General features: G+C 43.9%; 1 protein-coding gene across 1 annotated transcript; it reads left to right on the top strand.

Moving 5' to 3' along the window:
• The first annotated feature begins 25,766 nt into the window (after positions 1-25,766).
• LOC138299390 (keratin, type I cytoskeletal 10-like) lies at positions 25,767-59,957 on the top strand. The gene is made up of 8 exons (XM_069237617.1): positions 25,767-26,363; positions 39,346-39,428; positions 43,334-43,490; positions 44,560-44,718; positions 44,999-45,124; positions 55,654-55,871; positions 56,065-56,090; positions 59,284-59,957. Exons 1-8 carry the CDS (start codon positions 25,845-25,847, stop codon positions 59,385-59,387), a joined length of 1,392 nt encoding a protein of 463 aa, XP_069093718.1. The 5' UTR covers positions 25,767-25,844; the 3' UTR covers positions 59,388-59,957.
• Positions 59,958-72,089: the final 12,132 nt, after the last annotated feature.

Raw genomic sequence — 72,089 nt, 5'->3', positions numbered from 1 at the left:
GGGAGCACCACGGCGGAGACAGGAGGGGACAGTTCGGAAAGTGATACCTCCTCCGATGGAAGCTCTTTAGTGGTGGTGGACAGCTCTGTGGCCACACCAACTACAGGTACAGCTGCTGTCCCCGTACCGCCCTCCCAGCAGCCCCTCAGCGAGTTTCCCGTGCCCGCTCACCCAGGAGGGTGGGCATCTCCTTCCCCCCAGGCACCTCAGGCCCTGCCCCAGTTAGCCCTGCTGTCCTGAGTGAGGAGGCTATTGAACTCTTAAGATCCATCTCTGTCGGGCTGTCAACCATAGTGAGTGCCATCCAGGGGCTGGTATGGCATTTGCAACAAACAAATGCATTCCTAGAGGGCATTCACTTTGGCATGGAGGCCCAAAAGAGATCAATCCAGGCTCTGACCTCCTCCCTGATGGCAGCCATTGTTCCTGTCTCTAGCCTCCCCCCTCCATTCCCCTCAACCCCAACCTATCCCAAGCACACATTCAGATCAGCATGCACCTAAGACAACACACATGAGTGGATAAGGCAAACACAAGCACCACAGATCATCCCACAGGCACTCACACAAACACCATCCAGATGCAGACACACCAACATCCTCTGCCTCCACTGTGTCCCCCTCCTCCTCCTTGTCCACCTCCCTCCCAGTTGTGTCTACACTCACACCTGCATGCACTACATCCACATCCACTGCCTCTATCACCATCACGCCTATTACACACCCCTCACTGGCAGTCTCCACCCCCACATCCATGCACACGTTCCCTGTGTCCTCTCCCACTGTGTCAGTGCCCCCTCCTCCCAAAGTACACAAATAAAAGCACTCAGACACCCAACAGCTATCCACCTCACAACAGCATCCAGCCTATGCACCTGCACCCAAACACAGCAGAGAGACATCTCCAACAACCACTCCCTCTTCCTCCACTCCCAAACCTTCACCCTGCTCCCACCCCAGTGTCCCTAAAAAGTTTTTTCTCTCCGCCATTGACCTCTTCCCTACCCCTACCCCATCCTTCACATCGGGCCAGGGTGGTCAGAATCCAGGCTAGCACCTCAGCCACCCAGTCCACAGCCACAGTAGTGTCGGCAGCTACTGCAGGTGTGAGAGGCTTCAAGGAAACACCCATCAGCACTGGCAGTGTGCCTGCACCAACTGCCAAGGGGAAGGCAGGAAAGATAGGAGGCCTGGTGCTGGGACTGATTCTGAGCCCCCACCACCAACCATGGCCCTACAGCCATCCAAGGCTGCAGGGAAGGGCTGGAGCCTCCCGCCACCACTGACAGCCCGTACACTAGCACCACCACCTGCACCGCTGTCTGCACCGCCGCCAGCACTGCAGCCAGCACCGCTGCCAGCAGCTCCAGTGAGATGCTGTTCGAGGCTGTAGGGGAAGGGCTGGAGCCTCTCCCCACCACCGGCAGCCCCAACACCAGTACCACTACCTGCACCACTGCCACAACCGCCACCAGCACCGCTGCCAACAGCGGCAGCCCCAGTGGGCAGCTATTCGAGGCTGCAGGGGAAGGACCGGAGCCTCCCCCCACCACCGGCAGCACCAGCACTGGCACTGCCACCACTGAGCAGCCATCACCGCCAGCAGGCAATGTGTAGTCCTGCCTCCATGGACTGTAATGCATCCTGACCACTGTAAATCGTGTGTGTCTGACACCCAGGTGAGAGACTGCAGTGATCTGCATCACTGGGCACAAAGACCCCTCCAGAACTAGTGGAAGAAGGCATCCACTCGTCCCCTCATTGCCAGGATGAAGCACACTGGGCACAAAGCCCCCTCCTGCACCAGTGGAAGAAGGCATCCACTCACCCCCTCCTTGCCAGGATGAAGCACACTGGGCACAAAGCCCCCTCCAGAACCAGTGAAAGAAGGCATCCACTCACCCCCTTCTTGCCAGGATGAAGCACACTGGGCACAATGAACCTCCGGAACCAGTGGAAGTAGTCACCCATTTGAGAGACTGTGGCCTTGCACTCCCTAGGAACAAGCAGTGGGCAAACCACCCACTTGAGAGGCTGTGGCTTTGCACTCCCCAGGACCAAGCAGTGGGCAAACCACCCACTTAGGAGACTGTGGCTTTGCACTCCCCAGGACCAAGCAGTGGGCAAACCACCCACTAGAGGGACTGTGGATTTGCACTCCCCAGGACCAAGCAGTGGGCAAACCACTCACTTGAGAGACTGTGGCTTTGCACTCCCCAGGACCAAGCACAGGGCATGTTGCCCCCTCCAGGACAAGTGGTTTTGTTCAATCTTCAGCCTGAGGTGCCCCGTTCCCCGTCCCCCTGAGGTGCCTGTGTATTTTCGACCTGATGCCCATGCAGTGTTCTCACGTGTTGATGCAGGAGTCAAGTGGGGCGTTAGCCTTTGTGATTTGGCCCTGTGGTCCATGGACATCGTGGACTGGGCAGTGTCCCTCCATTTGTATATATGTAAATACTGTTTTGATTTTTGAGGAGATATTTCTAGTTTTTTATCTTATTACACTCACTTCAATCACTTCCTTTTGTCCTTGCATTATTCCTGAGGGCTATGGGGTGGATGTGTAATGTTGTTGCATCTGTTTGTGTGTATGGTGTTAGGGGTGGGGGTGTTGCGTATGTGTGTCACTCTTTTGGTCCTCCCCCATCTCCTGTGTGCTAGGCGGCAGTACTCACCGTAGTCGTCTTCGCCGGTTTTGGTATCCATGGTGTAGGATGAGGTAGACCAGCATGGGGAACACCTGCAGTTCGGGCTCCATGGCGTTGTGGTTGTTCCCTGAGTCTCCAGAGGTGAGTCGTTTCCCTTCTGTGTTCTGTTTCCGCTGTACTTTTGATGTTGTTGGTACCGCCCCGGAAAAGGTGGCAGGTAGGCCTCTTGGAATAGTGTGGGCGGTACATTGTCTTCCGCCTGGCTGTTGGTGGTTGCCGCTGTGGTGCTTATTGCTACCGCTGTGGCGGGCAGTGTGTTAAAGAGGCTGTCTGTGTGGGCTGTTTCCGCCGTGGTCATAATTCAATTTTTTCTAACGCTGGCTTGTTAGCTGTATTACCGCAGCTTTATCACCAACCGCCAGGGTTGTAATGAGGGCCATTGTCTCTTACAAATGCTACTGCTCCTCCACTTACTTCATATATCTTTGCTATTTGGTCACTGGAAAGTGTGGAAGAAATCACTCTCCATTTGTGTACTGTACCTCACAGATATGAAGAGACTTTATTAGCAACAGAGACACTGAAGTCATGGAGGAATGCCAACACTCTTGATATGAGACTGTCCTCCTGATGTCCCAAACATCAGCCTAAACATACCTGGCTCACCATGGAACAGAATCTGGGCAATATGATTCACTTGATGTCCTGTCCCCTCCCAATCCTCCAGTCCTATATCCTCACTGTCAGACTGACACCATGCCCCACTCCTCTCTAGAACACACATTCCCAAAAATGCATATTAAAACCCTAACATATTTCACTGGATTTGGGCTAGAGGGAACAAGGTGGAAGCCTATCTCAGTCTCCATCTTAGAAAACCTTGAAGTCGTAGTGCCTTCAAGGGTTGTATTGGGTATTAAAAACAGTAAGTACTACATTTTTTAAGGTAAGATTTGGAAGTGCATTTTAGGGGTGCGATGCCCACAAAGTTGACTGAAATTGGAGATCTTACTTTATGAAGAAGTGCAAAGTTCGGCAATTTAGTTCAAGGTGTATTTTCGCAAAAATGACCCATTCTATGCTGGAAGATGTCTTACCCAACACAAATGGTACATGAGGATAGTGGTAATTATGTTCCACCACCGCTGTCTCTCAGGGCAGTCTTACCCACTAAATAGCACTGGCTGAAACACAATAGCCACCAGACAGTATTTGTGCCATCAGCTACCGCTGTCTCTCAAAATGATGTCCTAAGACATCTTGCAGTGGGTAATTGACACGGACATTGTGACACTGAAAACTACCATAAATGACTGCCATAAAGGGTCCAATTTGTGGATGTACTTTTTAACATTTTTACTAGCTTTACAAATTGCCAAAGTAATATAATATATGCAAAGTTGAGTTGTGTAGCACTTTGTAACTTTGCACACCCCTCATGATGAAAAATGTCCCAACGTCATGCAACTGGAAAGATTGTCACATTTACAAAACTTTGTTGATGAAATCATAATTTCACAAACCCCTGATACAGCATCTGCTTTAACAGAAACAAGGAGCCAAGGGAGCACTGAGGGCAAATGGCTGGCAACAAACAATGAGCAAAACATAACAATTTTTGGATTCTTGTGCTCTTAACCACTTGTGTGGCAAGGACGTAACGGTTACATCCTCGCCAGCACCACATTAGAGGCCGCCCCATGGTGCTGGAAGCTCAGCTTCCAGCGCGATTGGAAGAGAAATGCTTGCATTTCTCTTCCGATCAGGGTGGGGGATTGCAGAGAGACATGAAAGGAAAGGCCTTTCCTTTCATGTCTTTCTGAGCAATTCCACAGCCCGATCGCATAGCGATCGGGCTGTAGAAATGCCCACTAGACACCAGGGATTTTATTTCTGTGACTCATGTGTGTATAAACAATGAAGGGGAGTGACCGCTTTGGCAAGGGTCGCTTCATGGAGGGCATTTTTTTTATTAGGCCATTTCTGCCACCCCTGGGGGCAGATCTGACTATTTTAATTAGGCCGATCTGCACCCAGAGGGGCAGAAGCCACTAGACACAAGGGATCATTTATTTATTTATTTTTTCTAGATGTGGGGAGCGACCCCTTAGGCAAGGGTCGCTTCCCTGGGGGGCAAATTGTTTTTCGGCCATCTCTGCCCCCCTTTGCTGCAGATCAGCCCGTTTTTGTAAGGCCCATCTGCCCCCAATGGGGGCAGAAAGCCCCCCAGACACCAGGGAAGAATTGTTTCTTTTTTTTTTTTCATACCCTCTCCCCAAATAAATGGGGACAAAGTTGTTCTGCCCACCGGGGGGCAGATGGGGCAAGTGGGGTGGTAGCTACCAACCGGTATGGGCATGGTTATGCCCCCACCCTAACTGAAGGGGGTAACAGTGTTTCAGCTCTCCCCCCACACACTGAAAGATCTTATCCTAATGGCAAGCAAGAGGACATTTGAATATTTTGGGTTTTGATTTTACATTTGGGCCATGAGATCTTGGCAAGCTTTCAAAATCGTCCCATTTGGAATGCTGAGGGCTGCACTTTTTGGACTTTGGTACTCTGCCATGTAGAAAAATCCACAAGACCTAGACACATCTGAAAACTAAACATCTCGGTGACTCCAGGGTGGCACCCTGCACCATGTTCTTATCCACAATGCCCTGCAATCCTCCAACGTTGCTTGAAATCACATATTTTCCCCACATTTTTGTGATGGAAGCTTCCGGAATCTGCAGGAATCCAAACAGTTCCTACCACCCACCATTGTCGCATCTATACTGATAAAAATTCTACCCCACTTGTCAGCCTAAAAACTTTATTTTTCAGGCTGCCCTTTTGGACCTGCTTTGGTTCCCCCTCAATTTCAACATGTTTTTGGTTCTTCCCTGTCACAGGCACTTGGCCCACATACACAAGTGAGGTATCATTTTTATCGGGAGACTGAGGGGAACGTAGGGTGATAGAAAATATGTGCGGTGAAGTGATCCCACACAGAAATGTAGGGAAAATGTGATTTTGTTATCTAAATTTGAGGTTTGCTGTGGATTCTGGGTAAGAAAACACTGGGGGATCCACACAAGTCACACCTCTCTGGACTCCCTCAGGTGTCTAGTTTTCAGAAATGTCTGGGTTTGGTAGGTTTCTCCCGATGGCTGCTGAGCCCAGGACCAAAAACGCAGGTACCCCCGCAAAAACAGGTAGTTTGCATTTGATAATTTTGATGTGTCCACGTGGTGTTTTGGATCATTTCCTATTGCGGGCACTAGGCCTGCCCACACAAGTGAGGTACCATTTTTATCGGGAGATGTGGGTGAATGCTGAGTAGAAGGAAGTATGTGGCTCCCCTCAGATTCCAGAACTTTGCAGAACTGAAATGTATTGTATTGTATTGTACTGTAATAATATTTATACAGCACTTACTAACCCTGATGAGGTGTTGAAGAGCTTTTCGACGAGTAGCGTGCTACTTCGGAACCCACGAGGAATTAGTGGTGGATTAGTATAGGGAAATATGAGTTCAGTTTTAGTATTTTTATGTGTTGATTTCAGCAGAGGATACGTGAGTTTATTAGCTGGATTGACTAGAGTAATGGAGGGATAGAGGAAGGAAGAATCCAGAAGTGTTAATTGGGAGTTTATAGTAATAGGATGAGGCTTGGGATGAGTAAAGGAGAGATGGAGGAGGGAAGAGTCTGTGGAAAGGGTTAGGCAGATCATAGTAGATGGAGGGGTTTTGGATGAGTCAAAGGTGAGATAAATGTGGGGGAATTTTTAGGGTTGTTTTGGAGATCATAGTAATAAAGTGAGGTTTTGGTGAGCTAGATGTGGAAGAGGAGGTAAGAGCTTAGGCAGGGTTATTTTGGACATGAAAGTAGTAGAATGGGTTTGGGATGAGTCAGAGTGGGGATGGAGGATAGATTGGTAGATTGATAGAGACATGATATATGGTGATGGGTAAACAAAGTAAAGCTTACAAGAGAGTACACTTATATTATGTTTATTTATGTGAGGTAAAGTGTTTTGCCACATTTTGAGGTTAGCTAAGGATTCTTACCTGGTAAAAGTGCCACAAGTTACCTCATTCTGGGTTTCCCTAGGTGTCTAGTTTTCAGAAATGTCCAGATTTTCTAGGTTTTCCTAGGTGCTGGCTGAGCTAGAGGCCAACGTCCACAGCTAGGCACTTTGCAAAAAACACGTCAGTTTTCAGTGTAAATATTTGATGTGTCCATGTTGCATTTTGGGGCGTTTCCTGTCGCGGGCACTAGGTCTAACAACACAAGTGAGGTACCATTTTTATCAGGAGACTTGGGGGAATGCTGGGTGAAAGGAACTTTGTTGCTCCTCTCAGGTTCCAGAACTTTCTATCATCAAAATGTGAGGAAAAGGTGTTTGATTGCCAATTTTTGAGGATTGCAAAGGATTCTGGGTGACAGAACCTGGTGAGAGCCCCACAAGTCACCCCCATCCTGGATTCCCCAGGTGTCTAGTTTTCAAAAATGCAAGGTTTGGTAGGTTTCCCTGGGTGCGGGCTTAGCTAGAGGCCAAAATTCACAGCTAGGCACTTTGCAAAAAACAAGTCTGTTTTCTTTGGGAAAATGTGATGTGTCCATGTTGTGTTTTTGGGCATTTCCTGTTGTGGGCACTAGGCCTACCCACACAAGTGAGGCACCATTTTTGTTGGGCGTCTTGGGGGAATGCTGGGTGGAAGGAAATTTGTGGCTCCTCTCAGATTCAAGAACTTTCTATCACCGAATTTTGAAGAAAAAGTGTTTTTTTGCCAAATTATGAGGTTTGCAAAGGAGTCTGGGTAACTGTACCTGGTGAGAGGCCCACAAGTCACCCCATCCTGGATTTCCCCTAAGTGTCTAGTTCTCAAAAAGGCACAGGTTTGGTAGGTTTCCCTGTGTGCTGGCTGAGCTAGAGGCCTAATCCACAGCTAGGCACTTTCCAAAAAACAGTTCAGATTTCAATGTAAAAATGAGATGTGTCCATGTTGCATTTCCTGTCGCGGGCCCTAGGCCTACCCACAAAAGTGAGGTACCATTGTTATCGGGAGACTTGGGGCAACACAGGATAGTAGAACAAGTGTTATTGCACCTTGTATTTCTCTACATTTTTTTCCTTCCAAATGTAAGACAGTGTGTAAAAAAAGACATCTATTTGAAAAATGCCCTGTAATTCACATGTTAGTATGGGGACCCCGGAGTTCAGAGATGTGCAAATAACCACTGCTTCTCAACACCTTATCTGGTGCCTATTTTGGAAATACAAAGGTTCCCTTGATACCTATTTTTCACTCTTTATATTTCACCTAATGAACTGGTATACCTGGTATACGATGAAAACCCAGTGCAAAGTGCCGCTAATTTATTGGCTCTGGGTATCTAGGGTTCTTGATGAACCTACAAGCCCTATATATCCTCGCAACCAGAAGAGTCCAGCAGACATATTGGTGTATTGCTTTTAAAACTCTGCCATAGCTGGAAAACGTCATGCAAGAAAACATGGACAGAAATTGATATTTTTTCACCTAAATTTACTTTCTGTAGGAAAATCTTGAAGTATCTACACAAATGACCCCTTGCTGAATTCAAAATTATGTCTGCTTTTCAGAAATGTTTAGCTATTCGGGATCCAGCATTGGTTTCACACCCATTTCTGTCACTAACTGGAAGGAGGCTGAAAGCACACAAAATAGAACAAATGGGATATGTCCCAGTAAAATGCCAAAATTGTGTTGAAAAATGTGATTTTCTGATTCAAGTCTGCCTGTTCCTGAAAGTTGGGAAGATAGTCATTTTAACACCACAAACCCTTTGTTGATGCCATTTTCAGGGAAAAAAACAAAAGCTTTCTTCTGCAGCCCTTTTTCCCATTTTTTTGAAAAAACAAAAAAAGTTTAGCTATATTTTGTCTAATTTCTTGGTCTCCTACAGGGGAACCCACAAACTCTGGGTACCTATAGAATCCCTAGGATGTTGAAAAAAAGGACGCAAATTTGGTGTGGGTAGCTTATGTGGACCAAAAGTTCTGAGGGCCTATGCGCGAACTACCCCAAATAGTCAAAAAAAGGCTTGGCACCTGAGGGGCGAAAGACTTGGCAGCGAAGGAGTTAAACATTTAGTGCTTCAGGATACATAGGTTAGAAAGGTATAGTAGGAAACATTTATGAGGGCCCAAATGGATAACGTTTGCAGGATAAGGCAGATGCAGGAAGTGTTCTAAAGATTTGTTCCTAACCAATTGAAACATTAACCACCAAAAACTTGTTGGCAGGCGAGTGTCTGTTGAGAACTATGCTGAATGCCACCTCTTGTAGGTCTAGCCACAATTGTGCATTATGGAAAGTCCTGCACTCTCCATTAGCATCTGTATGCCTTCCCACACTTTAGTACATACACATTCGGGTCCCATCATGAGTGGTGGCTCCTAAACAGCAGTGGAGAAGCTACATCAGGAGGGAGGCAGTGCAGCTCCCCAACAATACCAATTATATTGTTGGCTCTGCCTTTGCAGAATTTAAAAGCAATGTTACGTGAATATAACTGCAAACATTTCAATTGAAGAGTGCTTTACACTACATGCTGATACAGTTGCAAAATTGGTCTCTTGACGCTTCTGTGAGTCCAATTCAACCAACCCTTTACTTGAGCCCCGTTCATTCTATCCCAAAGCCTGGAGGGATTTTCACATAGTTAGCACTTCTTCTGTCATCCCTCATGCACCCACAACTTGCTCTTGACATACTAACTTGCAAACCTACTGCAAATAAAATGGCTAGAGCGCTTCATGAAATCATTTATCAGTAGCTACAAACAGTGTGAAAATGCACACACGTATTCACTATTTGGCCATGGGGGATCCGATGCTCGATTATAATGTACTTATGGGTGTGTAAAGTTTTTGTCTTGTAAACTTCAACCAAGGGTGTAATGTAAGGAAAACAGCAAACTGCAAGTGGACTAATATTCAGGATCTACTTCAGACTTTGCTTCTCTGATTACAACACCCGGTTTCCAATGTGCTACAAGTTTCTTTATGTGTCCAAATGAAGTGCATTACTAGAGAGTTGCAATAAATTAGATAGAGTAGTTCTAAATGGTATCAATAATAATTTATTTGTTAAGTTTGAACATGAAGCGATAACCATTGCAAGAGTAAAATTACGGGGCTGATTATGACCTTGGTGGATGACATACGCTGTCCGCCGTATTACAAGTTCCAATATATCCTATGGAACTTGTGAAACGGCGGGTGGGATATCCGTCACGTTTGTGATGGAATATCCCATCCGCCAAGGTCGTAATAAGTCCCCAGGTGTGCATTAACTTGTACATTACATTTTAAGGATATGTGATTAGAGTCACTTAAGAAAGTATATTGAACATGCATTCTGTCATGATTTAGGGTCCAGAAGTACAAAGCATTTTTGTGATTACATATGTTCCGACCTGGAGTTTGCTACCACAAAAATGCTTTTTGCAATGTACAAACCCCATTTTAACAGTCAGTAACTTTTTGTCTGACATGTAAAATGGATTTAGAAATAGATGAGGAATCACCATTTGGAAGAAGTGTATTGTAGGTGCCCTTTTCAAATAAGGATGCCTATCCATAAATATTATTTTTTTATGATTGAAATATCAGCCACAAACCACTGAAAATTTACTGACCCCAAAGTTGGGATGATTACCTATTCACAAAAGTCCCCTGTTTTTATGATTGCAAAATAAGACTTGGTGGGAGTAGGCAGCAGTCCAAATGAGCACTGCCAGCTTTTAAACAAACAGAAATAACCTTTTATTTCTAAACACAGCCAGTTTCCTTTCAGGAAAACAGGTTGCACTAAAAGAAGTTTACTTGATTAAAAGGCAATCACAGACATGGTGGTCTGCTGACCCCATCAGGCCACCATCCATGTAATGCCGTTCAATATTGGCTGCTTCTCTGTAGTATTGCCAAAGCTTGTGCTGAAAGTGTCTATTCTGAGTCCTCCAACCCACTGTTGAATGGTGCAGAATTCGTTCCATGTAAGAACTACACAGAATATAACATAATGTAGAGAGATGCTGTGGTCTAATTAGGGGCGGCTCCTCCCTTGGGCAGAGGAGCATCATCCCCCCCACCACGCTAGGGGCACGAGCTGCAAAACCTTTATGGAAACAACATAATAAACTCAAATTATTATGTTGTTTCTATAAAAGTGGGCAGTGCCACAGGTATGACATGGACGGAGGGGGAGTGCACAGCACTCAGTGTGCATGTATGTTTGGCCAGCCATCTCAGGCCACCCAAACAGACATGCGCAGTAGGATCTCTCCAGCCCGGCAACACAGTTGCCGGGCTGGAAAGATCCTGCACAGGCTCCCAGTCTGCCTGGGAGCGCCTTGGCTGGACTCTCCCAGCCAATCCTTACGCTGCTTTGAGCAGCTTCAGGTTTGGCCGTAGGGCAGGCTGGGAGCCTGTGCCTGCCTGCAGCAATGACAGAGCAGAGCGGAGGGAGCAGAGCAAGAAAAAGTAAGTTTGATTTGAATTTTTTTATTTTTGGAGTACCCCCACCCTCCCAGCTATGCGCCACCCCTTTTCCATCCCGCGAGCCGCGACTGGATCTAAAGTATTGCACATGCCATCAATAATAATATGAAGATGAAATAATAAACAAAGGTTCTGATTTTGAGTTTGTAGGAACAAATCTACTATTTATCGCACCTGATAAATAATGACATCCTGGGATATGTTACTTATCAGGTGTGATAAACAACACTTATCAGGCAGATTATGGTATTTGCAGCACCAAACACCACATGGTATGGTAAATACCACAACTTTTCTCTAGTTAAATTCTGGCATTTGTGACCTGCTGAACCCAGTAAGGACCAGATGTGGTAAATACTATCTAACTTGGAATTATGATCCATGTACACACAGGAATTTATGGAGGGGTTGGAAAATTCTGACCAACTATTAATAGGGGTTCAACTGTCTCAAACACTGTGAACAGACAAGGGAATCATTTAGAACCTGATATTTAAGCTGCTGTGATTGAAGTACCACGGCAGGAAATGCCCACACCTCTACGCGCCCTTTGTTTTTCAGATTTGAGGTCAATATCTGTTGCATCTTACAAGACACCCATTCTTAAAATTATCATTATAAAACTTTTAAGGTCAGTCCCTCCAACTTCCTCAGATATTTTCACAAACCCTAGGTTGTTCCTCCTGAGGGGTTTTCTAACTGCTCTACATCCTCCATCAATACTTTGTCTTGGTGCTTTAGCTCCAGTATCTCGAGATTACTTTTATGCAGTTAAAGTAACTTCTTCTCCGTTTGTTCCTCCAGGTCTTTGGTTATTAAAGCTAACTCATCTAACAAGCTGTAGCAACTTGGATCTCCTCTGATTTATTTCAGACTTCTCAAAAATTGCCTCAATTTTTGTCTTAGATCTAGAAGGATTTGTTCCATAGTGCTCGGGTTTAGACTGGGGAGAAAGCTAGGTTGGGCTGTGGTTGGGTTGGGGATCCTGCTGATTTAATCTGTATGTTTATCAGCAAAAGAGACCCTGATATCATTGGTATCTTTGTCTATTATGGATTACTCACAGAGCCTTCCACTACTGTTGTTCTCATTCTCTGTCTCTATATGGGGCTCCACGCTGTTATGGATGAAAGTCGGTTCATGCAAGATAGAAGTCACCCTGATCACCTTAACTGTTAATGAGGTTATACCATGGAGGATCCCTCCCACACCTTGGAGGTTTCTTATGTCAGCTGTTGATTACTGCAGCAATCGATAGACACTATTGTGTCACTTTAGACCCCTAGACTCCTTTTCTGCTCCAGAATTCTGAAAAAAGATGTTAAAGTGGGAGAGGGCCTAATGTCAGGAGTGAGGAACAAAGCTAGGTACTGAAGTACCCTTCAAGGTTGCCTTAAGGGTTCACTTGCAATCAGTTTCTTTATCATGGCCCCCTTTATCCTGCGATTTGTGGCTTCTCTGGTGTTTTTACCTCTGTCCAGATCTTAGAACATAATTGTGGGTTCCCACACCACTGTACGGGTCTGAGGATATAAATTTGCTCTGAGGTCCACCATGCTGCAGCTGGAAGGCTTTCAAATCCCCCCCAGGATGGCACTCTTACTTTCCTACTTGCAGTAATAGCACTGGCAGGAAGCCCTTTCTTCACCCCCTAAATAGTTGACATGGAGGTTGTCCTCCTTCAATGCCCCCCCCTCTATCATCCACCCTGTACACTGCACGTTTCTCTCCTCTATTATCTGGCAGGCAGCTGCCCCAACTACAACAGTGTTGATTCTTCCTCCGTCCCTCTAGAGGGAGACCCTGGAGAAGTCTTGCCTCCCCTGCTGAATGTGTAAGAGCCCTCTGCTCCAACTGTAGTTCAGCCACCAGAATATCTGCATGGCTGTCCGAGATGTGGTATCAAGGGAGCACAGTATTGCAGAGGATTTGGGTCAATTTCCAAAGTAAGTGGGAAATTGGAGTGTATTCTGGTGGGAAAAAACGTTATGCACATCTTTGTGTCACATCACCGAGGGAAAAATAAAGTTTGTCCCTGTCCTCCCAAGGCTCTCATGACCCACTGTCCGTCATGTTCCCTTTCAGGACCAACAGGAAAAACCCCTGAAAGAACCTTGTGAATCTCCTCACATATATAGTTAAAGAGCCAATTTTAGCTAACGCTTTAAAGAATAGCAATTTAGATCATTAAAAGGTTACATATCTAATAATATCAGAAATAAGCAGAGTGACAGTAGGAGCTAAGTAAGAATATTGAAGATCGGGAGAAGTTAGGGGCTAAGAGTCAGTAAAAGATCCACCACTGTTAAAAGTAATGAGGAAGAATGAAATGTTTAACCTCAGAACAGTGGAGGAGATGATTAGGAAGATGTAGTATCATGAGCAGACCTCGAGAGATCTACTTGCCCACTTGCTATGGCGAGAAACTTTCAGCAGTGCTAGCTATTGCTAGGGCCTACTGGCCCGTTCTGGCAAGCTGACAAATAACTGTTGCTCTGTTCACTCACAAAGTGCATGACAATAAAGATGCCTTTAAATCTTATTTTTATCTTGTCACATTTGCTCTGCATTCAGAGAGAGGTCAAAGGTATCCTTGTCTTCTTACATTTACTTTCCTTTTTCTGACTGCAAAGTTAGATAATTTTATAAAGTGAACTATCTGACAAATTGTGCTGTGCAAAGCATGTGAAATGAAAGGCAGTACATTGTCAGGCTTTTTTCCTAACACAACATTTAAATAGTTTTATCAGTAAAATGGCATGTTAGTGGAGAAAGTTTGTAGCCATTTCTATGGGAAATGTGCCATCTTTAAATAACAGTGCAATACCACATCACACTTTAGTAATATATTTATTTAAAGTGAGGTTTTAAACATGAACTGAGTAATATTCCTGCCCCCACCCTGATGACAATGCTATAAGTGGAATAAGAAGCAAGTCATGTATACCCTATATGTGGGCCATATTTATATTAAACGTGGAGCAAACTTTTGGTCTATGAAATAAAAAAGTACATTTATTTTATACTGCAGAAAAGCTGAAGTCACATATTTGAACATGATTTTATAAGTAATAATGAAGAAAAAGGGAGCTCCATAAATACAATATTTGCCTAGGATCACACAATATGAGATTGGTTTACGGGTCAAGTACATTACAGTTAGGTCGAGCAGATTATTCATGTTACTAGACCTGCAGGTTGTGTAACATTTTTATGGTTTTTGTCAAATTTCACAAATATTAGAGGAAGGAAGTGTGGATTTATTAGGTCTCACAACGGGTAGTCATAAGGAGGATTTGGCCTCACTAGGTGGGGAGTTCCCATAGGTAGTTTTGCACAGGATGGGGAGCATTGGGTAGAAAAGGAAAAAAAAGGTTTTCAAAAAGATTCTCATCTCAGCAACAGAACTATAAAGCTTGATAATTAAGCCCAGCAGCCACTTTGCACTTCTAAGGGAAACCAAGTCAAATGAGCAATGGGCAATGAGGTGGTTGAAGTTGGTCTTTGTACATGACAAAAGTAAAATGTAACCTTGCAGTGTCTACGGGCTGTGAAAGCAGATATTTGTACACTGTTGGAAGATGATCTGGAAAGTAGGGACTGCATGTCAGAGCTGGGTTCAGGGTCTCATTTGTATGGATCAGACATGTCTTTCATTGGTTTTTCACGACAATCATGGTCAGTGCCATCATAACATATACAAAGATATAGAAAATGAGCATGGGCATAAAAAACAACACTCACATGCTGAACAAGGATCTGCAAAAAGTACCACAATATGATAGACCAATATAGAAAGGTATGAGCTTGTTTCTCTTTGTCCAATTCTGGTAGGGAGATGAGGAGTACCTTTGGAGCTGTTCTAGATCAGCTGAGCATACTACTTTGAACTTTCTTGTTCGCCTTCCTATTCACCGGACTTCTTGATATAGTGTAAGATCATTTCTACTATCTCAGATTACTGTCTGGATATGGGAGTGGGGGGTAGGTGGGAACCCTTGCATTAAAGTGTATTAAAGTTCCTGAAGATGTAAGACAGGCCTCCTGATATCCTGAAATAGGTGCAAACGACAATCCTTAAAGTCATGTAAAAAGGCTAGCTTGGCAGCGTCTCTGAAGGCTATAGTGCTAGTGTTGTGGAGTGTTCTACATATTGTGGACCAGTACGATGTCAGGATGTGGCAAGACAACAATATGTGGTAGTGGTCACAGCCATCGGTATTACACTGCCAGCAAGTGTCATTCAGGATTAGCTGGGGCCTACGCAACTTATATTGCGAACAGTACTATTTATGTAATATCTTGTAGTAGGAGTATGTCAGTCATGCTTCGTGGAGTGAGCAGTCATGGTTCTTCATGATATCCTTCCAGTCTCCATCCAGATCAGGCTGTTAGACTATAAGGGTGATAAAGTAGGGAGATGGGGGATAGCTGCAATGGGGATTGGGCAATTTATGATGAAGGGATGCCCTCTGAGAGATCTTGAATTCCATCTGTTGGGATTTCCCTCCCCATATATAACTGGGGAGATTTCAATGTATTATTGAATGAGGATTAGCAATGTATAGAAAACACACATCAACTGAAAAGGCTACTAGGAAGATAAGAGATTCAATGCAGGACTTTGGGCTTTGTGACATCTGGAGCAGGAAATGGAGGATAGGTGGGAGCATACACATTACTATAAAGAATCTAGATATTACGCAAGAATTTACTATTTTTTAGTAGATAATACCGTGTTTGCTCAGTCAGCTCTGACCTTCAACTGTGATCTTGAAGTTAAGACTTATTGGCAACAAGGCCCAGTGGAGTTGGACTAGTAACAGAATATTGCATAAATGTGGGTTTGGCACGGATAGTATTGGTGTGGAAAGCATGCAAGGCATATATTAGGTACAAAGTAATCTAAGTAAGGTATGATTGTGACAGACCAAACAACTAAAGGGAAGCAAGGGTGAGAAGAGGAACTCAAAGTGAAATAAATTGAAATCTTTGCTGCAGGGCTAGATGTATCAAAATCCCATTTTGCATTCCCTTAATTTTAAGAAATCGCTATTTAAGGAATGCAAAATGGTATTTAACAAAATAGCAAATCCCTATATAGCGATTCCTACAGAATCGCAGTCGGTATTAGGTAATTGCTATTTGAGATTGCGACTCCATTAGTTCCTATGGGTCTGAAGGCCTATAGGTGAGAATGTTTTTGCATTACCTAAATTGTGATAACCTATCAGGAAATTGCAAAATTGGGAAATGCAAAACAAAGGATGCTGAGGGCCAAAGGTCCCCTTTGATGTACCCCTAACATAATTTGTGCACATGTAAAGTGCACACATGACCTAGGGGCACTTTAAAAAATGCATTTTAATGCATTTTTAAAAATTGCACATAGTTACCACCACCTTGGAGTTGGTGGTAATTGCATTTCCTAAATGCCCATTTCGCATTTAGGAAATGTTTGTTACATGTGCTTAGGGAATCGCAAATAGGAAACCTCTATTTGCAATCTCCTATTTAGGGAATCGCAAATTGCAATTCCCTATTTGGAGTTGCGATTTTAGGGAATTGCAAAGAGTTGTGATTCCCTAAAATTGAACTGCTTATGCCTTTTATACATCTGGAAAAGATATATTGCAATCGCAAATGGTCAAATTTACCGATTTGCACCTTGTGTGACTACAAAATGGGTTGAAACATCTGGCCCTTAGTTCCTTATACAAAGAAAACAAAACTTTAAGATTGGAAAGCATAAAAGGTTGATTAAATCAGAAGAGTATTCTGAGAGTTTAAAAAGAGCAAACTACACCATTAGAGCAGGAGATTACAGAACAAGAAATAGCGGTAATACTAAAGAAGTTACGGTATACCGGAGAGTCTTTAGGAAGGCATTCACAACATGGAATTACCAATCTGAAAAGAAATGTTTAATAACATTTTTTTAAATAGGGCAGCAATTCCTGCTTCTTGGAATAAGGCAACTTTTAGGTTAATTATAGAAACAGGAAAAAGATCCTAAAACAAGTGACTCATACCGATCCAAGGGCCACATGTATGTACCTTTTTTCTTGTCGCAAACGACCCGATTCCCAGAATCGGGCCGTTTGCGATGAGAAAAATGCTTTTTGGTATGTACAGACCCTTTTTTGCGATTCAGTAATCTATTTACCGAATCGCAACAAGGGTTTACGAGTCGCAATTAGGAAGGGGCGTTCCCTTCCTAATTGCGAGTCACAGTCCGATGTACGATTGTTTTGTGATCGTGAATGCGGTCACAAAACAATCGCAGTTAGCACCAGTTTCAAACTGGTGCAAACTCATTCGCAAATGGGAATGGCAGCAAAAATATGTTTCAGAGCAGGCAGTGGTCAAACGGACCACTGCCTGCTCTGAAAAAATGAAAAGAAAACTTTTCATTTTTGATTTTGAAATGCATCTCATTTTCCTTTAAGGAAAATGGGCTGCATTAAAAAAAAAACGGCTTTATTTAAAAGCAGTCACAGACATGGTGGTCCGCTGTCTCCAGCAGGCCAGCATCCCTGTGAGTGTGGCCATTCCCAATGGGGTCGCAAATTGCGACCTACCTCATGAATTTTCATGAGGTAGGTCATTTGCGATCCCATTGGGAATCACAAACAGTGTAAAGTACACTGTTGTACATTCGGGTTTGCGAGTCGCAAAACTAAATCTTTGTACATGTGGCCCCAATTTCTTTGTAGAATTGCCACTACAAAGTATTTTCAGGGGTGCAAGTTAAGAGGCTCACATGTGATTTCTTCTATTGTAAGTCCCGACCAGAAGAGATTTGTAGCGGATAGACTTTTACACGAACTAACGCACCTCCTGATTGGCTCTATACATTTTGCTGTGGCCTATAAAGACTCCTCTAGCCATCATCACACTGGATGCAGCTAAATCATTCAATCTCGTTGATTGGTCCTATTTGAAAGAAGTATAAATGTCATTCGGACTGAGCAATAACTTTATCAAGACCTTGATCAAATTATGCAGAGCCACAAATTTTAGTGAATAGTTCATTAACCAATAAGATAAGCATCACTAGGGGCGCTGGGCACTGTTGTACTTTATCACTCTTGCTTTTCAATATGTAAATGGAGCCCTTTACTCATGCAATAAGAGCAGAATATTGAAGTCGTCGAGTTTGCAGGCTAAGCTTGTGATGTATGCAGATAATATTTTGTACACAGCTGCTTCAATGTCTCCTATGAGAAGGGTAGAAGCATTAGCAGAAGAAGATGGGCAAATATTGGGGCACAAATAAACAGGACAAGATGGGCATAATGACATGAGAAGTTAGAGGTGGGTGTGAATGTCAGCTGCTCAAAAAGGAATTAAATATCCGGGGGGTATAACAACGCATAGTTTTTGCTACCTACCAGAGAGAAACTTGGAAATACAGTTTGGGAAGTTGACATATTGTATTGCCTTGCTTTCCATTTTAAGAACGGATGGATACATGCATCACAGCCAAATGACTCCACAGCGGGGAAAGCTTTTAAGGCCATAATAGTGGACATGGAAAGAAACAAATCTATGCAAATTTGGTGCACCAACATTTGCCCCAAAGCTCTCATTAAAAGTGTTAAAGCTTGGCTAGAAAATTGATTCAAGATCAGGAGGATGTTCACTATTTAATAATACTCTTATAACATCCCAATATGTGATTCATTGGGAACACCAAGTTGTCTGGTAGCAAGTAATGGTGAGCATAGTTTTTCAACTGTCAGGCCTTGCGGGTCTTCTGGGAGGATATGAGTAAAATATGGGTGATGGATAGCTATCTTTGGGCAAGAGAATAAGGTAAGCCTAATTTTAGTAATGTTTGGATGGAATCCCCAGGAAAGTGTGCTTTTAGGCTCTCCTCAGAAGAGATTATTGTTGCATCTCGTTCTCCTGGCTAGGTGGGATATTTGTTAACATTGGTTGCACCCTCAACTTCCAAAGGTGAAGGAGTGGGTAAAGTCTGTGGATTATGTGTGTGTAAAATTGATGTGGAGTGTGACCCAAAAAGTTGGAGAAGAATTTGGACTGATTTAATAATGTAGCTGGAAAATAATTAGTTAACAAGTCCTGTGATTACACCATATACAATCGCTATTGGACCCATGATTTTGTTAGTATGGTTAGAGTCAGCAAAAAGCAGAGCAGTCAGAAATGGGCATCCTAACAAAGTAAAAGATCTGATTTATCCATGATATTAGGACAAAAAAAAAGAAAGGAAATACTCACGCCTCCCTATAGCAGGCTACAGCCCATAGGAAGGATTTAAGCAACGTAAACTGATATTATGGACGTCTCTGAGCAATGCAACGGTGCAATGCATGGTCCTTTTCCGGCAACAAGCCTAGTGAAATCCAAATCCCACTTTTAAATAGCACTGCGCTATGCAGCAATAATGTTGCAACTAAAGTACGTTGACTTGAATATTAAAAACAGCACACATGTTGAGTCATTAGTATGAGTAAGAATGACACTGAATATTTGTAGGTTATTCAGGTTCTGCTGGGCGGCTGGGTTGAATGAGGGTTATGTGCTCACACTGGCATACATGTCTGTTAGAAATGGGGTCTTTGTTTGTCAGTCAGGTTACCCCCTGTCCAAGCAAGGACCCTCACTCTAATCAGGGTAAGTCACACACAATCCAAATTATCCACTGCCCACCCTCTGGTAGCTTGGCACTGAGCAGTCAGGCTTAACTTAGAAGGCAATGTGTAAAGTATTTGTGCAATAAATCATGCAATAACACAGTATAGCACCAAAAAAAAACACCACACAGTGTTTAGAAAAATATATAATATTTATCTGATAAGATGCAGGTCAAAACGATTAAAATGCAATAAGTAGATGTTGAGATATCACTGTAAAAGTGATATAAAGTGTTTTTAGTCTTTAAAAAGCAAGACATGTCTCTCTCAAACACAAAGTACCTGATTTGCATGCAAAATCTCCGCAAAAGAACTACAGAGGAGGAGATGCGTGGAAACAAAGGGATGTGCGTCGATTTATCGGGCTGCACACAGTGATGCGTTGTTTAGTTTTCACACAGGGACGGCTGTGTGTCGACTTCTGGTGCTCGGTCGAGCATCCTCTTCGGGTTGCGGGGTCGACTTGTGGATTTCCGGCGCTGACAGGACAAAGTCGCATGGGGGCTGCGTGGATCCATTGGGTGTTGCGTGGAAATTTCTACCGCACGCCAACTGCTGCGCCGCTTCCTCTCTGGAAGGCAGGCTGAGTCGTTCCGGCTCAGCTGTGTGTCAATCCAGTGGGCCATGCATCAAATTTTCGGTCGCTACGCTGACGCTGCATCGATCTTCTCGTTGCGAAGTCGGGCTGCGTTGTTCCAGTTCGGCGTGCAGGGAATCTTTCACCACAGTGCAGGCTGTGCGTAGTTTCCTGCAGGCTGTGCGTCGATTTCTGCCGCACAAGGAGTCCTTCTTGTAGAGATGAAGTATTTTTGGTCCTGAGACTTCAGGGAACAAGAGGCAAGCTTTATCCAAGCCCTTGGAGACCACTTCTCACCACAGCAAGAAAGCAAAAAGGCAGAAGGGCAACAGCAATTCAGCAGTCCTTCACAGAAAGTTCTTCTTGGCAGAATGCAAGTTCTGGTTCAGGTTGTTTATTCCAGGAAGTGTCTGAGTTGGTTGGGGCAGAGGCCCTGTTTAAATACCCAAATGTGCCTTTGAAGTGGGGAGACTTTAAAGAGTGGCTTAGAAGTGCACAAGGTCCCCTTTCTGTTCAATCCTGTCTGCCAGGGTCCCAATAGGGGGTGTGGAGGTCCTATGTGTGAGTGCAGGCTACAGTCCGTTGACATGTAAGTGTCAGGCCCTCCACCCTCCCAGCCCAGGAAGACCCATTCAAAATGCAGATGTATGCAAGTGTGGCTGAGTATCCTGTGTTTCGAGTGTGTCTGAGTGAATGCACAAAGGAGCTGTCAAGTAAACCCAGCCAGATGTGGATTGTAAGGCACAGACAGATTTAAATGCAGAGAAATACTCACTTTCGAAAAAGTGGCCTTTCTGAAATAGTAATATTAAATCCAACTTCACCAGTCAGCAGGATTTTGTATCACCATTCTGGCCATACTAAATATGGCCTTCCTACTACTTTCAGGTCAGCAGCTACCACTCAAACAATATATGAGGCCAGCCCCAATGTTAGCCTATGAAGGGAGCAGGCCTCACAGTAGTGTAAAAACAAATTTAGTAGTTTTACACTACTAGGGCATGTAAACTACACAGGTACATGTCCTGCCTTTTGCCTACACAGCACCCTGCCGTAGGGGTTACCTAGGGCACACCTTAGGGGTGACTTATATGTAGAAAAAGGGGAGTTTTAGGCTTGTCAAGTACTTCTAAATGCCAAGTCGAATTGGCAGTGAAACTGCACACACAGGCCTTGCAATGGCCTGCCTGAGACAAGGTTAAGGAGCTACTTAAGTGGGTGGCACAATCAGTGCTGCAGGCCCACTTGTAGCATTTTATCTACTTTATCTAGTCTACTCTACTAGGGACTTATAGTAAATTAAATAGTCCAATCGGGTATGATCCAATGCTACCATGTTTAAAAGGGAGAGAGCATATGCACTTTAGCACTGGTTAGCAGTGGTAAAGTGTGCAGAGTCTGAAAACCAGCAAAAACAGAATCTAAAAAGTGGAGGGAGGCAGGAAAAAAGGGGTGACCACCCTAAGGCTGTCAGGTTTAACAATGTCCAATTAATATGTATATTTTAAAATACTAGGGCACACATAAGTAGTCCAATCAGCATGAAAGAACTGCTGTAAGTCCGTAGTGTAGTTTTGTGTGGTTGAATTTTATTCTTCACATTTCATTGCATCACAGATGACAATCTATTATGAATAGGCAGCCAACACGTGTTTCGTCACCATGACTTTTTCAAGGCTGCAAATGATATACAACAGCTGAGAGGTGATCAAATGGATGACAAAGGAGAATGAAAGCTGACACCTCATTGTCACAAATGTAGTGAAGCGGTAGAGACAGTCTACACCGCACACGACCATTGTCGTAAACAAGGTGTTACGAATATATAAAGATTGTGCATAGTACCACGAGTATAACCTGGAAAAGAATAGTGGAATGAGAGGGGAGTCAGAGCCAAAAAACTGAGGTAGAAGTATCATGTGCCAAGAGAGAGAGTATAGACAAAATAAAAACTTCCTGATGGCCCTTAGTTGGGTACAAGGACACAAATTAACTGAAAAGTAATGCAAACTAATCATACCTGTACTATTAACAGAAGAGTGTGTTCCTCAATGATGGGTCCCAGAGGTAGAACAACCTACCTTCCCTCTTATACTCACGGTATGCCTCACTACTGATTCTCCTTGCATTAAGATTGCGAGCTTCCCCATTCTATAAAAACACCCAATCTTGCCCATACCAAACTACACATCCTACACAGAACCATCTGGACCCCACATTGTTTGGCCAACCTGGGTCTTATGGACAATAGTAACTGTTGGAGTCGCAACTATGAGGCTGCAGACCTACACCTATTTGCTATATGAATGCCTCTCAGTGTGCATACTCTGAACTAAAATACTTGACCTCATCAATGGCATATCCCATCTCAAACTCCCTCGTGCCTTCTCATTTTCCTTTTGTGGTCCCTTTAGCACCCTACACACTCTTGGAACTGATAACGCGTCCCAACCTAGGTACGTTACTTGCACGGGGGACTCATTTTAGGCCAATGAACCTTTTGACCCTGATTGGAGACACCTTAAGATGAGATATCTATTCTGCATTTCAATCACTCGATCAATAACCTCATCAATATTCACAATAACAAATCAATCAAATTAGTTAATTGCATTGATAAGAATTGAAACACAACATGACCTTTCAGCCATGAATAACCACACTCAAGTTTAGTAAGATTTATGAGATTTATTCCCTATTGGTTACACTCTACTAGCAAGTTTATTAGTCTCAATACCAAAAAACACATCAGTAATGTCACAATATGGCAACTTGAATAAGACTTCATTAAAGCAAAGATCATGAACATTAGAACAAAGCACAACGTCAACATGAATCAACTTTAGCAGAGTATCATTAGCACGTTATTCAACAAAGCAAAGATCAGTCATTTGTCTATTTGCACTCGTTTAGTGATCCCCTTAACTAACCACTAATTAGCATCAGCATGTTGGGCTTCATGCAAAACAATGTTGCAACACAAATTTAGAAAACATCTAACTATTGTCTCTGTCAAAAGAGCAGTTGTTACCTAGAAAGGAAAGGCAAACAGACAATTACAATTTCATCATCATATAGTTACCCTCCGTAATGGGTCTGCATACAGAATCAGTCTTCCTCCTCAGGACAGCAGTCGATTCGCCATCAGACAGGACAGCAAAATCTCCGCAAGTCAGGGCAGTAAGGAACACTTCCCTCATAAGTAGAGGAAGTACGCTATAGGGCAATGGGAAGAATGAGGATGGTTTAGGATATCAGGCAACAAAGTCCCAAGGCAGGGTAGGGTGGCGGGATAAAAGGCACGCAATGGCTCGCAGAAAATTGGCTGATTTCTCATTGTGACACGTCATTACATTGAATTCGCCAGACAAGTCTTTAATTTCCAATTGGTCAGCATTTGGTGCACCATTATCTCTATCCAATAGTCCGTCCATCACCTTACTAGAATTTTCATTTAAAACAGTTCTCATGCAGTTTATTGGCTCCTGTGATTTATGTCTTCACCGGGTAGAATGTCAGGTATGGAAAAGTTACACTCCTCGTTTCAGTCAGTAGCTTCATTGTCTTTACCAGTTTGGGCGACCTTGTACCTGTTGTGAATTACACTGTTGCATTCAGCAAGAATGTCTCCTTGAGCAAGTCGGGTCTCATGAGAAAGAATTTACTACAGTTACACACACATCCCTAGCTTCTGGAAAGTACAGTTTTATGTCCTTCAGCAAGACAGCACATTTCACGTTAGAAAAACACATTTAATATGAGACCAGGCAGCTAGGTCCAGGCCCTTGCTAACTAAGGCCTAATGATTAATTTAGCTGAACCTTAACATATAACTCTCAATACTAATATAAAAGCATTAGTACATTATTAATTCATTATTAATCAATTTCATTAATCATCGTATACATTGGTGGCCACTCCCCGTGGGCACATTTCAAATGCAGACATTAGTAGTGCATTAATTCCATTTCTCTGCAATTTTGTTATCCATTACTTTGAAAGCATATCACGTTAATATTGAATATAAATGCTACACTCCAACAGACTTCAGAGAGATTATTTGCTGCTCCTGAGCTTAATGTTCACTCTGGCCCATAAAACTATCCTATATTCCAGGAAATCACTGTGGAATTGCTTAAGTAACACATGGAGGTAATGGTTGCGATATATGTGGGGTGCACAGTCAGTTTTGTCAACCCAATACCCCTGGATCTCCGCCAACAAAGCTTTATGGAATAATCTGGACCAATACCTAGAATTAGTTATCCCCCCAAAGTCCATACACCTGTGGTATCTCCTAGCTAACACCCAAAATACTCTGATACGTGTAGCAGTCACTAGGACCGTGATTGTTACCTCATTTATGTGTTGACATTGGTTAGTACACTCCAAGCTAACCTACATATGGCTTAACTGTTCATTGCAGCAACCCCTCCTTCGCTTCCTCCCCTTCCTTTCTCTCCCCTCCTCTTTCTGTTCCTTTTTATTTCCCACTTTGGGGTTGGTCAATACAAGATTGATTATCATTATGTAAAACCTGATCAAGAGTATTATTGGTAACACTCTTACCTCATAAATGTTTGCCAACTGCTTGTTTGGTATTAACATTCTGATTAAATCTTTTAAAATGAGTATACTTTGCAAAAACTGCAATATTAAAGAAAGTTACAAAGCTTTGAATACGGCCTCACAAGGGTTACAGAGGGCAAACTTTGCAGTTTCACATGCCCAAATTGTCATGGATTACATCATTGTCTTTTTCACTAAACCTGAAGTGTAAAATGAGTGGTTTAGGAAATCAAAATTTAAATAATGTGTGCATGCAAATATACAGCTTTTTATCTACTGCAATTCTAGGTACCTGGGGTTTTGTAGTGGTGAATCGTGATGGAAATAAGGAGCCCAGATCGTCTTTGAAAAGGTCATGTTATCAATTATTTGTGACAAATGTGAGGAATGCACATTTGTCTGTACTCTTTGTTCACTGATATATTTGCTAAATGTTTGTTACAAACATTTTGTTCTTTCAGCAAACTGTAAAAGACACATTAAATGAAGGGATATGTATTCAAATACACGGGCCATACATTCATCAAATATGATTATAAGATTACAATAATTAAAATAAATGCTTAGTGTTGCTCCACCCGCTTTAACACCCGAGGGATTACAGGAAGCCACCCTGAGACTTTCTGCAAAACTGTGAGAAATAAATCAGCCAAATAAGGCTAGATCATTAACTAATTGCACTACTACTTAAGGGAGGGAGAACATAATACTGCAAGCAAACAATTTACTTTTAGAACTGGAACACCCAGTTAAATTTGTATAAAAAGGCTGAAAGCCTAACTGCTTTTTCAGCACAGTCACTCTCCTTCCTCAGTGTCACTTTGCTGGGAAACAGTTCTTCCACCTCATCATGTCTTTGAAACGCAGTGGTGCTTCTAGCCGGGTTTCAGTAAGTGGTGGTGGAGCAAGCTTTGGTGGCTTTCAAGGCAGCAGTGGAGTAGGTGGTGGTGCAGCTGGTACTGGTGGCATTGTTGGTGGTAGATATGCTGGTGGTGTAGGAGGAGGTAGAATCAGTGGCAGCCAGGTTGGCGGAAGCTTTGGCAGTGGATATGCTGGTGGTGCAGATGGAGGTAGCTTTGGTGGTACTAGTAGTTTCGGTGGTGGCCATGTTGGTGGAGTATTTGGTGGTGAAGCTGTTGGGAACATCAGCAGCAGCGAGGGCCTTCTCTCTGCTGGGGAAAAGGAGACTATGCAAAACCTGAACAACCGCCTGGCCTCCTATATGGGCAAAGTTAAACAACTGGAGAGTGCTAACTTGGAGCTCGAAAATAAAATCAAGCTTTGGTATGAGAAGCATCATCAAGGAGGCGCTATAGGAGGACAAGACTATAGCAAATATTATCAGATAATTGCAGATCTTCAAAAACAGGTAAGGAAATAATCCATTATCACTGAACACAGATCATGCCATGGTATAATGTGTGTGTTGGAGTGTTGAGGATATTTAAGGACTTTGCAAGGCATTTTAGATAAAAAGATATCAATTCTTTTGCCATTCTCTGCAGGACTCAGTCAATTACCTTAAATTTTCTAAAAATTAATTGCATTCCCAAGATTTCAAATTCATGTTTATAAATACCTTCAGGTAAGATAAGAAATACAAAATCCCTTTGTTCCAGGATCACCTGGGTCCTTTTTCCCTCTTACAGGGAAAAAGCCCAAACCGACTTCATCCCCCAAAGTGCCTATGTTTGATTTGTGTTGTTTATGTGGGAGGGCACACTTATACCCTCTGCCTTCGTCTTCTCTTTTCCTCCCTCTTCCCATACTAAACTAAGTTGGTTAACCCCCTTTGCTCCTACTGTTTCTTTTTTCTTGTCCCCACTTTTTCCATCAAACTGAAAAATAAAAAATCATATTCAAATGTAAAAAAAAATATGGCAAGTACCACGAAAAATAATCCACATTCGCACATTCGTATTGCAAAAGGTCCAAACATGTAATACCATTTATTTCTATCTGCAATTAACACTTTCCCAGCCCCCTCAAGGCTAAGAGCAAGCTTTTCATGTGCTTGCTCAGCATGCATTGCAGGGAGGGGCGGGGCTGGGCCATGGAAGGGGGGAGACGGGAGGGGGAGTGAAGTGCACTAAGCGCGTATGTGTGTTTGGCCGGCCGACTTAGGCTGGCCAACCACACATATGCACTTAGGTTTCACCAACCCGGCTGTGTTGAACAGGCATGCTGGAGCAACTGCACAGACCCCAGCTGCAGTCCGCTCAGACCAATCCTGATGCTGCTTTAATGCTAGGTTTAGCATCAGAGCAGCTGCAGGACTACTGAGGAGCCTTTGCTTGTGTCCCAGTGAATGCTGGGACACCATCAGGAGCAGATGAGTGATGCAGCAAGAGGCAGTTGCGGGAATGGCAGAACAGTAAGTGTTCTTTTTTTCATATTTGTTCCCCCATCGTCACCCCACTGCCTCCCCCCCCCCTCCCCCCCCCAGCCTCCATGAAATTTGCGGTGGCCGCCACTGTTCCGAGCAGCGCATTGATGGCTTTCTTCCCTATTTATGACACTTCACATCCTGGGTTTATAGTTTTGAAACTTCTTTTCTGACAGTGGAGAAGCCTAGACATTGATGACCTGATCTGGAACTGGTAGAGTAGAGCATTTTTAAATTAAGAGCACAGCTACAAAAAGTTCACTTAGGGATTACAGTTTGGAAGGTGTGGGTGATGCACGAGTGACAAATCTGTGTAGTGTTAACTTCAAGGTTACACATGAAAACACAGATAGTAACTGGGGAGAATTGTGTTGTGACATTTGGAAAATGTGTTCAAAATGTAATTCTCTCAGAAATCAAGACATTTGGCATGGCTGGAAAGTAGATATGCAAAGCATTTTTCCAGTTGCAAACAGCCCAATTTGCACAATCAGGCTGTTTTCAACCGGAAAAATGATTTTCAAATGTACAAAATGTGATTCAGTAACTTGTTACTAAATCACAATTTGCATTTGCGCTTTGGTATTTGGATTGGGCATGTTTTGGGCATCCCATCCAAATACTGAATCAAATGCCAGTATGTATTGGATGGTATGTATTACTGTTTTACAGCCTGTTAGAAATGGGGTCTTTGGCTGACAGTCAGGTTACCCCCTGTTCAAGCAAGGACCCTCACTCTAGTCAGGGTAAAAGAGAATCACCCTCAGCTAGCCCCTGCTTACCCCCTCAGTGGCTTGGCAGAGCAGTAGGCTTAACTTTAGAATGTTAGGTGTAAAGTATTTGAACCAACACATACAGTAACTTAATGAAAACACTACAAAATGACACAATACCAGTTTAGAAAAATAGGAAATATTAATCTAAACAAAACAAGACCAAAACGACAAAAATCCCCAACACACAAGTCAAGTTATCAACTAAAAATCAAAACTAGTCTTTAACTAGTTTCAAACACATACTAGCATGAAAAAGTACCTTAGGTGCATCACAAATAACCCCGCACGGGCGAGTGCGTGTCAAAAAGGACTTGCGATTCATTGATTCCACTCACAAGCAGGACCATGTGTTGTTTCTCCTTTCGCCGGGTCGGGCTTGTCGTTTCTTCTCTCTGCAGGAGAGCGATGCGTCAATCCGGTCAGCACTCTCGGGTCCGGACAGGTCTTGCATTGTTTTTCCACACCCAGCAGTACTTGAGTCGGAAATCCAGCCGCACGATGATCCGAAAACCCCGCAGCGCAGTTTGTGATCTCCCAGCCTCCGTCAGCGAAGCTGTGCGTCGTTTCTCCTGCTCTGTGCATTGATTCTTCGGTCACGTTTCCTGCGAGCGTCAATTCTCAGCTGCGGAGCCGGCGGTGCGTTGTTTCTTCAGCCACAGATCGGAGTTGTGTTGATCTTTTACCCGCACGGCGCTCTGTGCGTGGATTTCTTCCTCTTAGGCTGCCAGCTTCTCCTTTTAGGGTCCCAGGAACTGGATGAGCACCACAGGGCAGAGTAGGAGTCTCTCCAGAGACTCCAGGTGCTGGCAGAGAGAAGTCTTTGCTGTCCCTGAGACTTCAAACAACAGGAGGCAAGCTCTAAATCAAGCCCTTGGTGATTTCTTCTCAAGATGGAAGGCACACAAAGTCCAGTCTTTGCACTCTTACTCTGGCAGAAGCAGAAACTGCAGGATAGCTCCACAAAGCACAGTCACAGGCAGGGCAGTTCTTCTTCCTCAGCTATTCAGCTCTTCTCCAGGCAGAGGTTCCTCTTGTTTCCAGAAGTGTTTCTAAAGTCTGTGGTTTTGGGTGCCCTTCTTATACCCAATTTCTCCTTTGAAGTAGGCCTACTGTCCATCCGCTCCGAAAGGGAATCTACACAGATTTAAAAGGAGCCCCCATATTAACCTGTGAGAGGGACAGGCCTTGCAACAGTGAAAAACGACTTTGGCAATATTTCACTGTCAGGACAAATAAAACACATCAATACATGTCCTACCTTAACCATACACTGCACCCTGCCCTTGGGGCTACCTAGGGCCTACCTTAGGGGTGTCTGACATGTAAGAAAGGGGAAGGGTTAGGCCTGGCAATTGGGTACACTTGCCAAGTCGAATTTACAGTTAAAACTGCACACACAGACACTGCAGTGGCAGGTGTGAGACATGATTACAGAGCTACTTATGTGGGTGGCACAACCAGTGCTGCAGGCCCACTAGTAGCATTTGATTTAGAGGCCCTGGCACCTCTAGTGCACTTTACTAGGGACTTACTAGTAAATCAATTACATACAATTTTACACAGAGAGCATATGCACTTTAGCACTGGTTAGCGGTGGTAAAGTGCTCAGATTTAAAAAACCAACAGCAACAGGTCAGATAAAATAGGAGTCAGGAGGCAAAAAGATTGGGGATGACCCCGCATAAGCAAAAAAAGTCCAACACAGCCGAATTCTGGTAGCAAAACAGTAATACTTTACTACCATTGTAAAAGCGGTGGCAACCCATTCGCAAATGGTAAAGTATCCCCTTGGGACCCCTTCCCCTTTGCCGTCCCATCCTCCTGATATACCTCCATAAAAAATTGTTTTCCAGAGATTTTCATTTTTGATTTCTGTTTTGGATCATTGGAGAATTAATTTAGCTTGGGTAGACATTGATGATCCGGGCCAAATTTTTCTAGACAATTTTTTTTTTAAATGGCAGATGTGTTGCAGAGATGATGTAATATTTCAGGAACCATGAGACCTATATAATTCATTTTGGTGTTAAAACATAGGTGTTGGGGATCAGGTAGTCTTACAGAGACAGAAAACTCCTTAGAGCAATCCTTCTGCCATTTTCCAAACTAGCAGCTATAATAGAGGAAGAAGAGACAAATATAGAAATTAAATAAAGAATAATGGATTTAAATCCTTTTATGTATGCACCAAACAATGTTTATGATCTGAATATGAAAAAATTATGTTTATCACTTCTGATTTAGACACATTTTCATAGTTTCCTTTAACTATTTCTTTTGACAATCACTCATGGTACATTTGCAGAATGTTGAACGCTTGAAAAGAGCATATCGACAGGGACCTAGTTGTATAGCACAGGTTTTACAAGTTTTACCACTGCCATGGTTTCTGTGGTTTCTGTACTGTCATGGAAACCATGGCGGTAGGCACTATCAGTGCCAGGGAATTCCTTCCCTGCCCCTGATAGGGGTCTCCCCCACCCCCCTCTCCCTCCCCAGAGCCCCCCTCACACTCCCCCTCCCTCTCCCACCCCCCACACATACACACTCATATGCACATACATACACACCAATACACACATGCATACACACATTCAACCACGCATGCATACATTCATACACACTCACAGCAACACTCACGAACATACATCCAGGCACACACGCAATCCCACGACACAACATGCACATATACACACACCCACTCATGCACAAATGCATTACACACGCATGCATGCATTCAATGTAAGTTCTGTGGGTATAGGCTTTAGAAATGTAATTGGTTTTAGCACCCCATCAATATCTTCCCAACAAATTTCACACTGATCTTTCTCTACATATGCATGATCGAAAACATTTACACATCTTCTGATCAAGCAGAATGCTCTTTTAATGTGTCCACACACAGAATATGAGGTCAGTGGAAGGTCACTTAGCGGGACTGATCTCTAGAACTCACTGTACCAAAGATTTTCAAAGGTATGACACTCAGAACTTGGTTTCCACACATGGACAGGGTATTTTCTATGTCTTTAAAGTCACATTCTTCTTCTGTCTCAGTAAATGGTTTTAGAAACTTCACAGGGCCAGCAGTTAAAGCTCCAAGCTCTGCTCCAAAATTGACATAGTGTCATCACCCATAAGAATATGTACCTGATAAGAACAAAGGGCATCTCTGGGTCAGGTTTGTTGTACAGAATATGAAGCAGGATTAAGGGGGTCATTATGACCCAGGCGGTCGGTGTAATAGTGGAGGTATTACCGCCAACAGGCTGGCAGTACATGCTTCCACTATTAGGACATTGGTGGTTTGGCCAAAGCCAAACCGCCAAGTTAACACATCGACCACCATGGTGGTAATAACCACCGGGCTGGAGACTACAGTCTCCAGCCCGGCGGCCATCACCAGGCCGCCCATGGCATTTTGACCCGCCCACTGCCATGGTTTCTGTGGTTTCTGTACTGTCATGGAAACCATAGCGGTAGGCACTATCAGTGCCAGGGAATTCCTTCCCTGCCACTGATAGGGGTCTCCCCCGCCCCCCTCTCCCTCCCCAGAGCCCCCCTCACACTCCCCTCCCTCTCCCACCCCCCACACATACACACTCACATGCACATACATACACACCAATACACACATGCATACACACATTCACCCACGCATGCATACATTCATACACACTCACAGCAACACTCACGAACATACATCCAGGCACACACGCAATCCCACGACACAACATGCACATATACACACACCCACTCATGCACAAATGCATTACACACGCATGCATGCATTCAAACAAAGTCACACACACACACCCACACACACACACACACAACACCTCACACCCCCCTCTCCTGTCAGAGAACCCGACTTACCTGCTTTCAGGGGGTCCTCCGGCAGGGGATGGGACACGGCGATGGTGCCTGCAGCAGCGTCCACCAGCACACCGCCAGGCAGTATCATGGAACATGATACGGTAAGTGGTACTTTGCTGGCGTGGCGCTGCTGCTGGCAGAAGCACCACCTTACCGCCGCCATGATGGTAGCCGGAATTCAACCAGCCTTCTGGAGGAATTCCGGCTACGGTCATAATTCCATGGACGGTCGGTAGCCACGGCGAAGGTATGTTGGCAGCCGTCACTGTAGCGGTAGGCGGCATTTGCCACAAATGTCATAATGAGGCCCTTAGCGTCTTTTCTCGTCTGTTCCATAATGTATCGATAATCCTTGACTACTGAACATTGCAACAGCTCTATGTAGCAGAATAATAACATCTGTGGTATTTGACAGTACAATGACTTGATTGGAACCCTTTTGAACATCCCACTCAACATGAAGGTCAGCTTCTTCCAATTTGCTGTTACATTCTTGAACAATATGGGTCATAACTTTTGAATATATCTCTGCAGGCACCAACTCCTCATTGACAATCATTCCAGTTGCAATAATTGGAAACTCAGTGTTTACTGAAGCATCAGCAATGTTTTGGTGAGTTAACATCTCCAAGTTCATCTTGTTTGATGCTGATGACCCAAATATATCAAGTTGCACAGGTATCAGTGTTGAATTTTTGATGCAGGCAAGGTCAATTGTTCCACTTGCAGACATTCATCTGATTCTCTCACATTCTTAGACAGATAGTCAAGATAACTCTCAAAGACAACGTGCAGTTCTTGCAAGGTGCACACTGACTTTGATATCAGTAGAACAGTCTGAACGACCTCTCCGAAGTTTGCATGAATGAAATCTTGACCATTCGCAATTGTGAAATATAGTCCACAACAGCAGCAGTTTTCAATGAGGACACCTTTTTGAACTGAAATTCTTCAGGTGAAAGTTTTTTTTTCGAGCTCTTGTAAGAGTTTGTACTTTACTGGTTTTGTTTGCAGCATCTCCATCAAATAATGCGTTTGTTGGCAGTAGATCCTGTGATAGAATGTCCTTGATAACTTCACCCCTTTCTTTTGCTACATCAATCGCTCTATGTGCTGTGCTTGTGCAAGTTATTTTTGGGACCTATTTTGTAATAGCTGGTTGGACGAAAATCTTACTATGGCAATTAAAGTGTTTAGCTTTTGTCATTATTAGGGGTGGGCAGAGCTCACAGAGTTCTAATCAGCGGAATTCCTTGGAGTTAGCTGAAAGATCCATTAAATTTCGCATAGTTCTGTGTGTGACGGAATGCTGCCTGCCCTAGTACTAAGGCCAGACCCTGCTTAGCTCTTCCAAGATCGGGTACATACAGGGTGGTATCTATGGACTTAGACATAGAAAGCTGCAGTTTCAGGCCTCTTGTGCTGACATTGCCCAGCGGCCTGGAGCCTGCTGCTCTCAACCACATCTACACACTTCCCTTCACCAACTGCCCTCCTTCACAAACTTACTACGGAGGGCCAAGCACACCCCCTGTCTTGCACCAGCTTTGAAATCGCATCCTTTGCACTTACACACAACTTAAAGACTTCACTTTCTTTAGGGTCCAGTACTAGCAGCAGCAAACCAGCTCACCACTAGCAGCTTGGTATTTTCAAAAAGTGGCAAGCCTATCTTGCCACTGGGCTGTAAGGCACACTCTCAGGCCACACACATCTCTAGCTGGCGGGGGCTGCTGGACTGGCACTTAGCAGCTGATGCTCCCCCGGTCTCCAGCTCTCCCTGCTAACCTCAGCACATTACCCCATAAAACCACTTCCTTTCCCAGGGACTTTGGGGAGATAGGTTATTTTAAAGTCTAGATTTAACTGCTGGTTTCCTTTTTTCCAAGCACAGACCCCACTCATATGCAAATACTGTCCATGCACAGTGACGGCCCTCTTGTGCACAAAGAAGACAAAACGAATTGAGAGTCTGACCTAAATTCTGTATGGGTCCAGGGTCCCCGTTGCCAGCAGCCTGGCTCTCTGCCTCTCAGGACAGTGAAAGGAGGGAGGCCTGGATCCAGAGTTTGTACTCATGCAACCCCCTCGGTGGCACCTTGCAGCAGATCCATGCCAACCCGCACAAAGCAAAGCCTGTAAAGTGCAGCTCCATTATGGGCCACAAAGGGCAAGTGCAGTGCACGTGCCGGTGAGCTCTGCTCTGCTGCAAGGCTAGTAGAGTATTTGCCTGACCTCCGCACTGGAGCACGGAGTGCCAAAAATTCTGTTAACTCCACCAGTGGAGTGGAGCTCACTGCCCACCCCTAGTGAATATGTGAAACAGATTTATTTCTTTCAATACAAATCTCTCCTGCTTCAGTTCTGTACATAGTTTTGATCCATGTTCCAGGACATCTAGTCAACATGACTTTATATCATTATCCACATATTGTTTGGTCACAAAGTTGTGTAGTTGCACAGGCTCAGTCACTTCAAAGGGGTTTCCTTGCTGCTGCATGAAATGAAGAAGGCTGTCAACATATTTATTAAAACATTCCCATCTCTTTCCCACAAGCTTGTGGTGAGGAACTGCTTCACTTTGGTCCATTCATTTTGAATTTGTCATCTCTCTGAAAACATTGCAAATAACTTCATGGTAAGCTATCTGACATTGAGCAACATATTCACTTTTACATGTCTGACCAACAATCCTCTTTGAGTTTTTCTGTGATCTCTGAATTGTCTGTTCCAGTGTCATAGCTGAAGCCACAGCACTGAACCACCCATCTCCTCTCTGTCTTTCACCACAAAATGTCTTTGGATGAATTTTCTGTAGAGGTATGGTTTTTCCACCTATAACTTCTTCACTCTTTTTAAATACCAGGACCCATATCTCAGGCAGTTTATGCAATAAAATTTGTGAAACACAGTAATCAGTGACTATACAGCCTTTGCGTGCAGCTCCCAGTCACCTTCCCTATCAGCATGTATCAAGTTTTACACTAGAGCTGTCATATGTAGAACATTTTCCCAGTACTTCAAAGTTCTGATTTTTCTTCACATTCTTTGACAAATTCTAGGAAGTTGGTTTTCAGGTTTTCTGATTTTGAACTGAGTGTAATGAACATTGCCTGGCTTTACATTATGTCTTTTGAATCATGTGCACCTTGTGCCTTGTTTACTTCTGAGATGAGATATGCAAACCTAATTTGTCAATCGTGTTCCAGAAAGCATTCTAATGCAATGTTTCTATAGCCTCAGATATGATGAGCATACCTTTATAATGAATGAACATAATGAGTTCTGCTACTGGACAGTCTTGCTTCCAAAGATTTCAGCCTCAATAAGTGCATCCTCTATGCCACATCCATTGAGATAACTTTCTGCACACCACAACACAACCTCTGTCATGTGAAAAATGTTCATCATTGGAGAAAGATCCTAAAATTCTACTGGATTGCTCATACAAATGTCAGCTACGATACGGAAAACACCTTCATCACAGAAAATTGGCAGGATAGCCTGCTCTTCAAGCTGAGCACGCACATTTAGAAATTTCTTTAGAGCTGTGTATTCTGTTGCAAAGTTTGTGACTGGATATGGTATTATTGGTAAAAACCCAACCTTCTTCAGTGGGATGGTAATCTAGGAGATAAGAGCATGAATTCCATTCCACGGAGCAACTGGCTTTTCTTCATCCTTCAGTCCGATCCGAATAAGCGATATGACAAATTCAGTTAAATCAGCTTTGTGGACCGGAGCATCAGGTACAAGAAGATCCATGTCCTCAGCCACTTTGAAACTTTCTGGTAGACTGGGGCATATTGATGACTTGTACTGATTTTGCACAAACTGGCAAGGCAGTTGGGTTATACGTTTGCGGCTTAATTTGTTTATCCCTTCAGCTGACATGGTGAGCAAAAGAACAATAGATTTAACCCAGATCAGTGATGAGGGAGTGCTTGAAAAGCTTCAGCACTCCATCCATCAACCTTTTGTGTTGCTAATGTTGCCGTAAATTGGCCAGGGTATGCCCAGATGTGGGTCCTTTGCTCTCTGTGCCACTGAATTCAAGCTAGCCTGGCTGATGAAGGGTGATATCCCAAAATCAGTCCCAGGATGCTTGTTTTCAGTCCAGGGAGGACCTGGCCTGGCAGGTCTGGCTGGACTGTTCCCAAGGGGAGCAGGGGCAAGACTGATTTGCATATGGCTGGGCCCAAAGTCGGGTGGAGTGGTGGTAAAAAAAACGATGGATTCAAGTTAGTCTGCTGATGAAGGATGATACCCTGAAACCAGTCCCAGGATGCTTGTTTCTGGTCCATGGAGGACCTGGCTTGGCAGTTCAGGCTGGACAGTTCCCATGGGGAATAAGGTCAAGACTGATTTGCATACGGCTGGGTCCAAACTGTGGTGGCTTGGTGGGCAAAAAACGATGGATTAAACCCAGATCCTTGTGACTGGGGGTGAATGTTTGCATTGTTCAGTATTCCATCCATCACCTGTTCTTTTTACAGCTTGTTTTCCAGCAGCTACTTCATTGGTACAGTCTTGAAAAAGCACCATCTCAGTATCATGTGTGCTGGATGTTTCAGACAAACAAGAGATGTCTTCAAAATCAAAATTATCAAGCACAGTAATTGTAAATCCTTTCCTGGATTCACAAAAGTTTACAACATGAACTGCTAACAAGTTTCTGCTCTGTACTATTGCTTTATAACTTGTTGATACACCAGTCCTATTCATTGAAGTGATTAACTCTCTACTTTTGCACTTGTCATAGATTGCGTGGGCAGTCATCATGTGTAGCGGAGTTTTCTTTTTGCTGTGATGTAATTCACAAAAAAAGTATTTGGAGAAGACAGTACATTTGCACAGCATAAATCTGTCGGTTCATGGGATTGCCTTCCACTTCCTCGCCTACATCTTTGAAAGCCATCATCAATGTTGTTGATTTACGTTCCAAACTCAAGAACTTTAGTTTGTAACAATTTTGCTTTGCTGATATTAAACAATGATGTAATAAATGTTGAGACAACATCATGCTTTCTTGTTGACTCCCATGAACTCTGGGGCATCACAAAATGTGTCAATAAGTCCAAAATCTAAATCTTAATTTTATTGTTATGGATCAATACAGTTTCATCTATGTTGACCATTATTTCTCTGATCTCACTGAGTGTGAACCCATAGCCAGCATTCAAGAGCGTCTTTAAAACGTCAATTGCTTTTTCAAAGAATGCAAATTATGTGAAGGCTTGTGGTTATGTTAGTGCTGGGAGCTCATTGTGCATTCATATTTTCGAATGTATGCAGGCATGCAGTTTGGTTAGGCATACATATCTGTTGCAAATACATTCACTTCACGTTTGTTTGGAAGAAACTAGCTGCAGATAAAAACATCTTTGTCCTTTGGGATTCCCACTTTGTTCTTTTGTCAGTCCCTTTGGCCCTTGTTCTGGCTAAACCACAGAAAACACATTGAAGATCCTCTGCTTTCTGATCAGTTTTTGGAGGCGGACGAGTTGTAGTCATTGATATTCTAATTGGATTGGCTTTGGGTTTGGTTGTCATCGCTTTCTTGGAAGACTCATATTCTTGTTGTGATTCACTGGTTTCTGCTATTTTTTGATGTTTCTTTCCATTGTGTACTACTTGTAGCACTTGTTGTTACAATGATAAAATATTTGATCTTCTTCACCCATCAGTTTCAATCTTCTGTGAACTTCGACTTGCCGCATTTCTGCAGCATCTCAAACTCTCTTCTGTCCAGTCACAGTTGACGTTAGCTTTTCTTTCTGATTAATTTGGCATATGACACATTTTTCTTTATTGGAGTCCTCAGATTTTTTAGTTAGCAACACTCTGACAGGAGGTATGGATCCTCTGCTACCACCTACTTTGCTTATGTTTACAAATCTGGATCAATGGAAAACCTGAAACAAAAACAATATTAAAATAAATTACCAATATGATGGCTAAAACAAATCATTATAGAGCTGCCATTTGAAAAAAGACAGAAGGGTGGCTCTAAGGAGTTATTTTCTGTCTCTAAAAGACTACTTGACCCCCAAAACCTATGTTTTGTCACCAAAATGAAGTATATAGGTTTCATGGTTCCTGAAATATTACATCTTCACAGCAACACATCCACCATTTTTAAAAATGTCATCCAGAAAACAAATTGCATGGATTAGCAAGGTCTACCCAAGCTAAATTACCTCTTTAACAATACAAAAACAGAAATCAAAAATGAAAATCTCTAGACAGCTTTTTTTTTTATGGAGGTGTATCAAAGGGCCTCGGTCCACTGCCTACTTTTAAAAAACAAAAATTCAAATTTTCATTTTTTTAATTTTAAATGGATCCTGTTTTACTTTATGGAAAAAGTAGTGCATTAAAAAAAGATTTCTTTATTTGAAAGCAGTCACAGACATGGTGGTCAGCTGACCTCTGCTGGCTACCATCCCTGTAATGGCTGCAATTCCTAATGGTTCGCTAATTGTGCCTGACCTCATTGATACTCATGCCGTAGATCGATTTGCAGCTTACTAGGAATTCTTAATTAGAACCTATAGGTTTTCTTACATAAGGAATTGCAATTTCCTATTTGTAAATCAGTAAGAACAGCAATTTGGAAAGTGCAATTCCTACTTTTTGCACATCTGGCCATAAGTACTTTTCCTAGATACTAGCCACTTTTGTGGCCTTTTTCTCTAAGGGCTTTCTAGCCATTCGTCCAGGTGATATTTAGAATTAGAAGATGTCCCCATGACACTGGGACACTTTCTACTCCTACTTCACTTTCAAATTAATGCATCCTTTAAGTTGTAGTTTTGTCTTGTTTCAACTGAGTCAAATGGAGTAATGTTCCTAATTCCAATAGTTGGTAAAAACGAATGCTCAAACTGGAGATGCAGTGTCCTTTTGATTTGGAGCTATACACTGACTCTATTCCATGGGTTTCCGGTGTATGTCTAGGTAGGTAGGATTGTTGGCATAACCTCTTACTGTGTGAGTGCATTCCATTTAGATTGTTTATGTGCAAATTAATCTTCCACATATATACTCAAAACCGTCTTGGATTAAGTCCTCCGAAAACCTATATTTTATATCCTATCCCTAAAATTATCTTGCAAAGTATGGTGGGGTAATGGAAATTGAGTCTGGAAGAGGACCAGGTGTACAATCACCTACAAGCTCCTGAAAGCTGTAGCATTGTTGCTGTTTTTGTAAGTTACAGTTATCATAAGTCACTGTACATATTTATCATCTCATAACTGGCCACACCAACAAGTGTATCCTAATCCTCTCTGTCTTTTACTGCTTTTCAGATTATTGCTGCCACCACCGACAACGCCAGAATTGTCCTGCAGATTGACAATGCTAGACTGGCAGCTGATGACTTCAAACTTAAGTGAGTCTGAAAGTTTCTTTATTGCTTACTGCTGCCACAAAGCAAACAGTGAGATACCCCTAGAACTCAAATCCCCAGAAATAGAGGTCATGTAATTCATTTGTAAGGCGGTAGGGTGTCTAATCACTTTCCAAGTGCTCACTTTAAAAATTCCCTCAGGGAATCAGATGGTTGAATCTTTGACTTTCAGCACAACTGTCAATGTATCTATACATATTTACCCATATTTCTCAACAACCTCTGAATGGATTTATAGCAAAACGAAAAAGCACACTTTATTAGTAAAATTCTAGCTTTTTTACCAACTTTGGTTGGTATTTTGTAAGCGCTGTCTAACATTTCCTCTGGAAATTGCATGCAGAAAAGCATTTTGAGATCCCTCTGTTTTATCAACCCCTCCTTGACAGATAACTTGGAAGAAAAGAGCTCAGATGGGTGAACTTTTTTTTTGGAAGGTTTCATTAAGATTCATCAAACGGCGACAAAGTTATTAGCAAAACCAAATAAACACTCTTTCTAACGAAAACAACACAGTGGTGACCACCACTGTGTAATCTCTATTAAAGGCACCTGTATGGGATATTACACACCACTTCTTTCATACCCATTGCGAGGCCCACAATTTTAAAGGCAACAACCATTGGCTACTAGACAGATGGGGCAGTCCATGCAGCGTCTCCCATTCATACATCTGTACGAGTTGTACACCGCGCCTTTTACATCATTCGGGATCATAGGGCACATGTCACTCAGTGCTCAGAACTCAGAGAGGCAGGGTGCATTTTTATTTCCTCCTTCTTGAAATGTGGGAAATTGTCATCGTCCACTTACCTGCATGGGGTAAATCCAGTTGTGGCCCACTTTGCTCGAAAGGAGGGAGAGGAGGCAAGGCACCTAACTTTTTATCAAATTAAATTTAAAAAAAACAGACAAAACCACTTACCTTTTGGGTGCAGTCCCGCGCCGCACTCCTTTTCCCTCCTTCCATCTTGGCTGAACACACAGGCACCCAGCCTGCCCTGCGGCCAAACCTGACACTGCCCAAAGCAGCGTCAGGATTGGCTGGGAGCGCCCTGGCTGGGCGCCCCAAGGAAAGTCTAGGAGCCTGTGCAGGCTCTCTCAGCTGGAGAGAGCCTACCGTGCACGTGTGTTTGGCCGGCCCGAGCCCGATGGCCAAAACTACATGGGTAGTGAGGAGGAGTACTGAGCACTCACCCTCGCAGCTCCACTCCCCAGATGCCCCACACCTTTCACAACGATGTGATAATAAACCTAGTTTATTATCCCCTCTTTGTGAAAGTTCTGCAGCTTCTGCTGCTGGCGGGGGGATGACGCTCCTCCGCCCCAACGGAGGAGCTGCCTCTGGGTAAATCTTTAATAAAAGTTTTGCCGATTCTGTAAACTGCATGAATTGAATAGCGTTTAGAATGGGCGAAATGATAGATAACTCATTGAGAAACTGCATCTCTTAATAACGTTTTTGCCAAAAACTTTTCAATTAATTTACCGGAAATAAGCAACTTCCACAAGGTCACAATATCATAAAATGCAAAAATTGTGAGCTTCATTTGTTAACTTAAACTTTCATTTCACATGCTCATTGCAGTACAATGGTCTTTGAGCACTGTCAACCGGTGCCATGTTCACTATGGCATTTTGGAATATCTAAATTAGCGCTACAGGAGTACTCTTTTAGTACTCTTATATGTCTTTGACAGTTGGCCCCAAAATATCTAAAATAAGAATAGAATTTGAATATTAATGAATATTCAAATGCGGTTAGTACAAATATAAAGGGCTGAGCTCTCTTTGCACTTTCACTAACGGAGCTTGTAAACAAGTAATACTGTAGCACTACTTCCCATACTCAGTGTTCAGCAGGCAGCAAAAGTCACCCTGCATTTAATGTAATATTGCAAAAGGCACAAAAGAAGAAAACAAATTATTGTTTTTTGGTTTTTTTGCAGCATTATACTAACATGTCACTTCTACATCACTTTCTGAAGCAGTTCTAATATGATATGACTTAGGCTGTATCATGAGCAGTGCGATGTGCATCTGTTTTCAAGAAAATCACAGTCTCTGCAGCATCATGGACAACATTTAGGTGTCGCAGCTGCGACCCCTGCTTTTGCCCCTTCGGAACTCTGGCTCTCCTTTTGTGACCCCTGGCCTCAGAGGCGGCTGCTGCTGTGAGAATAATAAATAAAATAACACTTACCTGCTGCATGCTGCATGCTGCCTCGGCGTTCCTTGCCGCCTCCGTCCTTCTCTCCTTCTTCTCTCCCTATCCAATCCAGATGCTTCTCTGCTGTTACCCAGCATGAGAGAAGCACCTGGATGGATCTGAGCGGCCTGAAATACATCTCAGTTATGAACTGGGAGCCTGCACTGGTTTTTCACCCGGGCTGTACAACACAGTCCAGATGAAGAGTTCTGAGTGCGCATGTCACTTGAAGTGCACAATACTCCTCCCCCTCGTGAGGAGGATGGCCCACCCTGCCCTACACTCAGTAGTCTGACCAAGGAGGAAGCAAAAAATATAATGATAATACAATGGTTTTATTATTATTTTATTTTTCTGATGCCCTTCAGCAGTGGGATGACACTCCTCTGCCATAAAGGAGGGGCCTCTCCTACCAGGAGCACAGGGGCAGCTCATCCTTGCAGACGTCAGTTGGAGCTCCATTTGGAGCTCCATTTTACTTGTTTTCTGTCAGTGATTTATTACACCAACAACAAATAATACATTATTCACTATTAGTGTAATAAAGAATGGAGTGCAAATAGCTGGAATATGACACTCACTGGCATCTGAGGTGTAAACATACTTTTAAATGTATGGTGTGTAAGTGCTTGTGGGTGAGAGTCTGTTTATGTGGGAGAGTATGTGTGTATATGCAAATGTGTAAAAGTGTGTGTAAGCAAGCATGTGTGTGAGTAAAAGTAAAGGTCAAATGGCGTGTGAAATCACTTCCGCTACCCCTGGCATTTTGGCTAATTGACATTCATGTACAGCATATGCAATAACTTCCAGTCTTCTGCTCTTATTTCCAAGTACCAGTGTCCAGAGCTCAAGTACTAACTCCCAAAGTAGTTCCTTTGCTCCCCCTCTGGCTTGCCGCATCCTGGGTTAGGCCACTGTTCTTAGCCGCCTTGACCACTGCAACTCTTTGTTTTTAGGAGCTTCCCAAAATGTTTTGAAGAAGCTCAAGCATATTCAAAACATGGCGGCTACAATTGCTTTGGGACTACCTAGTTCTTCTGCCTCCGCTGCCATTGACTCCCCGCCTTGTTTGCCAGTGGCTAAAAGAGTTTCTTTCAAGACTCTCAAGCTGGCCCGATTTATTTGAACAACAAATTTAAGTTATATGCTCCCATTTCCAGCCATAATATGAAGCAGTGACTAGCAGAATTAATGCAGATCTCTACTATGTGTAAGTAAATAAAAATAAACGTATTTATTTCTGCCATTTTTCAATGTTTGGTTTACAGCCTATGTGGTTATCTGTTTGCACTTACTGTGGAGTACTTTACTGCTATGATATTAATAACACTGCACTTACAGCTGTCTGCTACCTTCAGGTACAGACATGTTTTAGAACTATTTGCCTAAATTCCTTTTTCTGGTGCTGAATGAAATAAAACACCTATATTACGTTCTTAAAACAGGAGGTGGGTATGTTGACCACAAGTCTGGTGCTAAGCTAAGGCAAAGTTGATCGTTTGTTCTCTGGCCACTCATCCTCGCCCAGTTACAAAGCAATTTTCAAAGTAATTTGTTGCAGTATAGTGCCCTCTTGTAGCTACTTGACATGGCACCATAAGGCCAATGTTCACAGTCACTTTAATTTATCACCGACCGTAAATGACAGCCACAAATATCTCTTGGTATTTTCGCCCAGGTTTGAGAATGAGTTACGCATGCACCACAGTGTGGAGGCCGACATCAATGGACTGCGCAAGGTGCTTGACGAGTTGACCTTGTCCAAGTCTGACCTTGAGGGACAAGTGGAGAGCTTAACCGAGGAGCTGGCTTCCCTAAAGAAGAACCACGAAGAGGTAAGCAGTAAAGTTGCGATTCTAAAGCTACACGAAGGAAATGGCAAACTTTAGACCTAGGTAATGACCTCGGCCACCCCTGTGGACAGTGTACTACCCACCAAACTCTAAGCACCCTAGACCTATTAAGGGCAGGAGGAAATGCCTTTCCAAGACCAATGTGAAAGAAAACACCCCTCAAAACTGGTAGGGGTCGAGAGCCTGGAGTTTCTCTATGGATAAGAACGTTTCTCCCATAGGGAAAAAAAAAATAGAAAAATCTAATTGCAACATGGCACAAAAGCAATGGCACTTTGCCATGTGTAACGTATAGCATATATAATGATACATGCAAAAATACCTCTGCACTCTTGTTAATAGGAATTGAAAATGTCTTCCTAAAGAATGCCAGGAAATCCGTAATTGTCTCAGCTTTCACGGGGTACTTCTGGAAAGCTTTATAAATTAAATCTGGACTGATGCGATGGGGTGGACCTTCTGGGACAGAGTTACAACCTTCACTCTGGATATTTAGGTGAGGGCATGAAGGTAAAAACTTTTAAACTTGCTTTTTGTCAAAGAGGAAATTCTATGATAACCTCTGAGAAACTTTTCCAACAAAGGCAAGGCTTCTCTGGGGGTGTGTCAGTCTTTTTGTAAGTTTATTTTTTGGTAGGTAAGCCACTGGATATGAAACTAATTTTGTAATATCAAGCTTTTCTGAAAAGTATGGATGCCGTGTAAAACCTCCATATTTAAATTTGGAGATATTAACAATCATTCACCCAGTACAGAACTGGAAGCTTACTAAGCAACTGATTTAGACATCTGTGATCATGCAAAATTCACCACTTACCAGTGTATGCAGTGAATTACCATTAGCAAACCACAAGATGCTGGCAGCAATTCTGCCAGTTGTTTTCCACTGATAGCATATTGACCACATCCAATGGAATCAGTGTATTTATATTACCACCCAGGCTCTAGTTCAGGTCCAAATATATAGAGACTGATCCATTCCCAACACTTGTATTCCATCTTTTGGATAAACGCTAATTAATGCCCTTAACATGTGCTATCTCTCCTGTAGGAGATGAAAGGATCCCAGGGGCCCCAAGGGCAGCTCAGCGTTGAGATGAATGCCGCCCCTGGCACTGACCTGCTGAAGCACCTCAACGACATGCGAGGCCAGTACGAGGCGATGGCTGAAAAGAACCGCCAGGACGCTGAAGCAAGGTTCCTGGAAGCGGTGAGTAGGAGAGGGAATTGTCCCGGTGCATGTCCTACGGGCTGAGCAGTAAAATGGACCGTTAACTGCCAAACTTACACATTTCTTCAAAATGTATTCTCCTCTTTAATGCCAGCAATAATAAATCCCATGGTAGGCTCTGTCCAACATGTCAACATCTGCCCAGTGTCCGGTAGCCACGCATAGACCCCCACAGATCTCTGTTCTCTGATTTCTTGGGTTGGGGGATTGGGCCTACAGTAAATATCAAAACGTTATACCTGCCTATGTTCTCTCTTAGAGCAACCACCTCAAGCAAGAGATCTCTGCCGGAGCTGATCAGATGCAGTCAAGCAAGAGTGAGATCTCCGAACTGAGGCGCTCCCTGCAGACCTTGGAGATTGAGCTGCAGTCTGTTCTGGCCATGGTAGGTGGTAATAGCTACTCCTTTTCCCCATATATAGGGGTACAACACTAGACGAATCATTTCTTTCAATTGTCACCAACCTCAACAAATTTCAACAATAAGAGCCATACTTTTTTCAGAAATGTTTCTGTCCAACAGAGTAATAGCTCTTTTGTCAACACAAGACGGAGGCTAGATATTTGGCCTCTAGGCCACATACAGATTTCTGCAGCTAGTACATTATTTTTGGATTGTGATGATGTGATGCCATTGTCGATCACTAGTGGTACAGCTCAATAACAACAGAAAAATAGTTTGTTATGATAATTAGACTGCTCTTCAGAATGGTTTTTGTTTGCTCATAGTGTAATCAATGGCAAGAACTTCCAGCGTTGCCCTTAGTCTGATTTTGAAGATAACCACAGGAGATACATGTTCAAACCGTCACGAGCACCCCAACCCTGCTTCAATTTAAGAAATAGTTTAAGACACATATCTATGAAGAACACTGCATCATGTCTACAACCCCGCTACCTCTCACATCACTAGTTGGCTGTACTGTATCTTTGCTTTTGACCCTGTACAGCACTATGCTGAATTTGACTACATTTGTGCTATACAGATACCACACACATATATACAAACTAATGGACTGATTGTTTTAGATGACTTTAACATACATGTTGACAATGATTTAGACACTGATGGCACCAAACTTCTGGGAATGTTTTCAACCTTCAATTTAATCCATTGTGTCCAGGGGCTCACCCATCAGGCAAGACACACATAAGATCACATCTATGTTAGACAGAAACTTGTTAATATCTGCTCTATCATGGGTTTATCTTGGAATGATCTTCGTTATTGTGGCCGGTGAGGGATACAGACAGGTGAAGACCATGGCCATATTAATTACTTCTCATCATGACTGGTTAAAGTTGAATAACAGGAAACTAAATAATAGCCAACTGGTCTTAGAGAATCACATCAATGTTTCAACTGAACAGTGGGCTACTTATTTCCTAGATGCTACCCTACCTATAATAGTCAAATACCACTGTTCTGCTCTTTCTGCCCCCTGGTACTCACTTGAATTTACTGCAGCTAAACACAAATCTAAAAAGTTGGAAAGGGCTTTGAGGCGCATATATGACAATGCTGACTAGTTCTCCCATTAAAAAGATCTTAAGGTTTATTAGGAGTTCATTTTTACTGCTTGCTCCAACTATCATCATAACTGCAAACTCTCTGCTCAGACCCCTGTAAAATAATTATTTGCAGTGTATGTTTCACTGACCAATGTTGAGGCCAAGTACACCTACAAATCAACCCACCCAAAACGTTGCTCTAATCTGGCTGTTGTTTTTCAAACTAGATGTCTCAGCTCCCTTCTCTCGATGATCACTAAGATATTGGAGTTCTGGGTTCATTTTCAGGTATTCCAGCATATTGTAAACAACAACAACTGACTCAATTATTTCTAATTAGGCTTCAGGCCACCCTTGACTACTGAGACAGTTTTGATTGACACCAATATTGACTTTAAAATTGTATTGGATTCTGGGTGCTGTGTGGCCCTTTTATTGCTCGATCTACCAGCAGCTTTCAATACTGCAATACTGCTGTCATTACTGCTAAGGGATGGAATAGCCTATCCGAGGTGTTCAATTCAAAACCAATTTTACTCAAGATTCTGCATAGCGACTGAAAACCCACTTCTGCCAATAATATCTGTACATGGTCACCTTACAGTTCTCAGCTCCAGGACAATGATAGGTATTTGGTCATTATAGAAACACATAATCAAATTAGGTGCCCTTTTGAATCTCAAAGAGATCAGTGACTGGCATTTGCCAGACACAATGTGAGGTGTATAAAGGAGTGGTATCTTATTTCCATGTGACTTTTGTGTATGTATGTTACTGTTAGACCTGACATCCTTGGTGTGGTATTCCCCCAAATTATTTGCCTTCATTCCCTTATTTTTGCTGAACTCATATCTGTTGGTATTAGGACTCTGTACACTATAGCCCTGCTAATCAGTGCTAAAGTGGCGTAAACGTTGTGCATGACTTAGGTAGCAAAGGAAGCGAGCAAGCTTAATGGACAAACGTGGTGTCCAGGTTGTGTCCGCCTCCCGATGAAAAAATTTAAAAAACATTAGCAAATGATGCACTTTAAAACATATGAATTTTGTGAGAATGCAAGGTTTATAAAGTGGGAATGTATAGTCTTAAAATATTAAACACGTTAAAAATTGCCCCATATGTTATTGTATTATAATGTTCAACAGTTGTATGCAAATTGTACAGTGCAACAACTCCAGTGCAGTGTGTTGCACTGCATGCTCCATCATCTTTGGAAGAAAATGCCCTAGCCAGGCTTTGGGAAGCACCCAAAGTTGCTGGCTGCAATCAGTCATACAGAAATATGTGCAGACAGGTCTTTCAGTGGAAGGTAAAAAGTGGGGTCCCTCTATAAGGGCACATTGTTCTCTTAACTGCCAGCAACATAAATGACTTTGAACAAGAGTGATTGTGTTTAAAGTCACCCAACTTCAACTTAGTTATGACATGGTTTACTGGGAGGAAAGATTAATGGGACAATTAAGAAGAGAGCTTCTGCAGGAAGACCAGAGGCCCACAGAAGCTCTGGCAGACAAGACGCCCCATCCTCTAAACCTAATGACAGCAAAAGCAATTCAGGCACACAGAAAGAAAAAAATGCACTTTGTATTTGAATAGTGACGAGGGCATTAAGAAACTGCTGTCTGCATATTCCAAGTTCAAACTTTCGAAGGAGTACAATTCATTATCTGACTTTCAAACTTTGTTGTGCCGATTTTTGGTACCTGCGTGTTATCTGCTGTACTAAATTATGCCATGTCTTTTCACGTCACCCTTAAATGAAAATTGAATGATTGTGCGTACCTGATGTGACAGGAAAATGCATGGAGCTGATCTAACAACAATACCAACTCCTTATGTGGCCTGTTACATCTCCGAAGTTATGTATTACAGTAAAATAGGCCCACAGCCCTGGGAAGCACTGAAGTCGAATTCCTCTGCTTTGCAAGTAATTAGGAGCACTGTAAAAAAGCAGGAACCAGCGAGGAGAAGTAATTTACAGCATACTTCAAGCTTTCTACACAGAATTAATGAAAAGGGAAAATAAAGGAAAAGTACAACAGTGCTGTGACACCCCGAATTGAATTAATATGATAACCATGAGCTCATTTAATTGGTTTCCTGGCAAAAACTGGTCCCAATTAATGATTATGAATTCACTGAAAAGCTATGTTGAAATTGACCTGGAGGTGCATTTGCGACATGCACCAATGTGAAAAATATATGTTCCTGCGAACCAGCTCCTCTCTGATCTTACTAAAACAGAGCAGAAATCTTGCGGAGCAAAAACCTCTGATGCTGAGCGCGTCGCCTCGCTGCCATTGAATCATCCTAAACTGGAGGTAAATATGTTTTCACAAGTGAATTATTGTGATGGTAGAATTGGCTGCCTCTGCAACTCATTACCCTGTGGTGATTCGCTCTGGCCACTAAAGAGACACTAAGGACCTTTTTTTTAAGTGAAACGTCAGTGTTTGCATAATTGCGAGGGAGGCTTGCCAAAGAGGGTAATTGTGTGTGTGTGAGGGGGAGAGGTACTAACAGAGGTCAGCACCAGATATAATGTTTTGAGAAAGGAGGCATGAGTTGGGGTGAGAAATCTCTCACAGGTTCCACCTCAGTGCACTGTGTAAGAGGGGTGAGCGTGCCACAAAACAGCAGCGTAGGCCTGGCACTGTTTTATGGCATGTTCATAAAGGCATTAAATGGTCACAGTAGGGATTGATCTCTGGGCATTACCGCTGTGTGAATTACATTTCTAGATAGCCTGTAAACAATAGCGACGTGGAGCGTGGCCACCCATCGGTCATTTGCAGTGCAGGCATGTGGCTCCTTGGAAGATAGAGACATTTAGGGGGCCATTCCGACCCCGGCGGTCGGCGATAATGTGGCAGAACTACCACCAACAGGGTGTCGGTACTTACCGCCACATTATGACATTGGCGGGTTGGCTGAAGCCAACTCACCAATGTACCACTCCCACCGCCACAGCAGTAACAGCTGCCGGGCTGGAGATATCCATCTCCAGCCCGGGGGCCACATTTGTGCCGCCTCCGGGATTATGACCCCGCCTACCGCCATGGTTTTCGTGGTGTTCATAAAGCCATGAAAACCATGGCGGTAGGTCTTATCAGTGACAGGGAGTTCCTTCCCTGTCACTGATAGGGGTCCCCCCGCCTCTCCAGATAGCCCCGCACACCCTACATCTCCAAGCCCCCCCCACACCCTTGTACATCCACGCCCCTTCACACACACACGCATACACAACCTCATTCACATATACATACACACATGCATACACCCAATCACAGACACATCCGCACACACTTCTAAACATACACTCAGACACGCATTCACATTTCACAACATACACGCACTCATACGTCAGTACATGCACACACACATTCAATACTCAACACACACCTGCATTCAGGCACACACATACATTCACACGCCCACACACACACACACACACGCAACGCCCCCCACGCCCCTCCCCTGTCGGAGACCCGACTTACCTGGATCCAGGGGATTTTCCAGGCAAGAGACGGCATGGGGTGCTGCTACCCCACAGCAGCGCCCACCAGCATAACGTGGCCAGGTCGTATTATTTGTCATACTACGGCTGGCGGTGGTCTACTGGCGTGGCGATGCTGGTGGTAGCAGCGCCAACTTCTCGCCATCCGCCAGTATGGCCACAGCTGGATTTCCGCCATTCTTGTGGCAGAAATCTAGCTATGGTGGACGGCTGGTGGACGGCTGGTAGCCGCAGCGACGGTCTTTTGGCAGCCGTCGCCGCGGAGGTAGGCGTTTTTTAACCGCTGATGTTGTGATGAGGGCCTTAGTGCCTAGAGAGAGGGATGGTGCAATGCGGGGTTTCTGCAAATACAGCCCTCGTCCGATGAAGGGACCTAATGGAGCAGATAGGAGTGCTAAGTGCTAAGCACACTGCAGTGTTTACGATTATAGGGCAAATGGGGGATTGGGAGGGGGGAATAAAAAAAGAAAGATTACTTACCTGCTGAGGCTGCCACTTTGGTGCTCTTCTCCTCCTTTCCTGACTCCCGCTGTTCAGTGGTGCACTGCACAGGCTTCCTAGACCAATCCAGATGCTAATTCTATTACCAGCATGAAAGAAGCACCAGAATTGGTTTGAGCTGCCTGGTTTTCCGCTCACACAGGGACTGTTAGCCTGTGTCTGCCTCCACCCAGCTGTGCAATACAGCTCGGGTTGGAGGCTGCTAAGTACACATGTATGTTTGGCCGTTTTAAAACTTCTGGCCAAACATACATGTGCCCATAGAAGTGCCTATCACTCCTCCTCCCTGCTGCAGACTGTCATCAGGATACATAGCCCTGCCCCTCCCTCAGCTGGAAACCTGCAAAACGAAAAATAAAATTATAATATGTTTGTTTATCGTTTTAGTTTTCATGGTTGAATTTGCTGGCTCTCAGCCAGTAGGGTGACGCTCCTCTGCCCTAAAGGGGGAACCGCCGCTGATCTCTCCTTCAAACCTGGTAAATATTGACTACACCTAATTGGCATGTTTAATTTACTAGTAAGTGCCTTCTAAATGGCACTACATCCAGCCAGGGCCTGTAAATTAAATGCTAATAGGGGGCATCAGCACTCATTGTCCACTCTCTAAAGTAGCCTGTTAAAACATCTCACCTGACACTGCAGCTTGTAATGAAGTTTTAGATCCCGATCCACTGTTATTTTGCACACCACGCCACCTCAGTTTGAACCCAGCTATATGCAAATCAGTCTTGACCCTGCACCTATAGCAACAGTCCAGCCCAAACTGCCAAGCCAGATCCTCTCTGAACTGGAACATAAACAACCCAGAACAGGTTTCGTCCTAGTTATGGGCTCATCAGCTGGGTACAGCTTGGTTCCAGTGACACAGTCTGCACTGGACCCACAACTGATTCATATTTGGTTGGTTCCAAACTGAGGTGGCATGGTGGGCAAAACAAATGATGAGTTGGCATACAGCCCGAGCGGCCAGTGGCTGAGATTAATAGAAGCATTCCATCCATCGCTTTGTTGTTTTTACTTTTAGAAAGATGGCATTCCTGTATGAGGTCCCCCAGGCCTTTCTAGAAGATTCCAGATTCCTGGAACTGTTGGGGGTCACCATTGAGGATGTGTATTAGACTCAGACAGTGCACAATGGGGCCCTGAGGTGGCTTGGAGAGGGTCTTCCTGGCAGGATGACTGAGGAAGAGCTGTACCCAGCCCTGATTACATTTTCAAAATGAACTTGACACCAGCCCTGTCCTGCCTTTTGTCACTCTAGATAGTTTGGAGCCAAAACCCAAAGGAACTGTGCAGAACCAATTTAGGGAGTAGGTCAGGGAATTCCCCCACACAAAGGCAAGCACAATGTTTTAGAAGAAGACCTTCAGAACCGATCGTGACAACATTCCTGGACCTATGAAGCTCTGTTGCGCTGACATCCACCGTCTGCGACAGTCAACCAACTTGAGACTCCAACAACAACCAGTCCTTTGTGTTCTACAACCCAATGTGGCACTCAACCTGCTCTCTGCACCAAAAGCCTTCTCCTCGCAGCCTCCTCCAGTGCAAACAGAAGTCCTTGTGCCAGACTTGACAAGGTAACTCTTCAATGTGATGAATCTTGTCCCTGTATCTGGCCGGCACTCCATAGTGGTTGGACTGAACTTGCGACTTTCCCCTGGTCTAGTGAAACCATCTAACTGCAAATGGTGCTTTGAAACTCAGGCACATATTTATGAAAAATGGTTCACAACTGCGCTAACGCAGTTGAGTGTCATTTTTTTGAATGCCATCCATAGGCCATATGTTTAAAATGATGCACAATGGCGCTAAGGAATGGGTAGTGTCTCAAAAAAGACGCTAACTGGTGAGGGATGGCGTTTTGGAAAATGGCGCTAGTGGGTCAGAAATTACGTTAGACTGGTTAGCAAAAAAATATCTGCCTGCTACTCTGCCTAGTGTCATTTTCAGACACACAAGCGACCAAAAAATGACTCCTGTCTAATTATAGACAGGAGTCAATACCCCTAGCCCAATGCCCACCACAGGGAACCAGTGTCCCCTGGCTAAGCCCTGCATACCCAGTACCTGGCAGGGGGCCCCATATAAGGTGAACAAATGATATATAGCACACATACACACACACTTACACTTACCTGAAACTTATCTGAGATGGGCTCCCTCCTCCTGTAGTGTCCCTCTGGTGTGGGTGGTGGTGTTGCTGAGGATTGGGGTGGGCATCTTTGTTCCCATTCCATGGTGTTTTCCCATGGAAATGGGCCTACCTGCACATTAACACCTAGTCTGACCAGGCGTTAAATAATGGTGTTAAGCAGGTTTAGCACCATTATTTAGGTCTGCCTCCCACCTGTGTGTGGTTTCAGCGTCGGGTGTTAAATATGGCACTTGGGAGCTAGCGGCATTTTTAGGAAGGCAACGCCTACATAGCATCTCATTGACGCAAGGTGGGTTGGCACTTCCTAGAAATGGCGCTAACTCCAATATTTTGATGCTAGATGGGTCTAGCATCAAAATATAAATATGGAGTTAAGTTAGCACCACTTTAGTGCCAAAATAAATGGTGCTAAGGCAACGCTAAGCGACCATTATTATGGGCCAAAATATCTCTGGTTCTACTGATGGGATTTTTGTGATACAAGTATAATTTTATTAACATTTACTCTATTTTTCTAAATTGGTTAGGTATTTTTTTGTGTTGTGTTTCTCTTTACTGCTGTTTTTGTGCTGCAGAAAAACTTTACACATTGCCTTTAGGTCTAGTCTGAGTGCTTTTGTGCCAAGCTACAAGAGGGTTAAGCACAGGTTAATTTAGTGACACTTGTGATTCACCCTGACCAGAATTGGAGTTGTTGCCTGAGTCCGCCTTTCACCACCCGATTTCTTGTAGTTACAAAACATCACGCTTCACAAATGTAACCTTTAGGCTGTAATATATTTCTCAGACTAAGCTTCTTCCCTATTATATACGACCAAAAGAAGAGTAGAGTTGCGCAGAGGCAGAGTTGTCCTTGAACTACACTAGAGACGTTATAAGGCACAGGCAAATTGCATAATTTTCCAGTGCTCCTGTGTTAAAGTAACATCTCACTCGCTTTCTCACCGCTGTCTCATTTTTTACCTCATATTCCTTCCCTTCTCTGACTGTCTCTCTCTACTGATCCATGGGTCTACCTGATCTCACCCTTTTTACCTCTCTGCTTCTCTTCTGACCTCCATCAGATTTATTCTTCACCTTACCTCCTTCTGTCTACTTTGCCTCCTCCTCTACCTCCCCCCTCTTCTTAGCATCACTTTTCTCTGCTTCACCTCTGTCCATAACTTATGCATCCTATTTCACAAACCACTAAATCCACACCCCTTTCTCTTCCTCATTTCCCCATCTACCTCTCTCTCATTCTACCTCTATCACCTCCACCACCCTTTACCTCTATTTCTGTGCCTAACATCTCCTTCCATCATATGCCTCCCTCCATATGTCACCTCACCCCTTCTACTTAACTTTCCTTCCCTCTCTCTCTCTACCTATCTCTACATTTCCATCTACCAACTTCCTCTTTTGCTTTATGGGCTCTAGCTCACCTGTGTGTACCTCACATATCTCTCTCTAACATACCTCTCTGCACCACCCGTTTACATCTTATAACCTCGCCTCCTTCTTCACCACCTGTGCCGACCTCCATCCCTCTATCACCCTCTACCCTCTCTCTACCTCATCACTCTCTCTGCCTTACTGCTCTTTCTGCACCTGTCTGCTGTTTACATCCCACCTCCCTGTCACTTTTCCTCCATCTACTTCAGCTCCCTCTTCAACTCCTCTCTCTCGTTGCCTTTCCTATCTATGACCAACTGCCTCTCTACTTCTCTGTGCCTTTCTCTCATAGCTTTCCCTACCTCAACACATTTTTCAGAAAAGCTTTCTCTACCCCATTTCTTTTTGTAACTCACTTCTCACTCAGCTCATCTTTCTGATCCACATCTTTCTCTCACTACCTCACCTCTCAACTTATCTCACATTTCATTCGCTACCTCATTTCTCTTCCCTTCTTTCCAGCTCTGTTCCCTGTACCTCACCACTCTCACTAACATGTTTTTCTTTTACTGCCTCTCTTTCGCTACCTTTTTAATCTAGCATTACCTCCTCTCACTCACTATTTTTCTCTGTACATTTTCTAGTTCAACTCACCCTCTTTACCTTAGCTTTATTTTAGCTGCTCTCCTGATATATCTATACCTCAAAACTTTTGCCCACCTTATACTATCTCTGTACTTCACTCGTCTTTCTCAGCTTTACCTTTGTCTTTCTACTTCAGCTTTTTATCTACAGCTTATGTTTTTTGCCCATCAGTCTATCCACCTTTCTTTCTGACTCACTATTCTCTCTACTTGACCTCTTTTTGCATCTAACATCTTTTTTACCCCTCTCACTACCTAATGACTCTCTCTCTTTACCACACATCTCCATACTTATTCGCCTTCCTAACCTGTCTAATGTCTCTTGCTCACCTCTCTTTCTACCTTCTCTCCTTCTCTCCTTCATCTCTCTGTGAACTCTAACCTTGACCAACTTGGTAAATTTCCTTCTCCCTATCTCTAGAGAGTTCTATCTCACTCTAAAACCTAACTATCTCTCCCCCTGTTTCTCGCTCTATCTACCACTTCCCACGCCCTACCTCTTTGTATCTTTCATTCCATCTACTCACCTTTGTCTCTTTATCTTACATCTCTACCTACCTCACCAATTGGTCTACCTTATGTTTATCTTGTCTCTCTGCACTTCATCTCTCTTGCTATGTTATTCTCATTACCTCTTTGCATTTTTTCTGCCCCCCTTCCTATTTCTCATTGATATATAGTCGAGGTACGTTTACTCCTGCTACCACATTTATGGAGCATTCAAAACCGGATACTCCTGTATTATACCTTGGAGTACTGGTGACACCACGGAACTCATACCTCTTCTCTCCCTCTCATTCCACTCTCGCTGGCTCATTCATCCTCCTTTATCCCCTTCATTTCTACACTGTCCTCCTATACTCACCCTCAACCTCATTCATTTCTCTCTTTGTCAGTTGTACCTCCCAATGTCTCCTCTTCTTTTAGCCTCCTTCTCCCTTCTTTCTTCTCTTCCTCAATCAACTCCCCGTCTCCAGTTTTTTCACTCCCCACTGTCACTTTTTTCCTTCATCTCTCTACTTGGCTTTCTTCTTTTTTCTACCTTTTCTCCCAACAATGAGAGCATGTGAAAACAGATAGGTTGTAAAATATACACCTTATCCACAGCAAGTGCTAGTAAGTGCACTGCACAGTGACCATGTAAGTAGCAACTACTCCATGCTTTATCACAATGTTTCAAAGCTCCTTGTCTTGCTCTCTGCCAGAAAAAATCCTTAGAAAGCAACTTGGCAGAAACCGAAGGAAACTACTGCGCCCAGCTAGCAGAACTTCAGGTCAAGATCGGCATGGTGGAGGAGAAGCTTGCATATATCAGGGGCGATATGGAGCACCAGGTTGCAGAGTACGAGCACCTCTTGGACATCAAGACTAGGCTGGAGAAGGAGATTGAGACCTATCGGCGCCTGCTGGAGGGCGACGGCAGGTATGGATACGTCAAAGCTGGGATCATACCCACGTTGCAGTTTCTAAGTGCAGGGAAATAGAGCCAAGCAAGTACCATTGGTAGTACTTGGTGAAGTATAATTTGAAACATTTGCCTCACTCGGTAGCTTTGTATGCTGAATTTAAGAGCAGGCTACACTCAGTCACGCGTGTCTCTTTTTGTTTGCTTTCAGTGGTCACAGCTCTCAGTCAACAAAAGGTGAGTGTCTCTCTTTTGCCGTTGCTTCATGTCCGTGCCTTTAGAATGACGTTTCTTGTTTCATGAAACATTCTCGCTTATCACCCTAACACAACATACCACAAACACATGGCTCCTACGAAACAAACAGCTGCCCCATCAAAGCGTCGCATCACATTTATTGCTATCAGCGCATCTGATGCAATTGAAACCTCTGAACTCTCTCGTATCGAAATACCACAACACTCACACACCCACTTCCTCTGTCACAGACTCAATCCTATTTTTTCAGGGAGACACCATTAAAGGTAATGGAGGGGAGGCGAGATGTAGTGAGAAAACCCAAGGGATCTGTTTAGAGCCTGCTGGCAGGGTTGAAATGTGAAATTTCGAGTTGCTCAGTCATGACGTTTCTCAAGCAATCGGGGTTGGATGTCTATCGGGCAGCCCTGCCTACTGTAAACTTGAGTAGGTCTGGGTGAAATTTCGGCTATGCTGGCGTAATTTTATGCAATTTCAAGAATTTAGTAATACACTTGTTTTGCAAAATTTCTCGAAATTATGCCATTACGCCATGTGACGCAATTTAGCATCAAAGCACGGAAACAACACAAATGACCAGAATGTGTTTAGGGTTTTTTCACAACACTTGTGATTTGTGTACTGTTTTTTTAGCACAATATGGCCCTGATTTATACTTTTTTTGCGCCGCATTTGCGCCATTTTTTGACGCAAAAGCGGCGTGAATTTTGTATATTGTAAAGTTACGCCGCTTTTGCGTAAAAAAATTGCGCAAATGCGGCGCAAAAAAAGTATAAATCAGAGTCTATGTGTGCAAAATGGATGTGAGGATGTGCATCGCACAAAAGTATAATGCTAAATGCTAGTTTTGTGTTTTTCTTAATGTTGCATAATTCTTGTGAAACTTTGCATAACTACACAAAAGTAAACTACGAAAACTTCGCACACTCCTGAACGTTATCTTTGTCCAGGTGCCTATGAAGGACCATCATTGCTTTACTAGTTGAATGAGCGGGAGAAGCTGCAACACTGAAAGCCGCTGAAAAACAGGAGCTAGGCCCACATTTTTCTGATGTTAGCAAGGAAGGAAGCGAACACACGTAGTAACACTACCCCGAACAAGAAAGGGGAACAGTCCCATCCTTAATTCAGACCGGGCCATTGGGAGTGGCAAGATTAAATTAATGGTTATATTATCCATGCCTTCCAGGTATCTAGAAGTGGGTGCAACATTGGAAGCTAGCCTCACACTACTGCATGGATCTGAGTTCCTCCTTATCTCTCCCGTTAACTCAGCCATCCCAGTACAAGCCTTGCTGAACCCCAGCTCTGTGCTGAACTGCCACCCTACATTGTGGAATTTGCCAAGTGCTTAGGCTTTATTTTGGACAAGACTATGATCCTGCAGCAGATTTCAACTCACAGACAGATAGAGTACAGCATTTCCAAGGCTCCTTCAAAACATTAAACCCTCTTGTGTGCTTCTCTTTGTAAGCTCACCCCTTGAAATTCCCAAACATCACCTGGCCCCTCTCAAAGTGGTGTTACATTCACTGAATAGGCTGGCCACTGGTACAATAGATTTGGCCTTGTCTTTTCAATCCTGATCACTGTTTCTTGAAATTCCTACCAGTTTGCCAGGACCTCTCTGCCTACTATGGATGTCTTTTTTCATCGTAAATAGCAGATTAAGTTAATTAATTTACTGTCATTTTTCAAATGTGCACAGTGAAATACACACACTTATCTGAAGCTCTGCCTTCTCCCTCAAGTACACACTCATTCTTTTTTTTACCATCGAGAGTTCATTGAATGTTGGATGGATGTGGAGGTGACCTTTACAAAGAAAACATACGTATAATTCCTAAAAGAAGGCCATGGTCATCTCAGTCGAAGCACAATAGTCTGAGAAGTTAGGATAGTCTAGAGCTGAAAGCACATGCTCCGACTACAGCGTTAGTCAGAAGCACGTGCACCATTTAGAAAGCTTACATGAAGTACATTCCCATGTGTGAGAATATTCTCATAGGGCACATGCACCAACATGCACATGTTTACCGGCACCAATAACAACACGTTGACTTGAAAGACTGGCAATAAAAATAAAACTATCCTAGGATACACTTGCACAAGCTAGAAGGTTCGCATAGGGTTCATACCCTAAACAGAATCTTCACAAGAGACAAATACTAAAAACTACAACTGTCACAATACACATGCACACAAATAGAATGATCCCATGTGGCACAAGAACTAACTGCGATGTTTCCCTGAGGCATCTGATCAAATGAGAATTTTCCCAAGTGACAAATGCACCAGGCAGCACCATCAGGCTTTACACACTGAATTCTAATGTTCACATGAAGCACAGTGTTGAAAGTCTCTTTGCACCAGGGTTAGCATGCTTGCATGAAGAACATGCACTGTTATTAGCACATTCAAACGAAGGGCTGGAAAAATGAAAGCATTCCCATCGAGCACAGGTACCAAGCAAAGTTATCAAATGAGGTGATGCACCAACTAGGATAGCCCACGAGGCGCGTGCAAAAGTAGAAGCTTCAAGTGATCCACATACACCATATAGAATGTTCATATTCAGCACATCCCTTCACATTTTCTCCAGAGAGACATGCACCAATTTTAACATCTTGACACCTACTAATAACAATATGTTCAAAAGAAGGGCTGTCAAAATAATGATCACTTTTTCATGTGGTACATGCACCAACTAGAACGTTCACATGAGGCACGTGATGCAAATAAAGTATTCCAATGAGGCACATGCAGTGACTGGGATATCACCATGAGGTATATGCATCCAGAAGATTCGTAACAGGAGCATATCGGGCTTAGATGATTATCATGCATAAAAGTTAAAATCTTCACACAGGAAGAAGGACCCTGAAAACAAAGCCTATTTGAGGATAATATACGCTTTTCTTTGGCCAGTTTGGTGCACTTCTTGGTTTCAAATGAAATGCTTCGCTGGTCGATAAAACATATATTTACTTATCAATGCTCAATTTAGATGCTCAAATAAAAGGATTTGCGAGGGCAAAATCCAAATCCTGATTCACAGAATGATGCAGAATTCCAGACTCCCACTAACATGCTCATGGCCCTCGATGCTTTGCTTCTCATTATTTGTTCTCTGAGCTCCATATTTCACTTCCATGTTTCTTCTTCTTTTCAGCCCCAGATAGTACTAGAAGCCGAGTTGTAAAGACAATCACCCAGGACCTGGTTGATGGCAAAGTGGTTTCGCAGCAGGAGAAACAAAGTGAACAGAAACTGTAGCCAGCATCTGAACCTCACCTTATGAAATGTTACTCTGACCGGAAACTTCAATAAGATGCACAACCCAGGAGGAGGGTCACTTTCTCCTTCCATAATATAACTCCTCATGCTCAAACTTCTGCTTTTACTAGGCCATTTTCAACTCTGCAAAGACAACCAAAGGATGTTCTGGACTCTTTATTGCACTGATGGACACTTCACCACCACGTCAAGTATGCAAGTAAATGAGGCGGTGCCCAAGATGAATACGAAGAAACCTTAGCTCTCTAACACGTACTACACCATCGAGCAGTGAAAGGTTGCTTGGACAAAGAATCTGTGAAACATCTGTTAACAACTTCTAACGACTTGTGCAAAATGAGAGCATCTTAAATGCCCTACTTGTTGCAAATTTACTACAGAAGCCTTCACAAGGTGGGAGGGGCACTGGCTGGGACTGGGACAATTCACTGTAGCAACGCTCTCTTTAGGGTTTCCATTTCTGTTCCTTCATCTTTCTTGACCAGAAAACATAAATATCTACTTCTGAGAAATTACTATTCAATAAACCATATTTTAAAATGCAAACAAGGGTTTGATGTTCTGGTGGTGAAGATTTCGAAAACATTCTTCTAATTATGTTCTTTGACTAATCAAAGGATATACTTTCATTTAATTATCAGGAGTGGCAATGGTCTTAGCCATAGAGGTTTCCTGAATTTTCTGATGAGGAAGCAGTAGAGAAGCATATAGTCATACCTAAAAGACATGTGATAACAGCACTTCACTGTCCAGCTGTAGATATAACTACTGGAGTTGCAGCATGAAGCTCTGGATTCCTCAGGGCTCACAGAGCATGAGTGTGCAAAGATTTTTTTTTTTTTTGCAATCTTTAAAATGTTCTATTTGATATCTTCGAAAAGTTCTAGTGATAACTTCTCAGCGTCCCATATCTATATAGGAAAATCGTGACATTTGGAACAGCTTATGTTGTAGAAGATAACCTTGCTCAGAGCAATTCTGAATACATTTGCGATTATGCATAGAAAAATATGCAAAAGGTGAACCTATTGTCTGCATGCATTTTCCATCTTGACTGGGCATAAGTAGACTGAAAATTACCATGCAATGCACAGAAAATATTTGTGGGTGCCAAGACCAGCTTAAACCACAATATTTTGCCAACTCTACAAAGGGTAGAGTTTAGGATTTTCATGGAATATGGCTAGTAACAAAAAAGGTTTTGGACACCAATAGCGATGTTAACTTCTCACCCCATAACATTAAATACCATTTCTGTTTAAATCAGCTGACATATTTTCTACTCCAGCCTGATGTATCCATTCTCTGTGAGTCGGCACCGCAAACAGGCCTCTTAAGTTGATTTACAAAAATTATAGGACTGCTGTGGAACAGACATGCCACACCGTGGCCATTTTAAAGTGCTAGCATTGGGAGTTAGTTAAGTACATGCTCCTCTCTGATATTCCTCATTTGCAGGTTTTTTTCCTAACATGCTTATTATTTTTATCAGTTCCGTTTTCGGAATCTTGGGATATACAAAGCCCAAATTGCGACCAAATCGCAATTTGGATTTTGCTATTCTGTACTTGGAGGGTTAGTGTTTAGGGTGTCTCTTGAATGGTATGGATGAATGTTTTGTGACTGAAACATGGTCGCAAAGCAAACACACTTTACCACAAACTCAAAGTTGGTGGTAACCTATTCGCAAATGCCAAGGGGTCCCCAAGAGACCACTTCCCCTTTCGGAATTGCTGGGAAAATATTTTTTAAGAGCAGGTAGTGGTCCACCGGACCACTGCCTACTCTTAAAAAAATGGAACTGCTACTTTTAATTTTTTAATTTTAAAACACATCACTGTTTTCTTTTATTTCATTATTATTCATGAGTTAGGTCTACTTGCGACCCACTAGGAATCGCAATATTAAACTCAAAAGAGTTTAATGCATTAGAAATAGAGATTTCCTAATTGTGATCCGCAGTAAAAAGCAATTAGGAAACCGCTACTTCAGTTCTTCATACATGTAGCCCCGTGTTCGTTAAATGCACTCATAAACTTTGCACTACATTTATTTTCAGAACACCTACACTTACCTAGAATTTTTGAGGTATTTGAGAAATTGAGTTAAAGCATTGAAAACATCTGTTGGCATTGGGAAGAAGACAAATTTCATTTTTCATTTCTATGATACACATTTTTTCCCATCCACAGCTTACAGAGGGGGTTCTCTGGGATAAACAAGTTGGGCTTGCTTCATGGTTGGCTGGAGATAATTACCACCTTGGCAAACAGGGGCAAATATACGATCAGCTTTTGGTTATTGTAGTTATCTTGGTCTTTCTTCAGAGACTTTCAGTCTATGACCATTACTGCTCTAAGATTGTATTACTTCTTAAGGGCTTGGAGTTTAGAGAGTGAGAAGGCCCTCACATAGGAGATGGGCTCTGACTCTCATAGGAACAGCACCCGCTGGTTAAGTAACTCTGACTCCCTCCGCGTTCTTAGGCGGGAAACCAGTCTTCATGGCCTTCCTAAGTCAGGTCTATTCTGCCGTCACCTGTTTTACCCAGGCCTCATGAGATAAAAGACGCTGCAAGAGCAGGAAAGTTGTTTTCTGGACCATCTTAAAATTACCAGCGAACTAGAAACACCTGCCCAGCATTATGTCAATACACAAAACCGTTAATCAAATCTATGTGCTGCCACTCATCCTCACAAACAGAGGTTTTCAAACAGACATAGGTCCTTACAGAAACCCGACCTGGTCGAGGTATCCTCAGCTACTAAACCGTTTCTTGGCCACATTAGTGTACAATGTGTACAATATGCACCGCGCTCTTTCCAAAATTCTAGTGCACTCCAGTTGTCTCCCATAAACTCTAACTAGCTCTAACCATAATACAGGACAAATACCCTAGGGGTGTGGAATTTAATAAAATATCTACTTACCCACGGGACAGGCTGCTTCTTAAAGTTACTTGTCCTGTAAAAAAATCTACTTGTCCCTTTGGTGCCGTGTAGTGCGGCGACGAATTATGGCAGCAATCTCATTATGTAAAAGCTCTGATAATAACCTCTCTGATCATGCCAGAGCTACTACTATAGTAGGGCTTGAATACTTGCAATTTCAATCCCTACTATAGCGATTTCCTTATATTGCCACCTTTCTGCAGATCTACATACTGGGGCTGGTGGAAGCAGTAACAAATAGTTCCAGGGCTGGAATGCCTTTGAGTCTGCAAACCTAACTTGCACGCTTTAATGAGTTTCACCAGCTCTTCTCTAATATTTTCCCATAATGAGAAAGGTTGGAAATTAACTCCTGACAATGGCCGAAGTAGAAGTTCTTCCAGGGTTGGGAAAAAAGTGGATGGAGGGAAAGTGAACTAGTAAACGCTCAACAGATATTCACATGAGCAAATATACTCATGCATATTTGCTCGTGCTAAAATACAGTTCAAAAATATTTTCTAGGAGTACAATGTTCTGGTCTACTTCTGTACGTTCTTGGGAATTCATGAAAGCCGCTAATTCAAAGACATATACCACGGGTGCACTTGTGTGACTTTAAGAATTTGGCCCCTAATTAGGTCTGGCGTTAACAAAGACATTTTGTTTTTATTACACTTCTATTTCTCTCTCTATCTATCGGCTGCCTTTACTGTGAGTGATCACATTCTGCTCTTTCACAAGGAGCATAATGGCACACAAAGTAGTTTTGTACAGTGCCAGGAACGACTGTGGCAATCAGTGGCATAACTAAGCTAGAGAAGCCCCCCTGCAAAGAACATGGAGCCTCCCCCCAGACTCATTCAGGGCAGGTGCTGTGCTGAGGGGGTGGGCTGGAGGAGGGCTGCAGAGCCTTTTGTTACGCCACTAGTGGCACTGTGTGCTTTTTGAGACCAAAACAACATTATTATTTTTTTTGCCTGAGATTTTTTTTACAATGGTGAGTGCCTGGCAGCTTCCACAACAATGAAGTATCATAAATGCCATGTCACAGCAAGACACTCTTTGATGAAACCAAAAGCCTCACAAAAAAATGTCAGATTGGTTGGCTTTGCCAGTGCTTGTTTATTTTCATGTGTCCCATAATCTTATTGAAAATTGTTACACTGATTTTCCATAAGGACTATTTTATGAAATACTAGCATGCATCAACACATTTTACTAAATGACTCTTCAAAGAAATAGAACCTAAAATTTCATAGTAGCAAAACGTTCCTTTTCCTATTTGCATTTAAAAAAAAAACATTTTATTGTGAAAGCAAAGAATCATCACTCTTGCTTACAAACGTCTGCAAACATTTGCATCTAATCAGAGAGTATTCTGGGAGCATTATACTTAGCCTCATACTGCTAAACTTTCCAAATGTGTGTACACTTTTTTTTTTACTGGAACCTCTGTCAGTAGTGCAGTGTGACCTTAAAATGTTTATTTAAAGCGCTCACCCTAATAATGAAGGCTTTTCATTAATGAACTATAAATATAAGTTTGATCAGCACTAGCTAAACAGACACATGTATTACCTCAACTGCAGACAGTTCTTTTCTCTGTAAACTAGCAAGCAAAGAGTTTGCGCTGCAGGGGTTGGGCCTACTTGTCCCAAGGACAAAATAAACATGAAAACCTGTTGCCCTTGACCCCAAACAATATGTCCCAGACATTGGGCAATAGGAGTTCCACATTCCTGTACCTCAGTGCAGATTGTGACTCCACAGCCTCCTCTTCAGTTCAGTGCCTAACTTACCTCCCTTTAATCTTCATCTGGTCTTTTTGTCACAAGTGTGTAGACGACACTCATTTGATCCTCAAAATCAACATGAACCCCCTGCAAACACCTCCTGCATCAGCATATATCTGCTTAATCACAATTAATAAAATACTGAAGTACTCCACAGTGAAACCCATCCCAAATGTCATTGCATTGCTCATGACCCCCTGCCAAACACTCAAAAATAGTGACCTCTCCTTCACAGCCAATGTTAAGCAAATCAAAACTAATCTTTCTCCCATCTCATGACATAGAGGATAGCATTCTCTTTTACACTTAAAGATTGTCTGCCTTGATCAAAGCTTTCAGTTCCATCTCAGTCTGTCGGCATTCCTGCTGTACAGTCCGGTGAATTTAAAACATTTCAGCAAACCTACTACTTCAATGCAGCACTAGAGACTATCACTAGACACCTAGCCTTTAGGAAAACTCTAAACACCTAAAACTTTGAAACTGAGTATGTCATAGAATAACTGGGACAATCCTGGGGAATAACAAATAAACAAGTGAGTGAGTTATAGCATCTCTACCTGCACTATCAAAACCTAAACCACCCAGAAAGGATCCATTGTCCACACTAATGGCGGTTCCAATATGATGAACCCCCAAATCCGGATGATTATATCAATTCTATTAAGGAGTCTCCTGCAATCAGCCAACATCAATACATCACAAGCAAATATGGGCCATGTTGTAAGTTGGATAGAGTGGTACTGCTAGGTAGCATACTGCTTCACTCAATTATAATCAGCCCAGTGAACCCTCCAGCAAGAGCACATGAACACTGGATTACATTTTACTGGCCACCAAACCATGTCTTGACTCCCACCCAACCCTGCCCATGGAACACTATAGCATACCAGTCCAGAGCCTCTGCAGGTCACACTGAACCTGATGACCACCCACTTTCATTTATCACCTGATCAGAGCAGATGGTAAATGGAGGCAGAATGGGGCAGCGCTTATGGTTTCAGACACAGTAATTCTAGGTCCATGTTAATCCCTATTCCTGGGCAATGACTCATACTAGCTAGATTAATGTGCATGGATAGAGACCAGAAACATTCTTCCCAGCCACACTTTATCCCTCCATGTAACTCCATCCACTGTGTACTCAGGGCCTACAAGTGAAAATTGTGAAACTTGCAACAATTTATGTTGCAAAAGGTAAAGTTGCAGTGAAAAATTCTTCACTCATTTGCCGTTTTGCATATAAACACACTGCAAAAAGTAAACTAGAACAGAAAACATCTTCATATTATTTCCCCAGATCCTAATATTGGACCCTCTGGAACAAATGTTGATAGGGTATGTGTAGGAAAGTAGCACCTTTCTAGCATGGTTACCCCCACTTTGTGGCATGTTTGTCAGTGTGTTTGACTGTGCTCACTGGGATCCTGCTAACCAGGACCCCAGTGATTATGCTCTCTCCTTTAAACTTGGTTGCTGGAATCTTTTTCACCCCACATTTGGCATACTTGTACCCCCATGTAAGTCCCTTGTATATGGTACATAGGTACCCAGGGCTTTGGGATACCAGGGGATCCCTATGGGTTGCAGCGTGTATTATGCCACCCTTAGGGAGCCCATGCAAAGTGTTCTGCAGGCCTGCCATTGCAGCCTGCATGAAAGGGTGCATGCACCCTTTCACTACCCAGTCACTGCACTAGATCACCCACTGTAAGTCACCCCTATGGCAGGCCCTCCTAGCCCAGAGGGTACGGTGCAAGTACCAGTGTGTGAGGGCACCCCTGCACTAGTGGAGGTGCCCCCAAAAACTCGAGGCCTATTTTCCTGGACTTTGAGTGCGGGGTTGCCATTTTATGCGTGTATTGGACATAGGTTAGTACCTATGCCCAGCGACATAATGGTAACTCCGAATCTAGGCCTGTTTGGTATCAAACATGTCAGAATCATACCTAATACTGCTGCAAGTATTTGAAGTATGATTCCATGCTCTCTGGGGGCTCCTTAGAGGACCCCCAGCATTGTTACCACCAGTCTTACCGGGTTTCCCGGGCAGCGCAAGCTGCTGCCACCCCTCAGACATGTTTCTGCCCTCCTGCTGCTTGATCTGATCAAGCCCAGGAAGGCAGAAAAAAGGGTTTCCTTTGAAAGAGGGAGGTAACACCCTCTCCATTTGGAAATAGGTATGACTGGCTTGGGAGGAGTAGCCTCCCCAAGCTCTTGGTATGCTTTGAATGGCACATTTGGTGCCCTCCGTGCATAAACCAGTCCACACCAGTTCAGGGACCCTCAATCCCTGCTCTGGCGCCAAACTGGACAATGGAAAGGGGAGTGACTACTCTCCTGTCCATCACCACCCCAGGGGTGGTGCTCAAAGCTCCTCCAGAGGGTGTCTGGGTTCTGCCATTTTGTTTACAAGGTTGGCAGGGAACTCTGGGAGCATCTGAGTGGCCAGGCCAGACAGGTGGCATCAGAGCCCCCTCCTGATAGGTGCTTACTTGGTTAGGTGACCAATGCCCCTTTCAGGGCTATTTAGGGTCTTCCTCTGGGGTGAATCCTCAGATTCGGTTTGCAAAACTCCAGAAGGATTCCTCTGCAACCTCCACTTCGGGTTCTGGCCACCGGAACTGTGACTGGAACCTCCAGGAACCAACAACACTGCAATCAACGAAGAAGACTCTTCTGCACCATTGTATCCACAACTCCTGCCAGCTTTTGCAACATTTCCTCACCTGTGCATCCTCAGAAGACAGCAACTCTTCAGTCTGCACAAGAAGAAAGAATCTTCCTTGGAGTGAAGGAGTCACTCCCCTGCATCCGCAGGGAACTGCTGCAACGACGACCAGCTGCGTGGATCTCCCCTCATCCCGAGCTGCATGGATCCTGTGCCACAGGAGGTTGTCCGGAGTAGTCCTCTTGGCCCTCTCTGCCAGCTGTCCAACTTTGGATCCCTTTCCACCCAGGACAGGACCCCGTGCACCCCGTCTCTTGCAGCTGCCAAGGCTTGTTTGCATCTCCTCCAAGAAATCTTCAGGGGATGTGCAGCCCCAGTCCACAGCACTCCTTCCTGTGATGCAGAGCCCTCTGTGTGGTTCTCCTGTGGTGTGGGATCCATTCCTGTAGTGCTGTGTGGGCTCCTACTGTGACTCCTGTGTCTCCATCCTGTGGGGCTCATGTGGGTGCTGTTTCTGTGCCTGTGGACTCTCTGCCATGCTAAGGGTCCCCTATGACTCCCCCTTCAGGGTTGAGTCCTCTTGGGCCTCGCTGGTCCCCAGCAACACCTCTTTTCCACTAACCGCGAATTTGCCTTTGCCAAGGTTTCTTGGTGGAATTCCTGCACTGACACCCGTCTACAGGCTTCACTCCAGCATGGGACATCATCTGCATCCATCAGGAACTTTTTTCCGGCTACAGAGCTGCAGTGCTGACCTGTTCTTCATCACCGTCGACCAACTCTTGCAAGTACAGCTGGGTGCGTAGTAGCTCCTACTCTTCCTGGACTCCACTGTGTCTCTTGGACTTGGTCCCCTCTCTCCACATGTCTTCGGTCTTCAGGAATCCACCACTGGTTTCTTGCAGTCTTGTCGGGGTGTCTTCTTTTCTTCTTTTTCCTCCTTTTGGGTAGTTTGGGGAAATTCAAGTGATTTACTCGTGCACTCCTGGTCGCTGAGTGTACTGTGTTGCTTACCTCTGTGGTTTTCTGGTACTCCCAGCTCCTCGCTACACATTCTGCTTACCTAGATTGGGCTCCTGTCTTTGCATTCCATTTTTTTAGTATATGGTTGGTGCTCCCCCTAGGGTCACTATTGGTGATTGCTATTTGCACTGTTTTCGAACCTTTTCTATGCCTATGTCTGACTACTAGTGTAGGAAGTTGGCTCTGTATATACTATTTCAAAGTAAGAAATAGTGTGAACAAAGTCCAAGGGTTCCCCTTTGAGGTAAGATAGTGGCAAAAAGAGATAATTCTAATGCTCTATTTTGTGGTAGTGTGGTCGAGCAGTAGGCTTATCAGAGGGTAGTGTTAAGCATTTGTTGTACACACACAGGCAATAAATGAGGAACACACACTCAAAGACTTTCTCCAGGCCAATAGGTTTTTATATAGAAAAATATATTTTCTTAGTTTATTTTAAGAGCCACAGGTTCAAGATTTACAAGTAATACTTCAATTGAAAGGTATTTCACTCAGTTATTCTAGGAACTTTGAATAATCACAATAGCATGTACAGTTTTGACAAACATGGCATGGCAATAAGCTATTTTAAAAGTGGACACAGTACAAAAATCAATAGTTCCAGGGGGAGGTAAGTAAATGTTAAGTTCACAGGTAAGTAAAACACTTACAGGGTTCAAAGTTGGGTCAAAGGTAGCCCACCGTTGGGGGTTCAAGGCAACCCCAAAGTTACCACACCAGCAGCTCAGTGCCGGTCAGGTGCAGAGGTCAAAGTGGTGCCCAAAACACATAGGCTTCAATGGAAAGAGGGGTGCCCCGGTTCCAGTCTGCCAGCAGGTAAGTACCCGTGTCCTCGGAGGGCAGACCAGGGGAGTTTTGTAGGGCACCGGGGTGGACACAAGCAGGCACAGAAGGAGCACCCTCAGCGACACAGGGGCGGCCGGGTGCAGAGTGCAAACAGGCGTCGGGTTTCAGATAGGAATCAATGAGGAGACCTGGGGGTCTCTTCAATGATGCAGGCAGGCACAGGGGGGGGCTCCTCGGTGTAGCCACCACCTGGGCTAGGCAGAGGGTCGCCTGGGGGTCACTCCTGCACTGGAGTTCGGATCCTTCAGGTCCTGGGGGCTGCGGGTGCCGTGCTGGTTCCGGGCGTCGGGTTCCTTTTTACAGGCAGTTGCGGTCAGGGGGAGCCTCTGGATTTCCTCTGCAGGCGTCGCTGAGGGGATTCAGGGGGGTCAACTCGGCTACTCACGGGCTCGCAGTTGCCGGGGAGTCCTCCCTGTAGTGTTCGTTTTCTGCAGGTTGAGCCGGGAGCGTCGGGTGCAGAGTGGAAAGTCTCACGCTTCCGGCGGGAAACGTGTGGTCTTTAAAAAGTTGCTTCTTGGTTGCAGAAAGTTGTAGTTTGTTGAACAGTGCCACTGTTCTCAGGAGCTTCTTGGTCCTTTAGATGCAGGGTAGTCCTCTGAGGCTTCCGAGGTCGCTGGACCCTGTTGGATACGTCGCTGTTGCAGTTTTCTTCAAAGTAGGGAGACAGGCCGGTGGGGCTGGGGCCAAATCAGTTGTCATCTCCGTCTTCACTGCAGGGCTTCAGGTCGGCAGTCCTTCTTTTTCTTTAGGTTGCAGGAATCTGTCTTCTTTGGTTCTGGGAGCCCCTAAATACTGAATTTAGGGGTGTGTTTAGGTCTGGAAGGGCAGTAGCCAATGGCTACTGTCCTTGAGGGTGGCTACACCCTCTTAGTGCCGCCTCCCTGTGGGGAGGGGGCACATCCCTAATCCTATTGGGGGAATCCTCCTTCTACAAGATGGAGGATTTCTAAAAGTAAGAGTCACCTCAGCTCAAGACACCTTAGGGGCTGTCCTGACTGGGGGGTGACTCCTCCTTGTTTTTCTCATTATCTCCTCCAGACTTGCCGCCAAAAGTGGGGGCAGGGGCCGGAGGGGCGGGCATCTCTACTAGCTGAGATGCCCTGTGGTGCTGTAACAAAGGGGGTGAGCCTTTGAGGCTCACCGCTAGGTGTTACAGTTCCTGCAGGGGGAGGTGAGAAGCACCTCCACCCAGTACAGGCTTTGTTCCTAGCAACAGAGTGACAAAGGCACTCTCCCCATGTGGCCAGCAACATGTCTGGTGTGCGGCAGGCTGGCAGAAACTAGTCAACCCACACTGGAAGTCGGGTATGTTTTCAGGGGGCATCTCTAAGATGCACTCAGGGTGTATTTTACAATAAAGTGCACACTGGCATCAGTGTGCATTTATTGTGCTGAGAAGTTTGATACCAAACTTCCCAGTTTTCAGTGTAGACATTATGGTGCTGTGGAGTTCGTGTTTGACAGACTCCCAGACCATATACTCTTATGGCTACCCTGCACTTGCAATGTCTAAGGTTTTGCTTAGACACTGTAGGGGCATAGTGCTCATGCACATATGTCCTTACCTGTGGTATAGTGTACCCTGTCTTAGGGCTGTAAGGCCTGCTAGAGGGGTGACTTACCTATGCCACAGTCAGTGTGAGGTTGGCATGGCACTCTGAGGGGAGTGCCATGTCGACTTAGTCATTTCCTCCCCACCAGCACACACAAGCTGGCAGGCAGTGTGTATGTGCTGAGTGAGGGGTCCCTAGGGTGGCATAAGACATGCTGCAGCCCTTAGAGACCTTTCCCTGGCATCAGGGCCCTTGGTACCAGGGGTACCAGTTACAAGGGACTTACCTGGGTGCCAGGGTTGTGCCAATTGTGGAGACCAAGTTACAGTTTAGGGAAAGAACATTGGTGCTGGGGCCTGGTTAGCAGGGTCCCAGCACACTTTCAAATCATAACTTGGCATCAGCAAAGGCAAAATGTCAGGGGGTAACCATGCCAAGGAGGCATTTCCTTACACACTCCCCCCCCCCCCCAAATAAAAGAGGATGAGACTAACCTTTCCCAAGAGAGTCTTCATTTTCTAAGTGGAAGAACCTGGAAACGCCATCTGCATTGGCATGGGCAGTCCCAGGTCTGTGTTCCACTAAAAAGTCCATTCCCTGTAGGGAGATGGACCACCTCAACAGTTTTGGATTTTCACCTTTCATTTGCATCAGCCATCTGAGAGGTCTGTGGTCAGTCTGAATTACAAAGTGAGTACCATAGAGGTATGGTCTCAGCTTCTTCAGGGACCAGACCACAGCAAAGGCCTACCTCTCAATGGCACTCCAACGCTGCTCCTTGGGGAGTAACCTCCTGCTAATGCAAGCAACAGGCTGGTCAAGGCCATCATCATTTGTTTGGGACAGAACTGCCCCTGTCCCATGTTCAGAGGCATCAGTCTGCACAATGAACTGCTTGGAGTAATCAGGAGCTTTGAGAACTGGTACTGTGCACATAGCTTGTTTCAGGGTGTCAAAGGCCTGTTGGCATTCTACAGTCCAGTTTACCTTCTTGGGCATTTTCTTAGAGCTAGGTTCTGTGAGGGGTGTCACTATTGATCCATATCGCTTTACAAACCTCTTATAGTAGCCAGTCAAGCCAAGGAATGCCCTGACTTGAGTCTGGGTTTTTGGAGCTACCCAGTCCAGAATAGTCTGGATCTTGGGTTGGAGTGGCTGAACTTGGCCTCCACCTACAAGGTGCCCCAAGTAAACCACACTACCCTGCCCTATCTGCCATTTGGATGCCTTGATAGAGAGGCCTGCTGCTTGCAGGGCCTGCAAAACCTTCTTCAGGTGGACCAGGTGATCCTGCCAGCTGGAGTTAAAGACAGCAATATCGTCAAGATAAGCTGCACTAAAGGACTCCAAGCCAGCAAGGACTTGATTCACCAACCTTTGGAAGGTGGCAGTGGCATTCTTTAAGCCAAAGGGCATCACAGTAAACTGATAGTGCCCATCAGGTGTAGAGAATGCTGTCTTTTCTTTTGCTCCTGATGCCATTTTTATTTGCCAGTACCCTGCTGTCAAGTCAAAGGTACTCAAGTATTTGGCAGCACCCAATTTATCAATTAACTCATCTGCCCTTGGAATGGGATGGGCATCTGTCTTGGTGACAGAATTAAGTCCTCTGTAGTCCACACAAAACCTCATTTCTCTCTTGCCATCTTTTGTGTGAGGTTTGGGGACTAAGACCACTGGGCTAGCCCAGGGGCTGTCAGAGTGCTCAATGACTCCCAATTCCAGCATCTTGTGGACTTCCACTTTGATGCTTTCCTTATCTTGGTCAGACTGTCTAAAATTTTTGTTTTTGACAGGCATGCTGTCCCCTGTGTCCACATCATGGGTACACAGGTGTGTCTGACCAGGGATTAGGGAAAAGA

The sequence above is a fragment of the Pleurodeles waltl genome, chromosome 6, assembly GCF_031143425.1.
Source record: "Pleurodeles waltl isolate 20211129_DDA chromosome 6, aPleWal1.hap1.20221129, whole genome shotgun sequence".
NCBI classification, from domain to species: Eukaryota; Metazoa; Chordata; class Amphibia; order Caudata; family Salamandridae; genus Pleurodeles; species Pleurodeles waltl.
The sequence above is the reverse complement of the archived record's forward strand: the minus strand, read 5'-3'. Positions and strand labels throughout refer to the sequence as shown.

Excerpts from the sequence above, each read along its gene's own strand:
- LOC138299390 (XM_069237617.1), top strand. The coding sequence starts at position 25,845 with ATGTCTTTGAAACGCAGTGGTGCTTCTAGCCGGGTTTCAGTAAGTGGT. Across the intron at positions 43,491-44,559 it reads TAAAGAAGAACCACGAAGAG|GAGATGAAAGGATCCCAGGG; the intron begins GTAAGCAGTAAA and ends TCTCTCCTGTAG. Across the intron at positions 55,872-56,064 it reads CTGCTGGAGGGCGACGGCAG|TGGTCACAGCTCTCAGTCAA; the intron begins GTATGGATACGT and ends GTTTGCTTTCAG.